Below are 72,089 nucleotides of genomic sequence, written 5' to 3' on the forward strand. Positions count from 1 at the left end.
TTGGCACTCAATATTGTGAATTTTAAGTTCTGATGAAGCCTATTTGGAGTGCTTCTATTTGGAACAATCCCTTTTGCAATAATTCCATTTGGAACACTCCCATTTGTAGTTTCATTTTGTAATAAAGTTTCAGTTAACCTATGTTATCATCATTGTCTATTTAGAGCAGGGTCTCAAACAAGCGGCCCACCAAGCCATATCCTGTGGCCCACACAATGATTGGTGTCACAACGTGTTATGAGAGATATCAAAGGTGGTGCAGCCCTTGGGCCATCAACATGGCTCTCATGCTGCCATCAGGGTGGTTTGAGTTTTAGAGCATATAATTCAAAAGATAATTACAATTTTGAAGTACTTCTATGCATTTTGTATGGAACATGACTACATCTGTCCTAACGTTTTCATGGTCTTATTTGGTATGGAAGAGGACTACATCTGTCCTAATGTCTTTATAGAATCATTAAGTGTAAAAGAAGACTACATCTGTCCTAATATCTTGATAGTCTTATTTTGAATGTGTGTGTGTGTGTGTGAGTTGAATTTTTAACGTAGCTTTAATTACATTCAGTCATATCGCTACGATGTCTGCAGTTATGTCTAGCACTGGGGCATGTAGCATGATGTCCCACCCAGTCACATTATCCTGGCACTGGGCAACCAGTCCTAACACTAACCTCTTAATGCCGAGCGCCAAATGAGGCAGCTGTTAATACCATTTTTATAAGTATTGATATGACTCTGTCTAGGTTCGAACCTGCAACTTTCTGCACCTGAGGCTGATGACCTTACCTCTTGGCCACATGAGCGGTCGTTATTTTGAAAGAAGTTTACATCTGTCCTAACGTCTTGTTATTGTCATGGAGGAAGGCTAAATCTATGCTACTTTCATAATAATGTCAGGGTCCCAGAAGTACGTGTGCTTTTATTGATCACTGCTATCTGCCTCTGTCCACGTGAGTTCAAGCCTCATGCTTGACTATTGTGGGTATGTGAGAATGCTGCCAGTGGCTTACCTGGGTTTTCCAAAGCATTTCGTCCACGAATCATACTGTTGGCACGATATAGCCTATCTTGTGCTGAGAATGACATTAAACCCAAAACAACAACAACAAAGCTGATAGTGTCATTTTGTCTTTGCCTGTTTAGCAGATATTGGTGACCAAGAAGAACTTTTTTTGATTAGATTTGGTTGTGTTCTTTTATTTTCTGTATGACAACAGAACTTGATATTCACATCCAGGCTGAAGAACAATATATTTTCCATCAGAGGAGGTCATCATGACTTTTCATTCTTAATGATTCAATTATTGGCCAAAAGAGTGAATTATGAGGAACATGTCCATGTATTGCAGTAAAGTGTCTAGGTTTTAGTTTAATTGGGTTCATTGTTACCAAATTTGAAAGACTGAATTTTCCAGAAATGATGGCAATCGATATTCCAAAAAGGCTGTCATCACATCAAAAGAGCAACAATAAGCATCGAAACAAGTTTATCTATAGTCTGTATAAAAAAGAAATCTTTTCAAAGACTTGGAGAAAATTTTAATGAAACTGTCATAGTTGTTTCATAACATATGCTAATCTACTGCAGTGGGTAAAAGCTGTGCATGGAAAGCAACTAGATTTCTAGAGCAATAACTGTAAAATATGGACCTTTTGTTTTGTCCGTTCATGCAGCTTATTTTAAGACTATATGTAATGTTATCTAAAGGTAGTAGAAGTACAAATAAGGTATTCTTGAAGTTATCTTTCCTTGGTATGGAATTATTGTACTTTTAACAGCCACTGCTACAAAATGTGTCTGATCAAGTTGATAAAAAAGTATTGTTCCTAAATTTTTCAGAAATGGACTTAAATTGTTATAATAATTGATTAATATTATTAAGAGTATATAACCAGTCATGTCATGCACACAGGATATCTTACCCTTATACAACTTGTCTGTCACTATGCGATCTCCTTCTTGAACAAACATGTATAGATTTAGGTATTTGTAAATCAGAGTTTACAACGTGTAAAGTGTTTACATGTGGCTGAGAAGTATCAAACTACTGTAGCAGAGTTGAAAGTTTGTTATGTAGCTAAGACATATTCAACTTTGTTTATGACAGCCATCATGTGTGTTGCTCATAGAGATGTCCTTAGAGGAAGGTTTGATTATGCTTATAGAGGTGACCTTAGAGATATGTTTTATTATGCTTATTGGTGAAAGATAAAGTAAAGATGGTAGCGATATTATAGTCAGGAGAGTGATGATAGGAAAGGCAGAAATAAAGAAACGAGTGTCAGTGTACGTTTTTGTCCCTTCATACTCATACCGAGGTGACCTTTGGGACTAGTTTGATTATGCTTATAGAGGTGACCTTAGGGAGTTGTTTGATTATGCTTATAGAGGTGACCTTAGGGAGTTGTTTGATTATGCTTATAGAGGTGACCTTAGGGAGTTGTTTGATTATGCTTATAGAGGTGACCTTAGGGAGTTGTTTGATTATGCTTATAGAGGTGACCTTAGGGAGTTGTTTGATTATGCTTATAGAGGTGACCTTAGGGAGTTGTTTGATTATGCTTATAGAGGTGACCTTAGGGAGTTGTTTGATTATGACCTTACAGGCATGTTGGCTTATGCTTATATCAATTTTTCTAAAAATATCAAATCCTTAATGTCTCCACATTACCAATAACTATACAATTTTAAAGCTTTTATATTGTGGAAACATTTTGAAAATTTGAATAAGTTATTTGATGATTTATATCTTGCATCAATATTGTGGTAAAAAGATATTGGAAAAATAATGTAAAAATGTACATTAATTTGGATTATAATAGGGTGTTATAAACATCGTGGGCCCAGCCACCCAGGACAGCTAAAATAGGTTGTCTGCATTAATTCAAAGTTGGAAATATGAACTTTATTTATCATGTAATCTGCAAGAAATCCTATGCAAAATTTATATTTATTGATTAATTACTTTTTAAATAAGAATTACTATCAAGTTGATTATTTGGACAACCAAATGTCTTTGAAGGGCAAATATACAGTATTCAGTCTGCCTGTCAAGCCGGGAACTAGATGTATTTGATTGGCAACTAGATATTATTCATTCGACTTGTCAAATGGACAACCAGATGTATTTGATTGGCAACTATAAAATATTCAGTAGCAATTCAGTGCATTTCTTTTATATTTCCCAAAGCTGAAAAAGAGTAAAAAGGAAAGGTGTTTGTTTTATGTATAACTACATCATTTAACACTGAATACATGTGTGATTTAAATAGTACTTTATTTTGGAAATCCAGAATTATTTTGACTTTGATTATACATGAAAAGACATAATTTCTATTGCTATTGTTGTTTTGTAAAGACAGCTATGTACAATATTCGTTGAATGACATCTATACCTGTATTTAGTAGCTAAATCATAGAAATACAATAATAGTGAGATAAACAAGAATGTCTTGTAAAGTTTCTACACAACTCTATTACAAACTTTAATCTCTCATTTTTTCTCCAGTTTTTTTTATCTATTCATCTATTCCTTTATCCTTTAGTTGCTATCTTGATACATCTACCCATCTGTATATTCATTCATTCATCCATCAATCCATCCACTCATCCATCCATTCATCCATCCATCCGTCTTTTAACCCATCTGTCCATCCGTCTTTTCACAAATCCATCAGTCTTTTCATTGATGATGATCTATCCATCTATTCTCCCATTCATCTTTACATCTTTTCTCCAATCCATCCATTAACCAGTCCATCCATTTGTCTATGCATCCATCCATCTACATTTACATTCCCCGTATATATCTGTCTGTTCACCCATCTATCCTTCTGTTTATCTATCCAGCTGTATTCACCCACCATGCCTTATATTAGCCCATCAATCATTTATTCACCCGTCTATCCTTTTCTCTGTTCACCAAATCAATCCTTCTTTTCTCCCATCCATCTTTCTCTTGATTCATCAGTATATCTATTCACCCATCCTTCTATTAATCCATCCGTCCATTGACCCGTCCATATTTTTGCCCATCCATCTGTCTCTTGATACATTATTATGTATATTCACCCATCCTTCGAATGTATCTATTCATCCATCCATCAGTTCACTCATTCATATATTCACATATCTATCTATTGATCCACTTATTCATCCATCTTTATACCCATCCATATATTCACCCATCTGTATATTCATCCATCCATCTATTCACCCATCCATCTATTCATCCATCCATTCATTGACTCTGTCATCTTTATACAACATAAATGTGAGTATAGATAAGATTTCATAATTTTATCTTGATGCAATGTAACTTTGGGCTTAGGTTATGTACAACTGATGTTGTCATTTTAATAATGACATAAATCTGGGAACATAATATATTTTATTGATATTAACTGCCTACAACATACAATATCAATATTATATCTACATCAGCTCTATTTACAACAGTCGTCCAGCAATATTTGACATGGGATAGATGCCTTTCATAGATAAGTAGACGCTGTGATTATTATTTTGCATATCACATTAGTAACTGAATGTGTCAAGTGTAATCTAAGGTGAGATGCAGATGAAACCACTTTGAAATCAATTAGACCTTGGGTCACTCCAACATAATCAAAGTTGAGACAGAGAAGACAGACAGCGATGATGGAAAAAGCCATATGATCATTTAGCCATTGGGTCAGGACAAGTATAATACAATTTGAGACACAGAAGAGGGAAAACAGACTTTAATGCAAGACCTTCGGTCAGTGCCAGTGTAATCCAAGTTGAGACAGAGATGACAGAGCCTTAAAATCGATTTGAACTTCGGTTAGTACAAGTGTAATCTATTTTGAGACACTGATGGGGATAACAGTCTTAAAATTAATAAGACCATTACTTGTTTAGACACATATGAGGGATACCATTCTTAAAGTCAATAAGACCGTGAATTGTTTAGACATAGATATGGGATAACAGTCTTAAAGTCAAGAAGACCATGCCATATTTAGACACAGATGAGGGTTAACAGCCTTAAAGTCAATAAGACCATGCCTTGTTTAGACACAGATAAAAGATAACAGTCTTAAAATCAGTAAGACCATGACTTGTTTAGATACAGATGAGGAATAACAGTCTTAAAGTCAATATTACCAAGCCATGTTTAGACACAGATAAGGGATAACTGTCTGCAAGTCAATAAGACCATGCCATGTTTAGATACAGATGAGGGATATCAGTCTTAAAATCAGTAAGACAATGTCTTGTTTAGACACAGAAGAGGGATGTCAGTCTTAAGGTCAATAAGACTAGGAATTCTTTAGACACATATGATGGATAGCTGTCTTAAAATCAATAAGACGATTACTTGTTTAGACAAAGATGAAGGATAACAGTCTTAAAGTGAATAAGACCATGACTTGTTTAGACACAGATGAGGGATGACAGGCTAACATCAGTGAGACCATGACTTATCTAGACACAGATGAAGGATAACTGTCATAAAGTCAATAAGACCAAACCATGTTTAGACACAGATGAGGGATAACTGTTTTAAAGTCAATAAGATCATGAATCAGTACAATTAAGATTAACAGTACATAATGTAGTTGTAACAATTACAAAACAATATTGATATAGACACAAAAGGACAAAATCTAAGCAACTTTTACATAGTATTTCTCATGTTTGCCATACAAACATGTTTTAGCATTATTTTATTATATTAGGAGGTTAGAACATTTGATTGGTTTTTGGTAAATTTAAGCAGTATTAACTTATCCATATTTAGGCTTAGTCATCCTGCCACTAATGATCAGATTAGAATGATAAGTGATGTGTGATGTTACATATATTGCTTGAAGTCAATAAAACTATGACTTGTTTAGACACAGATGAGGGATAACTGTCATAAAGTCCATAAGACCAAACCATGTTTAGACACAGATGAGGGATAACTGTCTTAAAGTCAATAAGATCATGAATCAGTACAATTAAGATTAACAGTATATAATGTAGTTGTAACAATTACAAAACAATATTGACAAAACAATACAATAACATTATTTTATTATATTAGGAGGTTAGAACATTTGATTGGTTTTTGGTAAATTTAAGTAGTATTAACTTATCCATATTTAGGCTTAGTCATCCTGCCACTAATGATCAGATTAGAATGATAAGTGATGTGTGATGTTACATATATTGCTTGAAGTCAATAAAACTATGACTTGTTTAGACACAGATGAGGGATAACTGTCATAAAGTCCATAAGACCAAACCATGTTTAGACACAGATGAGGGATAACTGTCTTAAAGTCAATAAGATCATGAATCAGTACAATTAAGATTAACAGTATATAATGTAGTTGTAACAATTACAAAACAATATTGACAAAACAATACAATAACATTATTTTATTATATTAGGAGGTTAGAACATTTGATTGGTTTTTGGTAAATTTAAGTAGTATTAACTTATCCATATTTAGGCTTAGTCATCCTGCCACTAATGATCAGATTAGAATGATAAGTGATGTGTGATGTTACATATATTGCTTGAATAAGGTTATTAAGGACGTGTATATGCCTCAAACTCTTTCGCAGTTTAACGCCAAGTGATTTGGTGATGTTATGCATATGGCCTGAAAGAGTCTTCTCAGGCCACACATCCATTCCTAGTATAACGCCAAGTGATTTGGTGATGTTATGCATATGGCCTGAAAGAGTCTTCTCAGGCCACACATCCATTCCTAGTATGATAAGTGATGTGTGATGTTACATATGTTGCTCAGATAAGGTTACTAAGGACTTGTACAGATCACAAACCCTTTACCAGTATAATGACAAGTGATTTGGTGATGTTATTTATATTGCCTGAAAGAGTCTACTCAGGCCACACGTCCATTCCCAGTATAACGACAAGTGATTTGGTGATGTTATGTATATTGCCTGAAAGAGTCTACTAAGGACATTACAGGCCACACATCCATTCCCAGTATAATGACAAGTGATTTTGCGATTCTATGTATATTGCCTGAAAGAGTCGACTAAGGACTTGTACAGGCCACACATCCATTCTCAGTAATAATGACAAATGATTTGATTTTATGTATATTGCCTGAAAGTGTCTACTATGGACTTGTACAGGCCACACATATATTCCCAGTATAATTACAAGTGATTTGGTGATGTTATGTATATTGCTTGAAAGAGTCTACTAAGGACTTGTACAGGCTCTTTTTTGTGAACGAAGTGATGGCAATATTTTAGGATCTAAGATTGCGACCTCGTCTCGCGACAGGCTTTCCCATAGGATAGGGTCTGCTTCTCCGGAAAGAGAAGGAGAACGTTTTGGTGTCGACACGGCAGTCGACAAAACCTCTATATGGTTCCTGGTGTTCTTGTTGCTGCTGCTCTCTTTGCTAATTCTGAAGTCTGTACTTCTCTGTCCATTCTTCATTCTCCTTCTTTATTTCCTCTCTGAAGAGCTCTTCTATCAGGTCTTCAGTGACTTTCAGCATTCTAACAGTGTCTATCTCTTCAGGTCTCGGTATCAGACTTGTCATGACCCAATGCAAATTCACGTAGGCTTTGTTCAATTTGGCTAGTCTTGAGCATATCTTCGTAGGAGGATGAGTCAACAGTGGATAGTCAGACTGGAGACTGCCCCGCGTTTATGATAAAAGCGCGGACGCGAAGGAAAACATCCCTACACGGTTTCGAGTCAGATCGCTAAATTGGTGTGATGTGAGGGATGGAGAGAAGACAAAGAGCATGGCTCATGATACCCATAGCAAAACAAACGACAAACGCATTATTTTCTTCAAAACACAATATTTTTATTCGAATAACTTATAACTAACAATTAACAATTTTTTTTTAACTTAACCATTCAATCAATGAACTAGCAGTTTTATCCAACTATCTATTTTGGACAAGGTTGACAACATTGTGAATGAAGTCATTGGGTCATTGATGTACACTATGTTTCCTAGCTAAAGACAAAAGATAACCATAATGACCTATGTAAAGATGGATAACAGTCTTCCATGGCTTCTAATATTCTAAAATGACTTCTCTCAAACTGTTGATTTCTAGGGTATTATCGAATTCGGCATACAGGATGACGTTCACGGTCTGGAGTAGAGTTTCTGCAAACTGAAGTTCCACACACAGTTGGCCAAATTTTATAGGAGGAAATGTCCATCGTCACTGCCTTGGTCTGGAGTGAAATCAAAAGCCCACAAAGTATAGCCTCCTGCATAATCGTCGTACGAAATGCCGTGACTGGTGTGGTTCCTAACTGTCCGGTGGCTTCGTAGAGGGACATGTACGATCTCAAGTAATTCCTGTCAACAAACTTAGGCTCGAAAGGTCGGGTACACAAAGCCTTGCCATCGCGACTGACTTCAATTTAGGAGACTATGTAGTGCTTAAACTGGAATATATTTTGATCGTGGACTCCGTTGGGTGCTTCATTGCGCACGATGCCATCGATTAAACGTTTGGGTAACTGTCCTTGGAACAGATGATCTTCGATCATGGATCGGAGTCCAGAGGCAATGGTGAAAGTTTTCACTTCCACACGTCGTATCGGATACTTGGTGTTCGTTCTGCTCAAAGTGTGACTGATGTCGTTTCCCACTTTAGGTAACACTTCCACACGACGTACATAGAGTCTGGCTTCTTGGATGATGGTTTTGTACTCGTTAGCATGGGCCATCAGATGGAATGCGGTACTGCTACGATTCAGTTTCAGGCAGATATCCACATCATTCAACAATTACTTCTCTTGCAACCACATGTCCAAATGCAAACGATCCGTTAGTTCTAAACTTCGTCCTTGCCGGATTTTCTTTCTACCGTCGTTAAAACCTATATTGTTAGGATCGTCATCTGCTGTCAGGGCTCTGTCGTTAAACGTGTCCTCCCTGCTGTGTCAGCTTTCCATATCACGCAAGCATCCAGATGAATTTATTGCTCTCTTTTCCGTACGTCAAGAGATTTTCCAGGTACGATCGGTAAGGCTAAGTATCCATGCTACTGATGACAAGTTTATTATTCAAATACAAATCCAATTCACTGAACAAGGAATGCATGAAATTCTTGACTGGAGCTACTCTAGCATCGGCTCCTGGAGCAGTGTCGTCCGTTTTGATCACGTTGACTTTCAGGTACAAGTAATTGCTATTCAGATCGATGTAATCGTCGGGTTAACCTTTTGGGAGCTGAATCCGTCAAAGAGGAAACGGAATGAAATTCGACCCATTGGGATTCTTGCATTTTCATCATGGTGAGTGGCATGGCAAACAGATCCAGTTCCGAATTGGAAAAGGCGCAAGACTCTTGGTCCATCGTTTCTGTTTCTAATATTTAATAATCAAAAACATCTAAGTCTCGAACAGTTCTTCTTTTCTTTGTCATTCTAGCTTTAGAAGTGTGACGTCTTGTGAAAGGGTGTTTTCTTCGTCGTCTCTTTCTGCCTTGTCCTTGCTGATTCGTCGGTAGTGTTCAGGGCATGTATAAGAGTTTCTTGTCGGCACAAAATGTCTTTGCCCGTTTGCAGCAAGACATATTTGCCTGCCCTCAAGAAAGCTTCAGGTTTTTTTTTTTTATCAATGATGACATTTTGGAGAAACTCTTAGCCTTGTGTCAATGCTTCATCTTTCAAGGCATGCAATCCTCGTGTCACGATCGGTTTCAACACGGGAACCATCGAACGAAAGGCTGATTTTAACATATCTCCTAAACCGTGTCTTCGCTGTCGAGCAACGCCTCGGTACACTGGATACATGACTTACAATTTGTTAGAGAATCATTTTCGAAAATGAAGTTTAACCGTGACTTTCCCTTTGGAGAATGGAATATTTTGTCCCAGATCTCCTTTTATAGCAATGTTGACAGTGTCAAAATACGACTTACTGACGGGCAAATAACGAGGATGTACAAATTCACGCTGTACGTGATAGGTGTTTGCACCTTCCTGGTCATTGGTCGTGGTACTATCCACTTTGAAAGGAATAACACGCAGTAACGGCACGGAGGTCTGTCCCATCACGTTGTACTCCACCACATCGGAATACACAAATATCAAGTTCAGACCTTCGTTCAGTTCTACCGGGTTTCCAAAAGCCCTGTAAAAATTCATATTACTGTTGATCTTGGGGCTCAAATTGTTTGCTACAATTTGTGCATGTCCACCAAATATTTCAAACAAACTACCATTAAACCTGAGGGACAATGTGTCCGTATCCTGAAATTTGATCACGAGGCAATGAGCCACTTTATGGTACTCAATCTTCACACTTCTTTAGGCTCTGTTCAGGGCTTTGCCAAAGGCTAAGTCGAACCTGTCCGCAAGAGTGTCCAACAAATGTTCACCACTAAAATAAAACCCTGAAGGAATTTTCAATGTGTAGATACTCAAGGATGGATTGCTTGCTGGTCTTGTGCAATTGGTCATTCAAGATTTCCACCTGGAAAGTGTTTTGCTTTGCGGTGATGTTTTTAGTTTGTGTCGGGTGAATGATTTCTACCAAAGCTACTTCCCAATGGGCTTCGTGATCTAATTGGATGGCCTGAAGTAATTTGGCCGTGTAACAGTGCAAAGTGTTGTTGGGAAACACCTCCATGGAACTGTCACTGGGTAAGGTAAAGTAAAATTGGTTGCTAACGTTCATAATTCCAGAGTTATGTGGCTGTTTGAGGGGTTATTGGAAGTCAGAGGCGTGTCACCACCCAAAATGGGATTGTTATTGTAGTTGGAGTGGTGACTGACATTGGACGTAAGATTTCCGTTGTTGCCGTTCGCGGAGAATTTCACAGATGGATTGGGAAGCAGGTAACCGATGAAACTGCTCAATAAAATGGTCCATAAATGTTTGTCTCCTTGCTGCAAACTCAAATTGACAATGGCTGCACCGATGACAGAATACACCACAAAGATTTAGCAGAAAAAGACGATTTGCATTTTAGGCACACGTTCTCCACACCACACCCACAAGGGTTGTTTCTGTAAATCTTGCAGAGAAGAACTGGGTGAAGGAGTGGTCGCTGCAGTGGTAGCGGTAACTTAGTCTGTGTGAAAGGGCATGATGATCACTTCTTTTTATAGTCGATGACTTGCGAAGCGTGAATCCAAGGATCAAAACTGGGTGGATATCCTTTCCAACGTACTTTGACTTCTTTGACACGTCGTTTGCCCACTTTACGGGTTCTGCGTTCGAGAATGCTTTCGATGTCGTACACGTCGTCTTCTTTTTTGGTGACACGTTGTAACTCGGGCAAGTAAACGTTCCTTTAAGCACTTCTCCGTTCGTGTCTTCCAATTTATAGACGGAAGGATGACGACCATGCACTTGTCCAGTTGCACGAAACAATTTGGTGGTCCAGTTGGGCAAGTAACCTTTGTCGAAAGTACGTTTGGTTGTGACAATGCGCACCAAATTTATTACGGACAACACTTCACTTTTCTTGGGGACAGCCACCGTCGGGGACGTACCAAACAGGCGATCAGAAACCAGCACTTCGTTGTCGGGAGTCACCTCTTGCGGGGCACGTCCAAGGCTTCGATGGTAAGATTGGTTGTACGCATGCATCAGGCACGGTAAGATATCGATGTACTTCAGAGTGTGGTGATGCGTAAAATATTTCCACACATGTTCTTTCAAGGTGCTCTGAAAACGTTCCACGATGCTGGTGGCTTTGGTTTCGGGATTCCCGGTGGTGAAAAAATGATTGTCACGTTTCTTTAAATCTTTTTGGAAGGCTTGGTTCAGAAATTCAGTGTCTTTGTCCGTTTGCCATCGAAGAGGGTGACGAACACTCGTTGCAGGGCTCGCACTAACTCGCTGTTCGATTTGGAAGTCAATGACACGACCCAGGCAAATTTGGAAAAGACGTCGATGACACAAAGCAAATATTTGTAGCCACGATTGTAGCTGGCTAAATGAGAGACATCGGCTAAATCGCAGTTGATGATCGATGCCTTCCACTTGGGTGCGACTTCTGGAAAACTTGCGTCGAATGGGTTTGTGCAAAGTGTAGGTAGTTTGTTCTTGCAGCCATCGTCGCCCTTGAGGTAAACGGAGACTTTTCAGTCGAGTTTTGGCAGCACGATACACTTTCTGAACTCCTCCGTAACCTGCAAGATGGGTTGGGTCGTAGTAAATGCTGCCTAACACCTTCTCCATTTTTGTTTGTTTGTTAATAAGTCAACCACTTTTCGCTGATGCTACTTTGGACAGGGCAAAAGTATGGTTTGGAAACGTGTCCGATGGGCCACGGGAGTAGAAGTCGAAGCTGATGGTGGAGGTGGTAAGGGAATGGCATTGGTCTTCTTTTCTTTTTTTACTTCTGGTTATGCTTTTTTTTCTTCACTTCTGTCAAAGGATGAGTGGACATCATCTTTGAACCCAAGCTTTCATTTCTTCTCCTTGAGGTGTGGGGAAAGGGCGCAACAAGGACGCTGCAATCTTACTAGTAATGGGAGCTGCTGCTGGTGTTTGAAAGGCTTCTCGTATCTCTTCTTCCTCAAGCTTTCGTGGGGTGGCGTGGTGTGGGGGATGGACTTTTCATCAAGGTCTTTAAATCGTTCAGAGTGGGTAGAGTTGTTTCGTCTAAAGTTTTCTGGTGAAAGAGTTGCAATTGTTGCAAGAGTTGACTGTACTTTGGCGATTTGTTTGTTTCGGACAATCCGTGGCGATCCATCAATGACTGCATCTCGCTCAAATTGGGATTGGGAGGCAAATGCTGGGCTCGATGTTCTTGCCAACGATGGTATTCCATCCATCGTTTGTAAGGCACTAAAACTAGGGTCACATCGGAGATCTTGGGACTCAAGAGGTCCCTTTAATTTTGCTCCCACTAGTCATCCCAACATGGTTCCCAATACTCCTTTCACAAAAAGTTCCTAACAATAGCAACAAAATTCCTCCACGTTGGACCAACATCTTTGTCTTTTGACGAATTGGGATTTTCTTTTGAACCATTTGGCGAAGAACGTGACGATGTTTGCCTAGGCATTGCTTCTGGTGTTTTGACAAAGGGATCGTGCCTTTCAAGACGTTCAAACAACATTCACACACGGTATCGATGACATATTTGGAGGCCGTTTGAATGAGCTTTTTTTCGCATTGTTGGAGAAGCTTTGTACAGGACAGAGAACATATCTCCATGTTTGACTAAACGAGGAGGCAGTCCTTTCCTTTTATTTCCTTTGGGTTTAGATGAGGGATATTTTTTTTTGGGGTGACATCTTTGAGTCTTCAGGAGCACATAAAACAATGATACCCATGCTTGTCTCAGACCTTTTTTATACTGGAATGCGTCGCCACTGATTGTCTTTACGTCATATCAACTTGATGACAGGCATCACACGTCGTAAAGGGGTTCGCGACGGACAAATCGCGTCAGTTCTTGCTTGAACAAATCAAGTAAACTCTGTAACATGCCCGATCTGTCTTGCACTTTGATTTTGGGAGCAGGTACTTTGTGAGCAGCTGCCACTGCAACTAAAGAGGAGGGTGTCACGACTGGAGGAGAAGTTCTTGGAGACACGGGCTTCCATGGTGTCATCAAAGGAGAAGTGGGTGAACCTGAGGCTACCGGAGACGCGGTCACCGTCGTTGCATCTCGTGGTTTGCGGATGTAAGGTTGCGTCCTGGCCGACGTGCATCTCTTGGGGGTAGAAACTGATTTCTGTGGATTTTTCTTTTTTTGGCGTTGTGACCTGGTCTTGACACCGCTGCTCTTTTTCTTCTTGGGACTTCGTTTGACTTTTTTGGAAGTGGCTTTTTCTTGGGGAGAACTTTGGGAGCATTAGGATACCATTTAAAGAGGGAGCGAATGATGACACTTCCTATAGTACCGCTCCCTCCAAGTTTCAAAATGACTTGCTTATTGGTTTGAGTGTCGATGCGGAGATCGGCCAGTTGGGGCAAGGCTACATTGTTTCTATAAAAAAAGCGTTTGGTTTGAAGATGAATCTGAATGATGCCTTGCAGTAATTGACGTGCTGTCACCGTAAAGAATCGTAAGACTTCTTTGCGACTGGCTTCTATGACACGAGCACGTATTTGTGGATTTATTCGCGACTGATGCCATGCAAGGCATGAATCAATTTGACGGGAAGATGAGACTGAAGGGACGTCATGTTGACACTGTGGAGTTTGTGTGGCATCGTCGTACGCCTGAGTTAGCCAAGGCGTTCCTAACTGTTTGGCTAAGACTTGCACTTGGGATTTATATCGAGGGCCTTTAAACAAGACCACGTAATGAGCATTAAGACTGATGGTACGATGGTACGATGGGCTTTACTTTGTTGAAACAAATTTTGACTGATGTAAATGACACTGACTTTACGATGATGCACTTTGCGCGGAAACCACAGTTTAATTTCTTATTCGTCTTCTCCTAACATGTCCAAAATGACCAGATGGGTTTGACGTGGGTCAGACACGATTCCGTCGTCTTCGTTAGGAATGCCTTCCACAAACACGATGGAATCGCAAGAGACTGTACACCGATTGCCACTCTTTGTAACACCACACGATTCGTTGAGGTGGACGATCGATCAAATTATGTTTATGTTTGATCAAACGTTTGACAAAGTCGGTTTTGCCTGAACCGCTAGGTCCAGCAATGAGCATGTTAACGGAATGGCGAAGATACAAAGCCTCCCAACTGGCACGATCTGACTTTGAAAGTGGCGGAAGAGGAAGCAGAGACAGCAGATGTATCCATACTGTCAGGAATGTCACTTGTGGTACGAAGATAGACAAGACAAGATTTTATATACATTTTCAGAACACGCTTATTGATGTTTAAAAATAAACACGAAAAACTAAAATACATAAAAGCCAAAGGCTTAAGTACAACGATAAAATGCACTTTCAATACGGCAAAGTTCACCACTCGACTGGTACGATAATTCAGAGTCAATCCTTTCACTTTGCACTTCGTGTGCACTTCTCCTTGTTTGTCCCGGTATTCGTAGCCGTAATTTTTAGGACCACCACTCGCGAAACATAAAATGTTCTCGTCGGGGTGCTCGTCTGTCCAGGCTCCTAAATGGTCTCCTTCGATGTCAGGGTGATGTTGACTCGGGTGATCTATGTAGATGCAACTGTCCATGTCAAAGTACAGGACACGTTCCCTTAACAGTTCTAAAGCTTTGTATAATTTTAAGCGAGAATGAGCTGTCACGTAAGCCGCAATGACGACATTTCCAAATTCGTCGGCTTGTATAAAGTATAGATCTTCTTCGTAATTGACTAATATCAAATCCTCACGAACGACGTCCACGTGTTTCATGTATTTGGTTTTGTCGTGAATCATCTGGAAGTAGCGGGAAGGTTCTGTGTCAAATATTCCGTCTTGGGTAAACACGGTTGTTGTGCCATTTTACTCAACAAGCAATTTAACATCACTTTGACAAACGATCGCCTGCCTTCGTTTTTCTCGATGTAGTCTAAAGCAATGCCTTCTTGTGCCCAGTAATTCTCTTTGAATGTCTTTTGGTCTTCGGGAGTGTGACACCAAGAAGGATAGCCGCTGGCTTCTTATTTCAGTTTCTAAAGGCATCCACGTAGTCTGCGAAAATGCCTTTCTGAGTTATTTCACCATTGTGCTATTGTTGTGTCATGGGAAAGTGGTACATTTCGTACACTTTTAACAGGTAGTATCCCAGGTCCAGAGCTTTTAACAATTCCACGCTGACCCACATTCCCGTCAAGGCGCGTTCTTCCTGGGTGTGCTGACAAGGCTGGTCTTGGTTGCACGTTTTGGCACAAGTACGGCACAAGGGAAACATCAGTTTGTATTGGCAATGGTGAGGTAACACGGAAAGTCCGTGGGAGGCAAAACCTTGCACTTGATCAAGCCTTCGTATTGTCGAATGTGGTCCAGGTCGATGTGTTCCGTCAACAATTGTATCTGCCCTGCAGGAAAGCGACAATATTTGCACACGTAAGGATACAGCGAAGATACGTCCAAATATTTGATTTCTTCTCCTTTCTCATAACCAGCGTGGTATAGCAAACAGGTGGCATATGTCCTTCATCCGTACAAACTGTTGCTCGGGTTCAGGAGGTCCATCAAATTGTATATTTCCACGATGCGTTTAAACTTGGGATCGGTTTTCAAACGGTTATTGTACTCGTGTTCACACATTTCCATCACTTGGTATCCTCGCTGTTCTAACTTCAAGCGTCGCTGACAAGTGGCCTGGTACAAATCTTCGGTGGTTCATTTGTTAAAATTGATTTTTAGTGCCACGTTCAGGGTAGCGTGAAATGAGCAACCGTTAAACTCGTACACGATCTTGGGGTTTTCTTAGTCCGAGCAATCTACCGAATACGTTCCGATGGTCTTTTCGCCCCCTCCGCATCGGGCATGCTCAATCCATTTGTCTTCCTTGTCGCACAAGTAATGTAACCAGCGTAGGGCTTTGACTGAATACTGACGTTTGACAAAGTTGGTCGTTTGAGGACTGATGACAGTCAGGGCGTTTTCAGGCATGAATCGCTGTAGTTACACTCAGGAATACGCTTTGGCAATGGTGCAAGCTTCTTTCAAAGGATCAATCCCTCCGTGTTCCATGAACAGTTTTCGAAATTTTCGACAGCAACGCCATAAAATATCCACATCGAAACGACAATACTTTAACATTTCTTCAAGAAAGTGGAAAGGGTCCGAGGCGTGAGCCTGGTACCAAGGTAAAACGCTTCTCGTTGTTCGGTACGCATGTTGTCGGGGTCGTAGTCTTTAGCCTCAGGTAAATGCGGTGGAACGGCATGTTGATTAGCTTCAGTATTGAAAAAGTGTGGAAAATAACCTTTGGCTATTTTTCTCATTTAAAACGTTTTCGGCATTCGACTCAAAGGCATGGCCAAATAACTCATCCACTTTTTAAACTGTACTTGTCCCACTTGCATGGAATTGGTTTTGACTATGATCAAAAAGACTTTATGACGTTTGGTGCCTTGTTCCGTATGGAACCTCAAAAGAAACTGTCCATCGTATCCCGAGAAATTGTGGGCCATTACTGTGGCATGGCGATGACAATCTCCGTAACGTTCGATGTCCTCTATGCTCCACGTCTCGTCGATGGGGTCTAAGATCCATTGGGCAAAATTGGCCAGTGTGCTTGGCCCTCGAAAGATTTTTTCACGTCCTCCAGGAATCTTACTGCATTGAGGGCAATGACTTAAGATAGGTTCTTGGATGTACTTATCGCACGCTCGATGAGCCACGCAGAAATTAGAAATGTGAACGCCAGTCTCTTGCATGCATTCGAAATCGAAAACGATGAAATTGCCTTTCTTCTTGTGGTCATCTTCCTCCTCTTGTTGGAGTTAGTATTTTTGAATGTAGCATTGGTGTTCCAAGTCCAGCATTTGGTGACAAATGTGACATTTATTTCATGGACATACGTGTGCCTTGGCATTATTGGTACGTATGCCTAGTCCACACGTGGGACACAATCTCAGCAGTTGACAAGCAAATTTCTGCGGTGAACCTTGCGTCTTTAGATATTGTTGGTAACAGGCAGGGCTGACAAAAGTGCGCTGACAAACTGAACAATGCACTCGTTTTTTTCCTTCGTCTAGACAGGGTTGAGAGGCCAAACATTCTGAGCATTTCGATCCACAATGTTTGTGTTGCTCTCGATTGTTATAGCCTTACTCACATGTCTCACAAAAATATTTGGATCCCAGGAATCCGCTGATACTGGTAATGGCATCGAAATATTCATCGTGAAGACAGATGTGAATGTATTTTCCTTCCTTAAAATCTTGGCCTCGAAGCAACAGAGGCCCACGCACTTTTGAGGATGCACTTTCAAGGTGTTGAGTGTAGCTAGGACATCTTGCAAATTTTGCATTTCAGGAATGCCACAGGGTATGTCTTTGGACAATCCAGCTTGTTATAACAGGAGTTCTGCTTCACTTCGTTGTTTCGCTCGGTCCGATTTTCGAATGTTCTCCCAGACCCTTTTTCATTCTACCGTGTCGTTCTTGTCGTCATACGTTCGTCCCACCACGATGGCACGGGCTAAACACATCTGGTCTTGAGAGTTGTGAATTTGGCCGAGGCTACGCTTAATGCTGAGAAGGTCGTCCACCAATAACACCTTTCTGCGTTGTCCATTCCCCTTGGGGAGAGACGCGAGTCATGAACAGTGTCGCTTTTCCATCGGTGATGTGAAATTGGTCGTTGGAATGTTGGACGTATTGTATCATGTCCATGACTCTGGAATGTGTCAGTTCTGCTGAGTTGTTAAACTCGATCCAAACAGGGGATTTCAAGCTGTCGTGAAGAATGGAAATTCTCAAGCGATCGTCTTCTTTGGCTTGACATTGGTGTTTCAGTGTGGTTAACAAAGAATCCCACATCTCGGTGATGAAGACCTTTGCATTCTCCAGTGGTACGTCGGACTTGAAATCTTTAAAATACACCGTGTACGTGTAAGCCGTGGTTCAACACTTTCTTGAGGAACACTTTTCCATCTCTCGAATGAGATTGTACTTTTCAGGGTTTACTGGTGACCTTTGGCTAGGTGAAGACTCTCTGGGTATAGATTCTGGTTCACTCATGTCATCTTCAAAATCAATGGCATGAATTTGTGCCAAAACTTCAGCTATTGTACGAGGCGATATATCACGTTTCTGCCTCTTACTTTGTTCTCCTTTCGTCACGAATGGATGCGATCGTTTCATCTTGACTGCAAAAAGTCAGATGACTACATGTTAAACACCATCGGTCACTTTATATCCATGGCAGTCCAGCTTATATAAAAAGGGTGTGTGTCTTGCCTTCTCATATTCATTTCACTCTCAAACCGAGCAGAACGACTGTAGAGCCTACCCAGATCGATCTTTTGATCAGAGCTTTGCGAGGGGTCATCAGAAAATTGTCTTCAAACAAGCCAACGAACTACTCATCCTCATTTCAAGATAAAAGTCAAGATACATGCTATATCTGTAAGAGGAAAGGGCATTGGTCTTCAGAGTATCCTGACCGTCAAAAAAGCAAAACAGGGGCTAGAAGCGACAAAAGTCAAGATACCTGTAATCATTGTCAAGAAAAATTGGTCTTCAGATTGCCCTAAGAAACAACAGAAGCAAGAAGAAGAAGAGAGGGGTTATGGACAGGAAGAAGAAGAGGTACCCTTCCCCAAGGAAGAACTCAGACACGTGCAGAAAGAGAAACAGGAGAAGAAAAGAAGACATGAAGAAAGTGAGGAAGAAGTGGAGAACAAAACTGTGACAGTGAAGAAATTTGAAAAACAGAAACAGTGAAGAGATACAAAGAAGAAGCTCATGAACTTTTTAGCGTGATATGTTGTGAATTGGAATGTAAAATTTGGACTAGAATAGGCCAGGCATAAAACGTAAGTGTCTCTTAGTTTTGACTTTTAGAATAAGAACCTACACTCACGCACTCATACATTCACACAGACAAAATGGGTACAAAAGAGCTATTTGAGTTTTAATTGATGTTGGCAATACTATCTCTTTTCCAGAGAAGTGTGGAGCCCTGAAAAGGTCCTTTGGGTATTTGTTGGTTTAAATCAACTTTAACTGCCCTAAGCCTTTGCCACGGGCAAGATCTGTTTCTAGTTTTCAGGAGGCAATGATGATGATTGGGTAGAAATCACTGGGGGTGGTACAGCCAAGCAGCAGGGGGGTGAACAGACCTTTTCGTAGAAGCGTTCAAATACCGAAATAAACCTTCCTAAAAAATGGGATTAACAACCTCAAAAATCAAAATAACTAACTGCATTGATGACTCTATAAGAGAGTTCCTCTCTAATAGTCCCTCTTTGGGGTTATCCACGCTATTTCTCCAACCGTAAAACTCGCCGATAGCGAGTACATTACAAAAACGAACCAACCTGAGGTGGCACCTCCTCTGCTGCTATTAACCAAATATTTTATCGAGACCTATACGATAACTTGTTCTGGGATCATGTAAATGAATTGTTATAAATCGATGTGGAGTAGCTTGCGCTCGTGAAAAGAAGTTTTTAAATTTAATTATATCCATGTCACCGCCACACCAAGTCTGATGAATATTTCGCAACGTATGCGTATCGACTCCATTAAACACAACTAAAATATTACAGTTATCTCTGATCACCTTTGGTATTTGTGTATAATGCTGGGTAACATAAATTACAACAGTGTTCTTGTGTCTACCTCGAGAAAAAATCCTAGATGGATTTGATTGTTTATCCGGCATCACATCATCATATACAACCAAATTATTAATAAATCCGTCTAAATCATCTACGGACGATGCTTCATCAATATCGGTTATAAACTCGATAACATCGATATCTTTATCCAACAATCTTGCATTTTCACTAAAATCTTTAAGTACATCGTAGCATCTCTGATCATCTACAGACGGGGCTACCAAATACAACTTATCCCATTTTAACCATCTCATTTTAAGATTAAGTAACAACTGTGTCTTTCCACTTCCAGATGGTCCTATTATTATCATTCTGATGGAATTCGATAACGCAGGATGGTGCTTGACAGGTTCTCGTTTTCGATTCGCTGAGAAATCATTTATATCCATATTATATAAATATATGGATTTATATTGTTTACGTTGTAGAACTAAAACCGCAAATAATGATCTATCTACGGTTACAACAAAAATGCGAGAATAGCATATGGTGGAAGATGTGCAGTATGTAACAGAAAAAAGTTTTCTTTTTTACCCCAAAAAGATGGAGGTGATATTGCCAAATTGATATCAAAGTTCCCAGGAACTCCGCGGACTAAATACCTAGGAGAAAAACATCTACCAGGATATAATTATTCTGGTCCAGGTACTCGACTTGATATCAGACTTGACAATCAAGATCAACCCAAACCAGGTGAGTATCCAGTAAAAGGGAAAATCTGCAAGACAGACATATTGCAGATGTGAAGTTGATTCATGCGCTAAATTCTATAAAAAAAATAAAAATATAAGATAATCATTCGCTAATTGGTTAGTAAGATCCGCGATGAAAAGTAAATTAGCGCTAGGGGCTGGTAATGTATAAATGCAATCGATTTATTATTCTCCAAGAGGATACTGGAGAGGTAAAGCAGCAATTAATAAACTTGCTGATGCAGCAGCGGTTAAACATTATACTGCTAAAGCGTAGTTATCCAAACAAGCAATCTGGCAAATTTACCTACCACCATCAAAACGAATTCAGTACGCGTATTTTGATGTTAGCGTCCCTAATGAAGTTAATCAGGCTGATATTCTGCTTTTACCTCATGATACTGTACGCAGAAAAACATACAAATAGAGGATATTGGAAAGGGAACAAATCAATTAGTAAACGTGCCAGCGCGGCAAAGGTCATACGTGCCACTGCAGCACATTGGTTATCCCGACAGGCAATATGGCAAATTTATCTACCGCCACCTAAGCAAATTCACTTTGCACATTTTAATGTCAGCGTCCCAAGCGAAGTTCATCAGGCCGATTTATTATTTCTGCCACATGATACCGTTAAAAGACGAACATACAAATACGCGTTAACTGTTATGGACGATGCAAGTACATATGAAGATGCAGAACCAATATCAACGAAAACAGGATCTGAAGGAGCTTCTGCTTTTGAACGAATTGATTAACGAGGTGATATACGATGGCCACAGCTGCTACAAGCTGATCCTGGCAAGGAATTTCAGGGTGCAGTATCATCATTGATGAAGCGACAGGATGTCAAAATACGACGAGGACATACTGCAATTCATCGCGGTCAGGCAATTGTTGAACGATTTAATCGAACACTTGCTGAGCGTTTATTTGGATATCAATACGCAAAGAAATTTGTTCAAGATAAAAGATATCGTGAATGGGTTGCAACATTACCAAGTGTGATGGCCGCGTTAAATAATGAAGTAACTCGAACAACCAACATGAAACCCATTAATGCAATTACAAGCGCGCATATACGAATACAACGACGTGATTTTTCAACGCAGACAGTACTGGGTAATGTTACCGTAAGATATTAATATGAGCCTGGTGAACTAGAAGGTGGTAAAAAAGGAGCGACTGATCCTATTTGGAGTATGACGACGTACAAGATATCTAGCATAACAAGATCTACTGGTATATCTGCAATCTACAGACTAGATTCAACTGCTCCTCAGCGCGGGTTTACACGTGAACAACTACAAGTAATTCCTGAGGATACGCAATTACCGCCGCAATCACTTAACTAGCACTAGTGTCAGCACCATGACGCCGATTACACTCAAAACAGGTCAACATCACATTTTCGCGTGTATGACCTCGACTATTATCTTTTCTATCTATGGTAAATTGTCTTGGATTATTATTTGAATATCTCCATAACATCACACAATTACAACTCGCACAATGATTATTCTGCTGTTGTTTCAGCGTGCTGATAAATTCAACATCAAGATCAAAATCGCGTTTATTTTCTTTTTGGTCATTTCGTTTATAACCAGCTAATTTTTTTCTTATTATATCATTGTCAATATCATTATCATTGATCACTGACGCTTCCATGACAATTCTTCGCAGTTGAGATATTCTTCTGACTCGAGAGACTGCGAGATATGCTAAATTTGATCACTCGATACGATCATCTATAAACCAAACAACTGTATCGGTAATAGTTAATCCTTAGGATGAATGAATCGTCATTGCGTATCCTAGCGTCCACGGGGATTTGTTCGTTTTTAACGCATCCTCAACAATATTGATATCAACTGCGACAATATCATTTAAAACTAAATTATGTTTCTCTGTCTGTCCTGGTATATCAACATCAATATTTTGCCGCCGAGTATCTGCTGGTCGATAACATAACGGAACTGGTAACGTTGGAAATTTGCCTTTATGTAACTGAAACAACCGCTGCTGAAATCTATCACGAGTTATCTTTCCACTTGCAACAATCAAATCGTTTGGTCTCAACGTCTGCAGAAAGTCGTTCATAGAAGTTTCTGAAATTATCCCAAGCATTACTTCACATTGAATTGTATTCGGCTGTAGTCTGATTAATTTTTTAAACTGTTTTAGTTCTTCATCAAGTGCTCTGTGATCATCATTTATTTCTTCGTAATAATCAACGAAATTTCTCAGCCAATCATGTGGAGATGTTTCAAATACGGGTGGTGGTTGACCGTGATCGTCGCACATTATCACAGCAGTATTTCTTATTAATAACCAATCAAGAAATATTTGTAATGTTTCTGATGATACTGTACATATGTCATCCCAGATTATAATCCTTAGGATGCATTTTTCTCCCATTCGATCAGGAGTTCATGCATCACCGTTCCATCGGAAAAAGCTGTAATAAGTACATGATTGTACTCCTCGTTGTTTTATTTATAACGCGAGTCTGTGTGTAGGTGTTAGTACGATCATATCTAAGTTCTGAAATAGTTCGATCGCTCGAGTGGTTTCACCAGAACCTCCAGGTCCGTTTAGATAAATCGTTTTATTTCTGGTTATTGGATCGTATACCGATGGTGCAGACGATAGTTTTAATGTTTGATTTTTTTTCTGCAATATATATCGTTAACTTCAACACCATCGGATTCTGAATAATCGTGTTTATTTTATGCTAAGCAGTGAATTACTTGATTTTCAAAATTAAAATAATATTGATATTTCACTGTAGTGAAAAAGTAGTTATTTTTTCACTACAGGAACTACTTTTTGGGTCAGAACATACTTACCACCCTTTCATTTTCTGTCAGTGAACTACTTTTTCCTTATGTACATGTCATTGTCATCTCTGTGGCGTCTGCAACCAAAATTAAAGTGGAAAAACTGAGTACTGATGAAATTGCAGTAGAACTATTACTGTCAGATGTGACAAGTGATGATGAAAATATTCAAGAAATAGATTTTCAAATGATACAGCCAAAAAATTTCTTTCAATGTGACAGATTTAATAAAGTGACTTCTGAAGATGTGGATGTTTCCTTGGAAGAATAGGCAAATATCAACACCAAAAATAAAAAAACTGAAGATGACTTGAAATTGTTCATGGCTTCTCTTCAGAGGGATGGAAACAAAGATTCCCAGAGTTTATCCCACCAACAGATCTAAACCAACATATATCTCATTTCATCTTATCTGTCAGGAAAAAAGGAGGTGATGAATTTGAACCATCATCACTTAGAGGTATGATATCATCAATTGATCGCTATCTACGCACAAAGTCGTATGGTGTTTCCATAATAAATGACATTCAATTTGACAAGAGTAGATCTGTTCTAAAAATGAAGCTGAAGGATCTAAAGAAGTTGGGAAAAGGCAACAAACCGAGGGCATCAGACCCAATTTCTGACCAGGACCTACAGAAGATGTATGAGGCTAAGACTCTGGGTGCTGACAATCCGACTGCTCTTTTATATTCAATGTGGCTCACCTGTACCACTTTGGTATGCGGACAGGAAAGGAAACACACAACCTGCAGTGGGGTGACATCTCCCAGCAAGTAGATGACAGCAACCAGGAGTATATTGTGTATAATACTGAAAGACAGACAAAAACAAGAACCGGAGTGAATGAAAGAAATATAAGGTAAAGAATGTTATGGATCCTTGCAAATACTTTGAATAAGGACAAAATAATTAAAACATAGAATTACCATGAATAAGTGCATAATGTAAAAATAATGAATGTCATACATTTCTGAAAATTTGCTTAGTGTATAAAATAAGCCAGTTTGAAAAGTTTTACCTGCTAGAAAACAAAAATAACCTTTTATTTTCTTCCGTCACTCTGATGTAACAAGAAGTGTCAAAACTCATTGCCAGTGCTGCACATTAAACACTATGCTGGTTATTGAGTTCCTGGTATACTTCAAATCAAATAACAAAGTACCCCAAAAAACTCAAGTTAGCAAGCATAGGTTTCAGTTCATTATCCTTGTAAAAGCTGAACGAGTTGAAGGGATCTGAAAAGAAAATAATGCATCATCCTTGAATCAATCAAGTTTTAATTTGTCATTAAGACAAATGATTGTACATGCGTACAAGTGAATAAAATCTAATGAAGTAATTCATTCTATTTTTTCAGACTAGCAAAACCAAGAGAATATGCCATACCTGACATACCTCAGAAAGACCCTGTAGGTCTTTACAAACTTTATAGAAACAAGCGTCCTGCAGATATGAATGTCCCTGAGAGTCCCTTTTTTCTCTTAATAAATGTGGCAAACCCCAAACCTGGACAGTGCTGGTACAAAAAGACACCAATGGGGATCAACAAGTTATATGGGATCATGAAGAAAATGATGACTGATACAGGTGTCTCTCCTACTGACAAGCGTATAACTCCTTACAGGTAAATTCTAAATACTTATTTATCACATGCAAATGTCATTACATTTAAGTAGATGCAATCTCATTGAAGTAATCCTGTTCAATTCAAAATACCATAGATAACCTTTGCTAATCTGAAATTTTCATCTGCACCTTAGCATAATATGAAGACAGTTGTAACATGTTAAAAATACAGTAATAATGCAATTTACCTGTATCATAGCAAGTACTTTGGTGAAACTGTGTAAGTACAGAAAAATGTAAAACTACGGTAAGCTATGAATACATGCATGTACGTACCACTTGCATACATGTAATTATACTGTTTACAATTTACACTTTCTATTTATAGTGTTCGGAAACACCTCATCCAGAAGCTCAATGATGAAGGAATTTCAGCGATTCAAATAGTTCAAATATCAGGACACAAAAACATCAACTCATTAAATAACTACAGTAACTTAAACCCCGCCCAAAGAAAAAATATTTCAAACATTTTGTGTAAAGTACCTGCATTATCATATGTCCTCCAGCCTGCCATACGTGAAACAGCCCCACCAATGGCACCAGCGACCGTCAGCTCCTCTACAAAAGAATGTCAATCAATTCCTGGACATGAATTCCCTGGTATTCTTACAAATGCAATTATTCACGGCGACGTCCATATACACTTTCAGCAAAGAAGCGAAACTCAGTCGCTTTCACAGACTACACAGTACGTCAGTGGTAAAAATGCGAAGAGCAGCGGGAGTGTGTCTTCACAGCCGAGGAAATGGAGACGTATTATTTCCAGTGACACCGACAGTGAATAAAATACACTTGAAATGTCCACTAGATCCTGCATATTTGTATTAAAGTTTCTCACATGATCCTGAACTCTTGTTATTTTAGCCAAATTCAACTTCATTCACTCACCGTTATCACCGATTCGAATGTTAAAAAATGGCGTCTCGTCAATTTCACTTTGGTTTAACGTTTTTAATATTTTCTTGCGCGCTAATAAAAAAAAAACAGTTATACATTGATGAATTACTTGTGGTTGTTTTCTTATTAATAATCCCTGCCTGTTATCCTTGAAACTTGAAGTTTGTTATTCTGGAAATATCAGTTAATTTGTATCAATCTGATGTGGAACTAATTTTGTGCGCAGGTACACATAGCACAGCAGAACATGTACGCTAAACAGCTGACATTACCGTAAGAAATCTGCTAATTCACTGTGTCACAAACTTTAGGTAGCCAAAGTATGTGAGCATAAAATAAAAAGAATATTTGCTTGAAACGAGTGAATAACGGATACATTTCATCTCGTGGGTGAAAAACTCTAGCATTTTCATTCACTCGATGAAATATATCCGTTATTCACTCGTTTCAAGCAAATATTTTTCTATATATTTTCTTTTTTTATTCTCCACGAACCCCACGATGCACAAGTATCGATATTTAATTTTTCCAACGATCCTGAATATTTTTTATTGAAGTAAAATGAATCCGTAGCGACTCTGACAGCAAACTCAGAAATCTTATTTATCATCGATGATAGATTTATCGAAACGCATGCTAACAGTGAAGATCTTAAATGTGTAAACTGCGGTGACTCACCGTCCATGTAACTCACATTTGTACCTAGTTTGTTTCCACTTGAGCTATTTCTCGACTTATAAACGTGTTTCTATTCGTTGTATCAGCGATTATCAAATCTAACTCATGATCTTATGATCCTCCTTGGGTGAACTTTCCAATTATGTTTCTGCCAAGATCTTTTGCGATTTTACCCTCGTAATCGGTCAAATCGGGATTTTTATCATCGGAATATTCCTTTTGCTGTGGTAACCAAACTTCGGTTTGTTTTCGATATGATATAATTGCTTCACTGATCGTCAGCGATACTAGTATTTTACAATCAAGCATATACCGTAATAGTACTATGGGTACCCAGCGTTTTTCTGAAAAAAATGCCTACCGAACCAAACAGAACAAATCGTATGGAGATCTTTAGCAAACTCGAATGATTCGACACAAGCAAATCTAGTCAGGTCAAAATCCGGTAATGGTCCATTGATCGATATTCGCGTCATTTCGAGTGTCGAATGACCAAATCTTTTAAAGTATACAGAACAATCTCCGTATCCAAGAAAACTTCTCGGATAACATGCAACCATATCAGCCGAAATAACATCTTTATGATCGTATTTAGTATTCCACAATCCACCTTGTCCGTAATCGACACAACTCGATATTATATCATCAAGAAAAGTAGACCGAGTTGGTTTCCACAAATTTTTCTTTCTAGCAAACTGAGCCGCAACTGACGGAACAGTTAAACCGTTGCTCAATAGTTCTTCAGTAACATCAGTATATTTTATTGCAAGATTTTTCATTTTTGTGTGAAGAAGATCTGTTCGATAAATAACGCCATTAGGTCGTACAAACTGATCATACTTACTTTTTCTTCCATGCAAATACTTCCATCTGGTCTAATCAGTTCACCATCGTTTTCAGAACTCTGAAATAACCATACTGACAGAGGATCGTTTTTACTTACTTCGTTAATAAAATCAAATATATTATCAACATAAAATTTAACAGTTCGATTTCGTGGAAATATTGTTACTGCGCTAGTCCAGGCCTGCGCATTGTGATCAATAATTTCAATCGAAGCTCCTTTTGATTTATATTTTGATTCAAACAATATTTGTCCTGTTATTGCTCTTACAGTTATTGGGAATTTTAGTTTTTTTTCCTAACTCAGCGACATCTTTGATAGACGCCCCGGTATCTTTAACCATTTCTCCCCACTCCGTTATTATTTTACGTCTTTTATCCGTTTCCACGAGTCAAAATGGTAAAGTGTTATGTTACCCGTCCAGTTACACAATTTATTTTTGAAAATTACATCGGTTTCAGATTATCATCGCTACGTTTCTCATTTATCGGATAGATTCCGTACATAACTGCTGTTATAGGATACGCTCGTTCATAATTCGGTTTGTCAATACCAGTCAACATTCCTGGTTTGGAATTTCTACTCAGTATGGCAATTTTTTCACCATGGCGTACAGGATCATATTTGTCATGGATAACGCAATTATCTGTTTCTGTTAGCACGACAAATTTTATTCTGAAAAGATATTTTCGATTGTCAAGGTGATTAATGATAGTTTCTGCTCGTTCGTCATTCATCGTAGCATCGATGATGTTGTTGCGTATAATCTTGAACGTTGACCATACATGATATGCACCATCTTCACTAAATTCTCTCTTGAATTATATTGATCAAACTTTTATTTTTCAGATCAACCAGAATTTTTATTAGCAAGTCAGGAAATATCCTGTCGAGATTAAATTTATTTGTTTTCTTGGGTTTGATTCTGGATAATCTATCGAACTCGTTCATATTATATTTCAAACAAATATTTTTAACTAAAATACTATGTATACAATGTCCCGATGCAAATGGTTGATGATTGGTTCATTAAACCCCTGTAATATACCGTGTAAAAAGGAATTATACGGACAAATCTAGGACCAATACCGTGTCTGCGATGTGGTAGTGGAGGTAAACGTAAAGAACAGTTGTGTGCGCGTGGTGGTGGAAAAAGATAAAGAGAACTTAAAATATACTATGATAAAAAACATAATGACCCCGACTCGGTCAATGACGGAGCTATAAAATCCGTAGAGGACTATCTAATTAGTTTTCAGGCAAATTATGATTTAAACAAATAATATTATATATATGGAGCAAAATATAAATCACGAGTTTGTAAAGCATCATATAATGACAAACTACGAAGCAAATCGTGATGGTTTAATCAGACACTGTCAGAGGAAAGTACCAGTTGGATTTGTTGTTAATCACGGTTATCTCATGATTAGTGTTGGGAAGAAAAGATATTACTGTCACCCATTCACATACGAGTGTTTCTTTGGAGTGATCAAAGATGGTCTTGTGATTGATCACATCAACGGTGTGAAAACCGGCAATAGTTTATCCAAACTTCAAGCTATTAGACAGAGCGAGAACTTTGCACAGGGAGGGACTCGTAAAAAAACAGTTGCAAGGAGGGTGGTTAAATCTGCAAATGTAAATACTGGTGAAGACAAAACGTTTCAATCAATGTATACTGCTGCGAGATATTTTGATATCAACTAGCATGTGGTAAAATACGTCGTAGAAAATATAACCAAATCTACCTTTCCCAGGAAATATAAGCAAAGAATCATCTTCCAATATCAATAATGGATATAAAATATTATCTCTAGTAAGTAATTACCTCAAATTATATTTATTAAGCATTTATTTTATTTTTTTATTTTTGGGTCCTCAATTCGCCCATATACTGCTTACGACTTGAGCGAAGGGAGATAATTCTGTAAATATATATCACCGTAGATTGTGATTTTTATGGTCGTAATTAGTTAGTCATCCATCTACGTCGTAATTAATATCACTGATGTAACCTAAGTGTACTAGTAGAAGGATATTTATGGTTTCTATCTTACAAAACAGAAACATAAACGTGGTTAGATCGTACAGGACACACGGTACTAATTATACGGATGAACTGTGAACCAGTCTAGAAATGTGCGAGTAATAATAGAGTATTTACGGGTTTGGTGGTCCATAATTGGTTAATAATGAAAATTAAAATTTTAGTAAAAATATCTTTTGAGAGGTTATCCTATATGTAATTTAAAAAAAATATAGACAAATATCTACTGATGCAATTTTAGCATTCTTACAGGCTTGACTCAGGAGTACACAATAATGAAAGTAGTACCTGATTCATGTGGTGCAGAGTCAATAACATGTGTTTCATGCACATGTATGTAAACAAAATGCCGCGGGTCATATGGTGTTCTCCACACATAAGCTTGCACCGAGGTCAGATGTGCATGGAGAATTATAGGTCTCATCATCAGCACCCAGAAATTTTAAGTTACTGAATTTTGAATATGATGGTGTTTCCATATGTTTACTATTGGAGTTGACTTAGTATCGTGTGTCCTACAATATAACAAGTTATGTTTAGATCTGTTACGAGAACTCGAGGCAGAACAAGCTGTTTGAGTACAGATATTTACAATCTGTTCAGGAACCGCTGTTATAATACAGAAATATTTAAACCGATCTGTATGTAATTATAACGGCGCCGTGGTAGGATATGTACATATATTTTTTCAGACTCGATTTTATCAAGGCAGAACACGCTGTTTGAGTGCAGATATTTACAATCTGTTCAGAAACCGCTGTTATATACATAAATTTTGTGCAGAAATATATATAGTTTACAGTGTGTTCAGAAACCGATATGTAGGTAACTATAAAACGTTTAATGGTGCAGTGGTCAGAGTTTTGGTGAAAATAATTCAATTTTACTATACTTCCGCTATTATGATAAAAGACTATTTTTTCAATGCAGAAACCACTGTTTTAGTGCAGAAATACTTACAGTGTGTTCAGAAACCGCTGTTTTATTACATAAATATTTACAATCTGTTCAGAAAGCGCTGTTTTAATGCAGAAATATATATAGCTTACAATCTATTCAGAAACCGATCTGTAGGTAACTATATATTAATTTATAATACGTATATCTGTCAGATGCTTCCCTAGCTCATTGTTAGAGTGTCGAATTACGAAACTCGAGGTCCGGCGATCGAGTCCCATGACTGACACCTGTCGGTGGTTACTCTTATTTGCGACTTTTATATTTTCCGCTATAAAATATAATTACTGTGGCCCTGTAACCCGGCTTGATAATCAGGATCAACCGTAGTTCGTTATTACAGATTCTTGGTTCATTTATATAACAGTACTACAGAAATGTGTAATAAACCAACTAGTAGATTTCAGTTTCTTCTGACATTACTGCTTCATTTTAACCTTAATGGAAAATTACTGAAATCGGTTACTGCTCCATTCTGAGGTCAACGGAAAATTACTGGCATCGGCTACTGCTCCATTCTAAGGTCAATGGCATATTACTGAAACCGGTTAATGCTCCATTTCAACCTCAATAGAAATTACTGTAATCGGTTACTGCTCCATTCTGAGGTCAATGGAAAATTACTGGCACTGGTTACTTTTCCATTTCGAACTCAATGGAAAATTACTGGCATCGGTCACTGCTCCATTCTGAGGTAAATGGAAAATTACTGACACTGGTTGAAAAGGGTGTTGTGCGTGGGGAATACCCCGTATTAAAATTTATGTACAGTGTTGTCACTCACCAAACACACCCACTGAACTTACTAGAATGCGGTGGTATATGAGGATTATATTTGCGACTGTTTCATATTTAAAAATTTAATTTAAAGATATATATATATATATATCACCCAATCAGGTGCTACTTCAGGCCAACGTAAAACATTTCTGATCGATGATTGATAGATATCAACGACATAATCAGGAGAGTGTATTTCAACCTTAGCGGATAAGGCTGGTTCATAAACGTTAATCGATATTTTTGATTCTTTTCCTGTTATTGATTTTATTCTGCGCTGACTCGCTCAGTCTGATAACTACCATTTGGTATTCCAACAACAACCCAGTCAGATGTTTCCTGGGTGCTATCGGCACTAGGTTTGTTCTTATCAGCAAATACAACCGAATTATTTGCTGATGTGCCATTAAATGATTTCGATCTGATATTTGGCCAACTATGATATACCCGTAATTGCGCTAGTGCAATTTCTTTTACTAGAATAGCAGTTGGAAAGTGTATGCTAAATTCAGGAGTAGTCGAACTTACTGAGATCATTGTTGTTTTTGGTGGATTTGTGTTTGTCACGATCTGCTGGAGTAGCTCTATTGACGTTGCCATTATTATTACTCGTACCTTTAATACCAGCGCAGTTTTATGTTTTAGTCATTTCTGAAAACTCGAAATCAGAAATTATTCCATCACTGAGGCTTGCTGATAACAACGAAGATAACTTGGATTATGCAACCGTCGCTGTGTGTAATATTATCATGTAATCGGATACTTTTTCCTTCATGCAGGTGCATATTTGTTTGCGATGATATTAAGAACACCTGCAATCGTTATTGTAGCTGAAATACAGGTTGTGACGGCTAATGGTGCCATAATTGTCATTGTTGATAATAACACGCAGGTGGACACAACAACAGCGGATACTGTATAAACAATCACGTCGACTATAACCAATCGTCGTCGATATTTTTTTACTTTTACCGTATATTTTTCGACGATATCTTTTAGCGCTGTTTGCCATTCACGTGTTTGATTGTACCTATAATGTTGCGATGCATCGTCGATTGAGGTACTCTTTGTATTTTATTCAGTAACCGATTGATGTGTTTCAGCTACAAATTTCAGACGCCACCAGTAGGATGTTGCGGTTAATTTCTTATCAGCTGCTTCCAGAATAAATGTTTCTTCGATTCCCTTGTTTATTATGATATACACAACTCCAGAAATCTTATCAGTTGAATGTTGCCATGGATATGTTGTAATATCTCGAATTTTGCAGCACTGAACACAGACAGCCTGTACACGCCAGTGACTGTTGCGGTATATTTAAGAGTATTATTTTTCTGTGACCACGTTGCAAATCCCGATGATACTGTGTATACGATGTTGGTAATATGCTCGGGAGTTACTCCCGCTGAAATTTTAATCAGACTAACTTTATTGACGATCTCCGGAATCCCCGTTACTATATTTTCTTGTGTTTTTTTTTTTATCGTATCAATGTTAGTTTTGATATCAGAGAGTTTCATATCAGCGGTGGGCGGAGTACCAAAGAATTCCTCTGCGGTTTCATTAATTTTTTGAAAGTTTCTACGAAGTCTTGCAAACGCGTTTACGTGAACGTCATGCTCGACCCACAACGTGGATAATTTACCATCTACGGTGTTGTAGTTGGTGTCAACATATCTTTTTCGTTGCGGCATCTTCGTCGGATGTTGGATCTCTGAGCACTACTGTCTTATTCCCGTTCATGCTGAGTTCTCCCGTCATTGTGTCGCCGGTGTTTCTTAAACGATAAGCAAACGCTTCTTGTAATTTTATTCTGATGATTGCAAACGACATACTTGAATCCCTGATTTTTCCGTCATTAGTTAACACAGGGATGTTATTCGTGACCGTACCAAGTACTCGTCGAACTATATCATTCCATTTGATATTGCTAGTTTTTAGCTTGCCATATCGATCTTGAAAAATAACATCCTCATCTGGGTCAACTCTAGCAAGATTCATAATATCAGCTAGTTCATCTTTAGTCGCGTACTTCGACAGATCAATGTGATCAGACTTTTTTTTAACGCCGGTAGAAGAAGATCTCTTTTTGTAAATATCAACCATTATATAAGATTCTTGATCTAAGATCTGTTTAAAACACCTTGCGCGCAACGAAGCGGTTACTCGTATAATCATGCACTACTTTATGTGGCGGTTTGGATGATTTTGACATAGCGTTAAGTACATTAATTGCATCTCGGCCACATATTGGCGAATCTATCATTGGTTGTGTGGGTAGCGTTCAATACCAGACTAGCGTGTGAAGTGGCGCGACATACTTGATAAACTCACCCGGTGGAGCTAACCCGTACGAATCAAAATAAACGATTCCACGTGGATCAACCGCGTACGATACCCAATGAGTACCGGGTGCTGGATTTGAGTCGAGATCAATAATACCCGTTTCGAGTTCGTTCGGTTGTTTTGATAATTGATCTCGCATAAAAACACCTCTGAATTTTTTTTATATTTTTAATCGTTTAGCAGTATCACGTAAATCAAAATTTGACATCGGTGTGAAGTTTAGGCTCCTGGAATCCTCAGACCTTTTCTTAGATAGGTCCCTGGTAATCTTAGACCTCTCCCCAGGTAAATTCCTGGTAATCTTAGACCCTTTCTCGTTTTTATATCCTTTTCTTGTTGCTTTCTTCAGTGCCATTCAAGCAGCGGTTCCAACAGCACCTAACGCAGCTGCTTTTGCTATGGCTGGAGCGGTAGCAGCCGGTATTGCTGCAAGAAGTGGAATTATACCACCTGTTTTAACCATATCTTTAACAGCACTCGGAGAAAGATGAAGTTGAACTCCAGTTTTTGACTTTAGTGCTTTTTTGAAGTGTTTTACTTGATTCTTGGTTAGTGACAGTTTATTTGGACCACCACTAGAAATCTGATCTTGTTTTAATGTTAATTTTGTCCCACATACGCTCGCGTCTTTTGATTGTAATGTTTTCACCTGACTGGGAGTCAGAGTGACATTAACATGACTGTACGACATTTTATGATAAATATTCGTGTTTTTAAATAACACAATTAAAGATTTTCCAAAGGTGCATCAACAACTCTCAATCGACCGCTACCACTTTCAAGTAACATCGCTTTGTCGCTAAGTATGACCGCAATTACTCTGTAATTAACACCACCACCTGTATTTAATGTTGCTTTGAGATGTATATCAACAACAGATTGTTTTGATAGATCAAGATGCTCCAGCGAAAAGTAATAGATCGGATATAGTGTTGTAAAATCTAACTGTGATATTTGCAAACCGGTATCCACATTTTGATCACGTCCCATGAATGACATCAAACGATGATAAACACGTCCTATATGATTTTGTTCATAATTTCGTTGTATAATTTATGTTGGTTCTTGTTGTCCATTTATTCGCAAAGAGATATCTGTGATACCTAGTTTGTCAAATATCATATGGGTACGTTCTTGATTATTTAAACGATCATAATTCTGAAACGTAATAAAAAGATGCCGCGGTGAAGAAACACCTTGTTGTGATGCTATATACCATGCAAACTGACCGTTAGTATCACTTTGTGTACTATCCGCGCTTGTTGTCAACTATGACAACAAGGATTTACCACCTGTGTCCATGAAATAAAGTAATTGTTTGTTCTTCTGCGATCGTTTGAGTCATCACCGGCATCAACAAGGAAAATTTTGTTAATACTTCTTTACCAGAATCACCAGCAGGTCTCCAGCTTGCATCGTTATCATCACCATTTCTTAAAAAAACAACCGTGTATCTAGCTCCACAAAAAAAAAAAAAAACGTTTGCAACATTCCTACGAAATCCAAAACTATGCGATGGTGGAATTGTACATGAAAAACTTCTATCACCTCCTAGCAACATATTTTTACGTGCTGCGAATCCCAGGTTAAAATTCGGATTAGCACCATGAACTACTGGCGGCACATCAGCGTCAGCGTTTCCTGCAAAATTTCTTGGTCGTCTTATATTATAGGATTCTCATCTGGGTGACCAGTTTTATCTTTTACAAACATCATCGTGGGACCTGCTGATCTTGTATAATCATCAGAATATCTTGCTAATCCTATTATTGTTGTAGCAACGTTGACATCTTTCTGAATCGATTCAATATTTTTTCCATCAATCATATATGTGGCGCTATCAAATAATGCCATAATACCGTTGTTGACAAAACCAAGTTTTACTGCATCTGCGTAATTATCAGCGTTTGTTCTTACAATTTTACTTTCTACCTGAATAAAATATCTACTTGTATCATGAACTTGTAGTTCAATTCTTCCACGTTGATCTGGTAATCGTGCGTCATAAAAATAAAACTGATAATCACGCACAGACTCATCCTTATGGACAGCTGCTTCCATGTCAGATGCTGTGTCGGACATGCTCTTGAATATCTTATTATAATTATTTTCGTCTAACACAAGAATCATCCGCTTCCTGATATTAAACTTGAAATATTATTTCCTTATTCACCGATTCCTTGATATGCTAGTGCTGCTAGTTTTTATATTTGCAGCTTGATTTATTATTTTACTGACGTCTGCGGACATAATTTCAGTACTTGGTAATTTTACTGGTTGTGATTTTCGTCTTATTAATCGAGCTAGTCTATCTTTGACCCCCGAGAACGCCTAACCAGCAACATTGATAATTGCACCAGGAGTTATTCACGAACAACATCAATAGCTTTCTTCGATAATTGTTTTGCGACAGGTGCTACGTTTGGGGCTATCCTTCTAAATAATCCTTGAGCAACATCACCAAATCCATCTCCGTAAATTGCTCTGTAGATTAGTAATCGTGAGTTTACTACTCTGACAGGTACGGATTTACGATGATTATTGTGTACAATCATCTTATTTTATTTACCATGTATCTAATCATGCTGCCTAATCATCAACAATTTCATCGATAAGTTCTCGGTAAACGCCGATATCCATAATACCACCTTGAAATAATCGTTGACAAATATCAGCTGCTTCATTAATTATTTCTGGTGAGTTATTTCCAGCACGTATTCCTCCTGTAAGAAATTCTAACCGTTGTACATCATTAAGGATATTATCAGGACAATCAAGATTATTTCCTCCTGATGTAGTCCAGAAAGAACTTCCTACGGCACCGGGAGAATCATCATCATCCTTCCTTGCCAACGTCTGTTCCCTTTCTCTTTTAAACTCCTCAATTGGCTTCCTCAGTGTAGTAAGTCGTCGGGTTTTGCCCGTTGCATGGTTGAAGGTTTTTGCTGCGGTGAAGGAATTTGTTCTATTTGTTGTCTTTCTATTTGTTGCAAAGGTGGAGGAAGTTGATATGAAGGTTTTTGCTCTTGTTCTATTTGTTCTAGTCTCATTTCATCAAGTGTTTTTATTCCTTTAGCAAGTCTATCGTATCTATAATCATTACTTTTTACTTGTTTTGTGTTGCAATATATACGATATACACAATTAACAAATTTTTCGTTGTTTGTTTTTCATGGCCGGGTTTTAATTTTTCAGATTTATTATATATACCAAATAATATGTTTTCGGGTAAATCATCTTCTTCAGTATTTCTACCATCTTCGATAAACTCCTCTCTAAATTTTTCAGTCAGTTTAACATTCTCTCTTCCTGTTTTAGGTTTAGGTGGAAGTTTTTTTTTTTTTTTCACGTCGGCCATTTCAGTACGAATTTTACCAATACCCTCAAGTTTTTTTTCATCGACGGGTAGAGGTTGAGCCGCAGCTATATCAGTTGGAAGATCTCGTAAAATCTTTTTTGTTTGTTTAGTTCTTCTTGCTATTTTTTCCGTTTCTTCTGCAGTTTATTTTGATACCGAAAGTAGATGTTCTTTGATGACAGTTTTAACTTTCTCAGTAGCTGCAGTGACGGGTTTAAATAGTTTTTTTTAGCGTCTTCTTCATGTTCAATTTGTGCTTCCTGCTGCGCTCGTAAGTTGTCTCTGAATGAATCTCTGACAGGACGAAATTTCTTAATTGCTTCTAATCGTTCTCGAGCTATTCTTGCAGTATGAGATTCCGAATGTACCATTATTATTGATGTAATATAATGGTTTAATTACAGTAGCAGGGAGGCACGACCTCAAGTTGGTTCAATTTTTGTGATGTAGTCGCTATTAGCAAGTTCATGGTCGGAGAAATAGCGTGATAACCCCCAAGAGGGTCTATTAGAGAGGAACTCTCGGATAGAGTGCACAACGTAGTTAGTTATTTTGATTATTGAGGTTATTAATCCCTTTTTTAGAAAGGTTTATTTCGGTATTTGAACGCTTCTGCAAAAAGGTCTGTTCAAAACCCCCTGCTGCTAGCCAGCGTAGTCACAGGGTTGGGTTGTTTAGCTCGGGAAGGTCTTATTGTCTTCGGTCGAAATAAAGTAGTCTGATACATTAGATCTAAGACTTTTAATTATTTCTGTGCAGTTTCCTGTTTGTGGCTGTTGGAACATTTTGCTATTGAGACAAAGAAGAAAACAAAAGAAAATAAAATAAAAAATAAAACATGCAAACCAGTTTCTTTCAACAGCATTTAGCCGATTTCTGTATCTGGTATGCTGCTTTACAGCTAAAACGGATTCAGTGGAAGACATGGGATTGATTCCCCCCCTCCCCCTTTATAAAATGATAAGTATAACATTTTCGTGTCAAATTTATATAGCATCTATGTTGGGTTTTGGACCGAGACAAAAAAAATCCAAGTCAAGGGGTTACATTATTTGTCTCCTCACGAGGGTTGCCGAGGGGGAGACATATAAAGTAACCCAGCGACTGGGATTTCCTTGTCTTGGTCCAAAACCCAACGTGGATTTCATTTCTCACCCAATAATTTCCTTTGAATTAAAAAAGAACGTCTCACTTGTGCAACATAATTCACGCGCCAATGTTAACATGCGGTGCATTAATAAAAATAAGTTAATATGGACTGTGGCGTGGCCGTGTTATCGAAAGTAAACAGTTTTTATGCGTGAGCCAAACAAAATAACAACATAAAAAGTTGAATAGTATTGATGTATTATCACATTTAATATATGAATGTTATATGATATTAATGATAAATAGTTAATATATATTACAAGAAAATGTTTCATTTTCATCAGCTCCAATTTAGAAAATTATATTGTAAATAATAAAACGATACTGGGCCCACGCCTATGTCGCAGTAGTTTAGGCTATTATTATTACGAAAAGTTACATGCAGCATGAGTGTCCGTGCTTTTGTTATTTACGGGTAATTAGTGATCTGTGTCACTATCGTATATAATTCCTTTTCTTTGGAGGTGATGAAACTGTTTTTGACATACTTGTGTTGTCCTTAATAGTAATTGTAAAATTACCCCCGAGTATAAAAGACCCTCAAAATACGGACCCCAGAGGATAACCATGTGCTAAACTTTCAAATTCACGGATTCTTTGAAAATTTATTTTTCTGTCTTGGAAATATGCCAAGTGCTACCGTAAAATTTGCTTATGGATTAATGTGTTGACGGATAAATGATTCCTTCTGGCTGATAAATGCATCATTTGTCATTAAATATGTTTATTTTTGTTTCAACTGGGGCACAATGGTGATGCTTAACAAAATTATAATAAAGCATGTTTGACTTAACACATTTTCTGCTGTTACTAAATTTTCTGTAGTTGTTAAGAGGGTTGGGAGGCTATGAAGTGTATAGGTCTATAGTCTATGTGCATGGATCAGTGTTTTCTGTCATAGTTCATTTCACACAGCACTGATAATTTTATCCTATCTGTAGCAGTCATTTTTCAGGTCAGCGTCATTAAATGTAGATAAAAGTACACAATTTGTTTCAAACGAAGTATTTAAACCTAGTTACGTAGCTTTAGCTACTTTTATTGACGCAGACCTGAAAATGTATTGAGCTAGCCTTGCATGTAGAATAAAATTGACCTTGCTGTGTGGAACGAACTACCATAATGCCAAAACGTTCGGCATCGTATGCGTTGGTGTTTTTGTCATACTCGAAATGTTTTTGCATGGTGTGTTCTCAAAGATGGATTTACCTTAAGTTAGTATGTTTTTGTTATATATTTGTCGTTGTTGTTTGATTTTAGAACAACTACGTCAAGCCCAGCAGAAGACAACAAGGGTTGTTTTTTTTTAAAGGTAGTTCTGAGCGCGTGGACACCTTGACTGAGACGACTGGTCTGAGATGACTAGACTGAGATAAGAAAACTAAGGTTAGCAAAACAGCTAGATTTCTCGTTCGCATGGGTGAGAAATATTTTTATAACACTTCTTTATGGAATGGTAGCAGGAATACAAAATTTGGTCTATATATGCATCTTAAATTGGTTTAGTGCTTTCTGCTGCTTATTACGGAATCTACTTAACACGATACAAAAACTTCAGAAAGCGCTAATGAACTTATATTGAGTCCAATTGGCGCAATTATTGTTATTTTTAAAACTAATTTATCAATTCTATGTTTTTAGAATATACAGACTCATTTCATTATTTCTGTTGCATTTCGTTCAATATGCTTTGTTATGTATCATATGAAATTCAGTATTATTCCACTTTGCAGTGAAAAGAAAGATAACCAGTGATAGACGTCAAAATAAATTACAACAAAATCGCATTCACATTTGACTGATGAGAAAAAGATATTGCACAGGTTCCGTTAGTTACCCCATGCACGAGCAAGGCCAGATCAGGCCAAGTGATGGGGGAGGGGTGGAAAGCAAAAGTTTAAAAGGGTCCCAAACTTTCATAAAAGGGCCAAAAAGCAAAAATCTATGTATGTATTTACTCAAAGTATGCATATTGCCCAATAAACATGCGCATGAAGAAAACGAAACTTAAATTTCAATTGAAAATTGACTGTACGTTTCTATGTGTACTTTCTCGGGGGCGGGGGTGTGGGGTGGTAGGGGCCTTGACGAGTTCTCTGTAATATTTTGTGTTTTTTAAACTTGAGATTTTTATTATGAAATGGAACGATACCATTCCTTTTCTTATTTGAAATAAATATGTATTATGTTGAATGTAAAACCAAAACCAAATATCCCGGTCGGAAAGAACAATCGAGCCCCATCATTAAATGGCCAGATCCTTGCAGTACACATATATAATTAAACAGGAATGTACATTTAACCTCGTGATTGGATCATTACGTGATTTTTAAATTCAATATATGCTCATTTATTTATTTTTATATTTTTTTTTAAAAAATTGGATGTCAAAATGGAATTTAATTGTCTAAACCTTGGGATGCGAAAGTTGGTTCAGATTCCTTTGAATAAATTGAAAGTGTGAACATACTGCAAAATAGTTCGATGAACCTTTTCAAAATTTACAAAATAAACAAGACATATTTCGTTTATTTTTTATGGAAATTACGATCACTTGATTCTTAAAATGGTACCTGATTTTAAATCACGCATGACGTTTCAATATTTCTGTGGATGGTCGTCATTAATCGAATATTCATATTTTAATCAATAACACTTTCGTTGTTATTGATGCACTATAATTGGAGCTACAAGCATTACGTACAACACGCTAAGACCTTCGTGGCAGAAACGCACCTTTTCCCAAGCTGATATTGACATCGTCCTCTAGTGATAACATTTGATAACAGTAAATACAATGGTTACAGCTTTGACTTCTGCTGAACAACCACAGAAGCCAAGCCTTGATTAAGGAGAGGCGACTTAAGTTTCTAAAGGAGTGAGGTTAATGCTTGAAAACGATTGCCTTGCTCTGATTTGTGGTATGAAAAGAGAACACTATGACATTCCTTGATTTACTTGAAACAAACATATCTTGCAATGAATCAAATTAAAAAAGAATGCCATAGCCAGAAATAATAATATAGTTCCATACAACTAAATGGCTGTCCCGTACGGTAGAGGTACATTCAGATTTGAACTAGTTGGTAGTTGTGAACGTGTATATTCAATCTCTTTACAGGGCCATTACTGCTTAAGGACTAAACACCTAGTTAGCATTTACATATTTTGTTTGTGTTTTAAAACAGAAACAGTTACTGTCTAGAATTTAATTGTCCATACATCAGATGATTAATTTTCATGTTTAAACAGTAGGATAAATTTAAGCTGTTCAAGAGAAGCTCAACAAGGTTGGCCTCTCGCCAAGTTAACATGCAAGTTTTCTAAACATACAAAAATATACAAGACTTTTCAGATTAATTTCTGTGGTCCATATATATGATCGAAATAAAGATCTCCGCTTGGTAAATGGTATTTGATTGTGAATTACTCATGACACGTCAGTCTTCATTGCTTGGCTTTTCAAATGTCAATCAATAATACCGACCAACCGCTCCACGTTGGAGATGTCCTTGACGCACCAGCTGACGCGCAGTGGTGATTTGTTGAGGAGCATTATCGCGGAGTGAAAAGTCAGGTGAATAAGTCCTCTGCCGCGTTGCATGAAGTTCCTAAAATACACGTGAGCTGTATTATAATGGATCTAGTGTAACCCAAAGATTCGAACATCTTAATTATTTTTGTTATGTTAAATAAGTTGCCTTTACTTAATACGTCAAAATTTTCTTTTTACTTTCATTCCATTCAAGTGATAGTCACTGTATTTATCAATATTATTAAGCCATGGATTGCTCTCAATCAAGTTCTTTCTATCACAAGTCTACTCAGAATACTCAGCACTTGGAAGATTTGTTGATTGGGAAAAAATTATTTCCTGTTGATTACTAACAGCGTGGGATAATTATGAAAAATTAAGGATTCTGAGCCTTCTTTGGCTATGTTTTCTACATAGTAATGCAGTAAAAAGAAGTATCAGTCGCACAGCGGGCATATATATAATTCACACTGCCATCCGGCAACTGTGTAAGTAATTCATGTAATGCTGTTTGTATATATATATATATATATATATATATATATATATATATATATATATATATATATATATATATATATATATATATATATATATATATATATATATATATATATATATATATATATATATATATATTCTCAAATGACAGGGGCAACGATCATAACGAGAATATTTATAACAGTTATAATTATGTCACTGTAGCCTATACATACACTTGTCAGTCTTTGTTTCTTGGCACACTCTTTATCCCCAGCAATGTTTTCAAAACTGAGGTGCATAATCTGTGTAGAAAGTCCAATCAGGTGACAATCTATGTTCCTTATCATATATGGAGGTAGTTGTTAGACCAGTTTTGACTACTTATTATTTACTTAAAGGAGGGAGTTGGAACTGGCTTTGATTCAGACTGAGACCTGAATTCTCTCCCATGCACTTGTCACCATCGTTCGATTTTGTACGCGTCTGGGGCAAAATCCTGATAAACTAAATATTATTGTATTTAACAACCAGTTATAATTTTGAAACTTACATACATGTCTGTCTAGTTCTGTAACAAAAGGTCAAGTGTTAAGACTTAGATTGTGTACAAGCTGATTACCGTATATATTTATATACAACCCATGACCTTCTGGAAAGAGCATACGTGGAACAAATTCTGCCGTCATAGAAGAGTTTGATATATACGGCCTAAATCCGTTTGATTGAAATCATTGGTAAAGAGAAGAAGGAAAAAAAAGCAAACAAAAAGCATGAGATGAACGTACGAATAGTATTACGGAAGGTAGGGGTCCCTTCTCATCACAGTTTGGATGCGTATGAATGTTTGCACTATCTGGAGTCAATATATAATTAAACTATATAATTTATATTCATTCTGATGAAAATTGTTATTAAACAAGTTAGATAGTAATAATGGATACTTTATCCAAACTAGATTCTTGCACAAAACACGCGATACTGAATACGCAGCACAATAGGTTGAACCTTGTTCCAAGTGTTGTTTGCAAAATCAATACGTTGGTTTGGTGTCTAGCATGGTATAAATATATTTATGTTGATAAACGTGCAATAATTCTTAGAGAACCCTCTAAAAGCATTGTAACTGCGTTTTTGGAAAGACCACCTCCATGAGGCAAAAGAGTAGAATGAAAAAATCACATTTTTTTCTTTGAACTTTGTGCACATTTTAAGTATCGTGTTAGGTATTCTGTACAAAAGGATCACTGCACTCAGTACACGGTACAAGTGTCGTTTTATGTCCTCTGTACAAAAGTATGATTGCATTGTGAGTAAATTTAAAACACAATCGAGATAGAATGCATACATTGCTTGTAGAAAATATAGATAGATTAATGTGCATACCATTAACGAGGGATCAATCTTTCAAACCCGTGCTATATTTCCAGTCATTGCCCTTCAACATTTAGGTACAGCACACAAAAAGTGGTGGAATATAGATTTATATGCAATGACCGTCTTCCATTCATAAGTGACATCATACTGTATAGATTTAGATCAAAGGGCTGATTTCCATACATTTTCAGATGCAGAGAGATATGGATGTAATAACAATGTCCGATTCCCATTATTCATAAAGCTTGAATCTAAATTTGCATACAATGGCTGATTTCCATTATTCATAAAGCTTGGGTCGATATTTGCATATAATGGCTGATTTCCACGAAGCCGGTATGCGTGGATAATTTTAATTCACATTGAATAGCCGACTTAAATATATCTAGAGGAGCGTGGATATCGATTATTATTATTATTATTATTGTTATTATTATTATTATTATTATTATTATTATTATTATTATTATTTGTGTCCTGAAATGATCATATCAAGGTACATAATTTGTCAAAACAAAATAACCATGACAAAAATAACATGTTTAGTTCATCAATTTTATTCCTGGTCTCCAATACATCAATTGTCGTTAATTATCATTTCCCCAAAGGTTTCGTCCTGTATCCACACACGTTTTTACAGGAAGAAGAGAGGGTAAAGTACAGCAAATCACCAATGATGTGAACATGTTACTTAACTCAAACATTCATTGCGCAAGTAATGATACTCGTCATGTTTTGTTCTGTTGTAAATTATGACAGTTTCATTTTCAAACAGCAATCTAAGAGCAAATCCATTATTTATATATTCTTTTCAACTTTTTTTCACTCCTGCAACATAATCGTTTAACCAAATAATAATAATAATAATAATAATAATAATAATAACCTCCTCATATGCTTATACCTTTTTCTACTATTTCAATGAATCTGTCTATATAACTGCAGAGGTAGACATTTTTTGAAAATCCATGCTTGTCCCTTGAGAGCAATCTTTGTGTTTGCCGGACAGATTTTTTCGTTGCCCAGGTAGTCATTGTAGTTGCTACTGTTGTTGGCATCCGATAGTCTAGAGACACAATGGAACTGCGCCCATCCATGAGAGATGTCCCGGTTGGTGGTTGTACAGCGTCTGCTGTGGCTATGTAGTCCAACACGGGAGTGGCAGTCCTTGCTGCACTTGCTGCACTTGAAGGTTGCGTCTGGTGTTGGTTGGAGCTGCTTCTTCTTCCTCTGCGATCGTCTTTCATCAGCCAGCAAACGTAGCTTGTCCTCGCCGGCTTTCAAGGCCAGTGATCAGAGCATGTTGCCAGCTTGAGCTGTCTAGAGCGAACTCTTCCCATGTGTTGACATCGATGTCAAGGGCTTTTATGTCGTGCTTGCAAACATCCTTGAAGCGGAGATGTGACCGTTCGATAGACCTTTTGCCAGAGGCGAGTTCCGAATAAAGAATGTCTTTGGAGATCCATCCGACACGGCCCAGACATCTGATGCGACGTTGTCGTTGGAGTGTGACCATGCTGAGAATTTTGGCAGGCTTGTGCACCTCGTCGTTTGTTACTCGATCGCTCCCGGTGATCCCGAGTATGCGTCAGAGGCATCGCATGTGAAAGGCGCTCAGTCTTTTCTCTTGTGAGGCGTACAGACTCCAGGTTTCACTGGCGTACATAAGAATGCTTAGCACGCAAGCACGGTACACGTGATCTTAGTTTTCAGGGTCAATGTGCTGTTGTTCCACACTCTCTGAGACAACCTGGAGTGAGTTGTTGATGCCTTTCCGATCCGCTTGTTGAGCTCAGCATTGAGCGAGAGTTTGATGGTGATGATAGAGCAGAGGTACATGAACTGACTGACCACCTCAAGTTCGTAGTTGTTGATGCTGATGCCTGGTGTTCCGCGTCCTGAACCATCATGTTTGTTTTCTTTAGGCATATGGTTAACCCAAACTCATGGCATGCTTTAGCAAAGCGGTCCATCAGGCCCTGGAGCTCAACTTCTGTGTGGGTGGCTAGTGCAGCATCGGCTCTTTTCCTTCAGACGTGCCAGGTTGAACAGTCTGCCATATGATCGCGTCTGCTGGTAAATCTCTTATGTAGACGTCCCAGAGGCGTGCTTGAGCAGGACTGCGAAGAAGATGCCGAAGAGCGAGAGTAGAGCCGAAGAGCGTACAGTAGGTTTCTCGTCCAGTTCGGCCATGAGAGGGAGGTTTTGAGGATTTGAGGGCTCTCTTCATGACAGGGCAAGGACACAGCCCTGTTTAACTCCAATGCGGATGTCAAAAGGGTCGGATGTCGAGCCATCGTACCACACTGTGCCTTTCATGACATCGTGGATCATGCTTAGCAGCTTTGGAGGGCAACCAATTTTCGCCAGGATTGTGAAGAGTCCGTATCTGCTGACCAGATCCAATGCCTTGGTGAGGTCTATAAAGGCCAGGAAGAGGGGTCTGTGTTGTTCTCTACATATTTCCTGCAGTTGCCTGACGGAGAAGATCATGTCGATTGTGGGCCTCTCTGCGCGGAGCCAGCACTGCTACTCTGGGTACACTCTGTTAGCAAGCGTCTGCAGTCTGTTCAGGATGACGCGTGCGACAACTTTACAAACGATGCTGAGAAGTGATATGCCCCTGTAGCTGTTGCAGGCGTTTCTCTCGCCCTTGTTCTTGTACAGGGTTATGATGTTAGCGTCTCTCATGTCTTGAAGCACTGTACCCTCGTCCCAGCAATGGCAGAGGAGGTCGTGCAGGTGGGTGAGCAGCACGCTACGTCCGCACTTGATGACTTCTGTTTGGATGCCATCCTTCCCTGGGGCTTTACCTATGGACAGTTTCTCGAAGTCCTTCTTTAGTTCGGGTACAGTAGGTTTCTCGTCCAGCTCGACCAAGAGAGGGAGGTTTTCAATGGCGTTGAGGGCGTCATTGGTCACCAGGTTCTCTTTGAAGTACATTTCAAAGTAGAATTCCACCCAACGCTCCATCTACTTGCCCTTGTTGTGGATGGTATCGCCTGTGGCAGACTTCAGTGGTGCTGACACTTTCTTCGTGGGACCCATTGCTTTCTTTATGCCATCGTACATGCCTCTGATGTTTCCGATATCTGCTACTGACTGGATGTTCTGACAGAGCTGGCGCCAGTATTCATTGGCACACTGCCGTGCTAATATCTGCACTTTGCTTCTGATAGATCTGTATGCCTGTAGTGTCTTCTGGCAGGGGGCTTGCTTGTATTGCAGGTGAGAACTGCGACTCTCTTCTATGACTGGCACGAATGTGGCAGAGTTAGCCTCAAACCAGTCATTGTTCTTTGATTGCTTCTTGCCAAAGATCCGTGTGGCTGTGCTGTACACAGTCTCTCTGATGTGATCCCATCTTTCCTTTGCACTGCCGTTGCGGGGTTCTGAATCAAACGTTTAGGAAAGAGCATAGGTGAATTCTTCAGCCTTGTCTGGATATGATGTTTTGCTCACATCAATGCGTGGTTTACCCTCTTGCCTAGAGCGGTGGATCTTCTTCGGCTGAAGGTTCGTTTTGCAGCACACCAGCGAGTGGTCGGTGTCGCAGTCAGCACTGTGGAAGGTACGGGTAAGAAGCACACCCTTCATGGCTGACCATCTTGTAATGATCAAGTCCAGCTGATGCTAGTGTTTAGACCGGGGATGCCTCCAAGACACTCTGTCCTGTGGCGTTGTCTGAAAGAATGAATTGGTGAGGATGAGGTCGTGGTACTAGCACATCTTTAGAAGGCGCTGCCCATTCTCATTCATCTTCCCAACGCCAAACTTGCCCAGACAAGACGGCCAAGAGCCATGGTCGGCACCCATCCTAGTATTTAAATCGCCCAGCAAAATTAAGTCCTCTTCCTTGGGAATTTTGTCGATGAGCGAGTTCAACTCATCGAAAAACTCATCCTTAGTATCTGTGGAGGCGCTTAGTGTGGGAGCGTAAACGCTGATCAGGTTGACAGGTCCGTTTGTGGCGTGGAGGTGGAGGGATAGCAGTCTTCCATTTCCTTGTTGGCAGGGTTCTATCATCCCCAGCAGAGTGTTCTTGACAGCGCATCCAACAACAAACTCTCTGGCTTCGTCGGCGATGTTCCCTTGCCAGAAGAATGTGTAGTTCTTTTCTCTGAGGGACCAGGAATCTGGTAGTCGTGTCTCCTGTAGTGCGGCGATGTCGACCTGGAGTCTTGCAAGTTCGTCGTTGATGACTGAATTCTTTCGATTATCGCTGATTGTCTGGCTACATGAACCTTTCACCTTTGTAGGCAATAAACCAAAAAAGTTGTAATTGTAATTGTATTCAGAAAGGATGTAGTTGAATAAAGCAATTTGCGCAGAAGAAATACAACTTTGAAAACCGTTCGCATTCTTATCTTAGGGGTGGGGTGATATTAAAAGGCACTGATTTAAATGTAATTGTTGAACACTATTTATACCTCCACCAGAAACACTATTTAGAAGTGTACTGCTTAATTGCAGAAAGGTGTCCTGATTCAGTCTGACAAATGGTCGCTTACATGTATTGTACGTATCTTAGCAAGTTCACATATTATAATTTAAGGCTTTATAAAAAGTTTCCCAGGACTGGCAACATGTCGGTAAAAAGCACATCTGTCGGGGAGTTAGCAACTCTAATATCACTGTTCAGAGACAGTTCACATCATATTATACTATCATGTTTAGTTTATTATACCATTGTAGAGATATAGAGGTACTAAATGACCTGTTGGCACACTGACAACGACTCTGCAAGTATTTTACACCAACAGTTAGCAAGATATATTAATATCTTGTTTTCCAAATTGAACACGAATAGCTACATCAAATTATATTTGCTTAGATGCACGAAATTCTACCTTTCGAACCACCAGTTTAACATCCCAAACCACTTAACTAAGCAGCCCATTCAGCACCCACAATATATCTTACCGGCATAAATCTGTCATCCAATGTGCAAACATAATCAATTGGTCTATTATGTAGCATGATTAGAATTTGTTTGTCATGACTGCAGATGATTAGCCACCAAGACGTTCTTGTTCCTTTCTAATGCACATGTTAGTCAAGGTTGATTTTGATATATGCCATTTAAACATCAAGTCTTTCTGGATTTCTTTTAACTATATCTTTATTAAGGCTAATTTGGATCTATTGTGTTATTCTGATACTGAACCAGATATGTTTTAACCAACGACATAAAGTACATTTGATTCAGGCTTGGACTTCAGAGTCCAACGTTATCACATGTATTTGATTCAGGCTTGAATGTCAGAGTCCAACGTTATGAGATCCATTTGATTAAGGCTTGGATTACAGAGTCCAACATTATAATGTGTATTTGATTCAGGCATGGACTCCATATTATAACGACGTAGGGTGCATTTGATTCAGGCTTGGACTACAGAGTCGAACAATATGATGCGCAAACGACATTTTCTGACTGAACGGCAAAGAAAACTATTTAATGACACTTACATGCAACCTTATTTAGACTACTGTAACACAGTATGGAGTAATTCAAATGATAAAAACATGGCAAAGCTAGTACACCTTCCAAAATAGAGCATTTGGACTAATATATCCAATAATAGTGATCCTGGATATTTACAACAACTATTCTAGTATGAGCTACCTGCTAATACTCCCAACATTCGATCCACGTCTACCAAGCAGCATAAAATTCACAAACCAAATAAGGAATTATTCAAAAAGAACGTTTCAAATACTCTGGAACTTTCCTCTGGAATAGTATTCCAGTTGAAATTAGAAATGCCCACTCTATTTAGAAATTAGAAATTTTGAAATTAGAAATGCCCACTATATTTCCTTCTTCCAAACCCAATATATGCAGTGACTTCTGATATGCAGTTTAAATATATAAATTCGTTTGTATGATGGTCTCAGGGTAGATTAGTTCTTCAGCAAAGTGTGTTACCCTCTTTAACTAAACTGATTCTTCTTCTTCTATTTCTTGTTGTTGTTGTTGTTGTTCTTCTTCTTCTTCTTCTAACTACACACAAACTTCGTCTTCTTCTTATTATTATTATCATTATTATTATTATTATTATTATTATTATTATTTGATTCAGGCTTGGACTCCTGAGTCCAACATTATAATGTGTATTTGATTCTAGGTTTGGACATCATAGTCGAACGATATAAAGTGTATTTAATTCAGGCTGGAATATCAGGGGCTCGATTTTTAGGGTACTTATTTATTGGTAATCTCTAAGCGAGGTATGGTTTTATTTATTGGTCTACATTTGGAAAATGTAAGTAATAGGCCTAATTTTCAATATAATCTGTTGGGTCCCCGAGTGGCCGAATGGTCTAAAGCGTTCTCCGTTACGGATCTCTACTCTCTCACCTCTGTCTCCGTGTGAAAGCTTGCAAGTAGCTTTTCGTGGGTCGGTGGTTCTTTCTGGAGTTTCTCCCGGGTTCTTCCTCCACCATCAATACTGGCCGCCATATATAGCATATAGTGTGCTGAAAAATGGCATTAAACCCTACAGCAGCAACAACAACAACAATACAATCTGTTGCTTATTCCTATTGGTTTGTTTTAGCCATATATAGGGAATGGGTCCAGTACTTATCAAGCATTGTCTGTGATTATGTTTACTTTGTGTAGAGACAAATTTGCCCATAGACAAAGCCTTCAGAGTTGGGACGTTATGATTTTACTCGCAAATACAATATTTAACGGACCGGACTTGCTTGCTAGACTATACATTCACGTCGATTTCAAACTTTTAGTAGAGAACAGATATTGTGTGCTAAATAGAAATAGATGAGTAGGAATAACGATATCATTATAATCGATGTCATAACATTATCACCACAATTATCATCACAAAGTTCTCCACCGGTACTACCACATCCAGTGAAATTCTAAATTGAAAACCTCTAGGACACACGGTACTAATTCAGTTCCCATAGTAAACCTTTGCAAACACCATGATATTAAACATTCAATAACTTTACATTTTTGAGTTCTCACGATCAAACCTATATTTATCAGGATAGATGAAACCTGGATGTCATCTTCTGTGTAGAGAAAAGAATACGAACCGTGGTCTTTTCTGGACCTGCATGTGTTTGAAACATGTGCTTTTAACTCAGCACCAAATAGTCAGGTGCTAATTTTAGTAACAAGTGTTCCAAATTCAAAAATGTCTCTATTTTTTCAGTACCACTAGGATATACTCTCTAAAGATTCCTTTTCCTTAAAAACTAGCGTACATTATTAACCGATCCTGGCCAGAAAATGCCGCAGCTCATATCCTTTTCTCTACACAGTAGCTGACATCCAGGTTTCATCTATATAATCTTTGGAGAGCTTATCCTAGTTGTAACTGAATGAAACAGAGACATTGTTTTATTGATGGAATTTCGGGTCTTAAGAGCGGCAGCAGGCGGTAAGATTGTATACAAAGAGCGTACAGTTAATTCAGAAGTAAAAGCTATAAACGCAACATTATCAATGGCAGCGGTCCTGATAGTAGAGTTGATGAGATGCTGAGTGATAATATGAGTGTTGTGCTGGCATCAGCGGCACAGGTTGCAGTAGTTGCTGCAGTAGTTTTAGCGTGGTAGCATTAGTTTTAAGACGGAAAATAAAGAAAAATTGAGACTTCAAATTAACAATATTATTATCTGTAGACGGACAAATAGAAGGAAAAAAGAAAGAAAGAAAGATAGATAGATAGATAGATAGATAGATAGATAGATAGACAGACAGACAGACAGACAGACAAATAGATAGATAGATACATATACAGATGAATGCATTTATTCGAGTTACTATATTCAATTAAATAAACAATATGGCATGCATGCAATGGTCGAAGTTTTATTCACATTATCGGATCCTTTTTCATTGATTCATGTTGTTTTATTTTGACTGCCTTTCTTTGTTTGAACAGGGCACATGACAGAGGGATAAATATTACTATGCAATTCATTTTAATCCTTCAAATGTCCTACAAATACTAACTCCAAAACAGCATAAACTAGCCAGGTACGGTGATACCTGTTCAGTACCTAGCTCGTTGCTGCGTGCTTCAGGAATTCTAGGCATTGATTGCTGGGTTTGTTTATCGCCTGTTGATTTATAAAAATACATGTCGAAATTGACATTCCAGATAATTCAGGAAGCTTACAGTTGGAGTGACTTATATAAATCTTGTATCAGTTTTCTTTATGCCATTATAAAACTACATAAATGCGCATTTATATTACCTATGTTCATAATGGGTGTTAGCAATTATCAGACAGTGCAAGTCTAACTACACACAAACTAAGACATATTACCCGTAGTCGCAATTACGTTAACTTCTGTTTAGTCATTGTATTGTTCAGATGTCATTATGACTACATAAATAAGCATTCATATTACCTGTGTTCACAATTACGGATACTCATATCCAGTTAATGTATAAAATGCCATTGGAATGACATTACTTTCGAAGGTATTTATTTATATAAATGCATAGTTTGGTTTAGTTCAGACTTGAAACAGTTCTATAAGCTTCTAATCGTTTTGGTAGAGACTTGAGTGGATGACGGTAGTGATTCTAAAAAGCGCTCTTGTGTATACATTTTTGTGAAATGATCTTAATTGTGTAAGTTTAATATTTTGGAGACAAATATTTTGAAACTGATATATCCTTGAAGTAATAGTTTGCAACACAATCAGCAAGCCAAGGTGTAATTAATTCGTTACCGAGCTTGTTCATACATGCTTCAGAAATTCTCTGCATTGATTGTTGGATTAGCAAATAGCGTCACAACTTTGCCTGGGAAGGTAGAAAAATACATATTGTCGAATATGACAGCCTAGATAATTCAGGAAGCTTACATTTTGAACGAGCTACAAAAACTTTGTAAGTATCAATCTTCTTTGTCCGATTACTAAACAACACAAATGAACATTCGTATTACATGTGTTAACATTGGGTGTAGGGCGTTACCTGCCTGTGTCAGTCTAACTACACACTCACCCAGTCATATTACCCATACATTTACGATAACGTATCTCTAGTCGTTTCGAAACTATATGCCGGAGACCTAGAGTGACATTGTGCTTTCAAGCGCTCTCTGTTCCAGATCATTGCCATCTCACCTCTGTCTGCGTGGTTTCGACTCTCGGGCTAGTCTAATGTGGGTACGTGAGAGAGCTTGCCCGTTGCTTCTTGTGGGTGGTGGTTCTTCCCGAAGTTTTCCCGGGTTCTTTGTTCATTAGTAATACCAGCTGCCATGTGTAGCATATCTTATGCAGACAAATTACTTTAAATCCAATACCAACAAGGGTAGTGTCAGACTAACTACAAGAATACGCATTCAGATAGCCCGTGTTCACAATTACAGAAATGTGTAAAATGCTATTGAAATGACATTAATTTCGAAGGTATTTATGATCCACTATTGATATACATAGCACTGTTGAGTTTAAATTTGACAACGATCTATAAATTACCAAAAGGTTTGAGAAAGACTTGACCGTAGGACGGTAGTAATTCTATGAAGCACTCTGGTGTATGCGTTTTGGGAAATTCCATTCATTTTGTAAGACTTAATATTGTGTAAACAAAAAGGAGTAACAGAGTATGGAATGGTAGTTGTGTATGTTTCCTATAGTTTGAAATCGCTTTACCCCAATATGAAATGATCAAGATGTCGATCTAGATACTATACATCGGTATTACGATAGAATAAAGAAATACATAAATAAACAATAAAAACTATGGTCCATCACATTCATTATGCGGCTGTTTAACTAGACCTTTTCTGGCCTAGTGCTTAGAGCGTCTGCCCGGATGCGGGAGGTTGTGGGTTCAAACCCCGGACAAATCATACCAAAGACTTATAAAAATGATACTAACAGCTGCCTCTCTAAGAGCTCAGCTTTAACAGATTAATTTTAGGACTGGTCGGCCTGGTGTCAGGATAATGTGACTGGGCTAGACATCATGCTACATTTCTGCGGCATGATGCCTCAGTGTTAAAGCTCACCTTAAACTGTCACACTGCAGACATCATAGCGATATGACTGGAAAACTGTTAAAGCAACGTTAAAAATCTAAATCACACACACACACACACACACACACACACACAGAGAACTAGAAGTTTTCCACACACACACACACACTCACACACACATAATTAGACGTTTTCCTTAAATTATAATGGTTATTATTTTCAAGTATTCGAATTAAGTTTCTATTGATTATCGTGTACGACATATTTCACTGATAGCAATGTGGCACAGTTTATAGTGACAATAGTGTTCGGCACATTTCGTTTATTGCAATGTGATATAGTTTCTTGTAACTTTAGTTTACGATACATTTCCTTGATAGTAATGTGGTACAGTTTCATGTACGACTACTTTCGACTAAACTCAACTGAAGAAATATGATAGCTAGCTTTCATTTTTGCTACAAATAGAGTCCCGTATATGTGAGATGATTGTGTACGCATGCGTGAAAGTATATGTGTAGCGAAATCCCTTTGTCGGCGGCTTGCCATTAAAATATCAATTTAGTCTGAGTTTCCTCTGATCGATCTCAACCTGTTAGATCCAGAGGGTGGAAAGTTTACCCACACGTCCACAACTGTACGGGATATTAATATCCAGCAGGGGATAGAAAATGTCAGAGGAAGTCACATTATGATTATATGAACTGAAACATTTGTATCTAACTCAGGATATAAGATTACAGAGGAACTTGAATTTATATAAGTTGCAATAAAATATTAGTAACCACCAAGTGAGAGATGTCTGAGGAACTCTAATAAAAACAGAACTAAAATATTAGTATCCAATACAGTATATGAGATGTAAAAGGAACTCGCACTGAGATAAATTGATTTCGACTACACTTAACCTTTAATTGTCGAGGGTAAGATTTCATCATGTTGAAATTTTGAAATGACCCATACAAAATCAAATATGAAAGCGTCAAATTGTCACATTGAACTGTATCAGATATACAGTACATAATTATATATATATATATATATATATATATATATATATATATATATATATATATATATATATATATTAAAATGATCCACACATAATTAAATATGTAAGCATCAAATTAAACCGTCTCATAGAAACAAGACATCAAGATCGCCATGATATTACATGTTAAAATGACCCATAAAAAATTAAGAGCGTGACCAACAAGATTATTTATAATTTCCAGGGATTATTTACTACAGTAATTTTCTTCTATGTATAAGGGGATTATTTATGAGAATGATTTACTGCTATATTTACGGGGATTTTTTATTTGAATGATTAACCTTTATGTAAACAGCGATTATTTATTACAAGGAATGGAAACATAGATGGAGGATTGCAATTCACAGTAATATCTGGCAGATGGACTACTAGAAAGAAAGAAAGAAATGAAAGAAATTGTGATCGGATTTAATCATAGCTTTAACAATGCTTTAGTCATATCGCTTCGATGTCTGTTGTGTGGCAGTGTATAAATATATATAGCCTTTGTGTATCATGCCGCAAGTCATGTTGCATGATAACCACTAGGCCACCGGAGCAGTAAAGAAAGAAAGAAAGAAAGTGAAAGAGAGACAGACAGACAGACAGACAGATAGATAGATAGATAGATAGATAGACAGATAAATGCATTTATTCGAATTACTATATTCAATTAAATAAACAATATGGCATGCATGCAATGGTCGAAGTTTTATTCACATTATCTGATCCTTTTTCATTGATTCATGTTGTTTTATTTTGACTGCCTTTCTTTGTTTGAACAGGGCACATGACAGAGGGATAAATATTACTATGCAATTTATTTTAATCCTTCAAATGTCCTACAAATACTAACTCCAAAACAGCATAAACTAGCCAGGTACGGTGATACCTGTTCAGTACCTAGCTCGTTGCTGCGTGCTTCAGGAATTCCAGGCATTGATTGCTGGGTTTGTTTATCGCCTGTTGATTTATAAAAATACATGTCGAAATTGACATTCCAGATAATTCAGGAAGCTTACAGTTGGAGTGACTTATATAAATCTTGTATCAGTTTTTTTATAGAAAGAAAGAAAGAAAGAAAATGAAATACTGACAGACAGACAGATGGATTGATAGATAGATAGATAGATATATTCGAGTGACTAAATTCAAATAAATAAACAGAAATAAATGTATGCACAGGTCAAATTTTTCTTCTCAAATTCGATCACAGTTCGTTATTTCATGTTATTTTATTTTATCTACATTTTTTGTTTGAACAAACCACATGACCGAGGGATACATATCACTATACAATTCATTTTGATTCTTCAAATGTCCTTGAACCAATCGTAACCAACAGCATTACCTATTCATTACCTAGCTATCTGCTGCATGCTTCAGAAATACTACGCATTGATTGGTGGGTTTATGTATAGCGTCACAGCTTTCCGTGAGAAGGTAGCTAAATACACGTTGAAAGTGACATTTCATAATTCAAGAAGCTTACAGTTTGAGTGATTTATACCTTGTTAAATATCAGTCTTCTTTATATGATTATAAAACTACTTACATGCACATTCATGTTATCTATGTTCACAATGGGTGTTGGACAGTTATCAGCCCCTATAAGTCTAACTACATGCAAACTTAGTCATATTAGCCGTATTCACGGTTACGGTAAATTCTATTTAGTCAATGTTGTTTCAAAAATAAGTCTGACTACATAAATACGCATTCATATTGAAGTGTTCACAATTACGGGAATTCATATTTAAAAAATGTATAAATTACTATTGGTATGATATTACTTTCGAAGGTATTTATTATCCACTATTGACATAAATATATATAATGGAATAATCCACACTGTAACAGATCTATAAACTTCCAATCATTTCGGAAGAGACTTGAGTATAGGACGGTGGTGATTCTAAGATGTTCTCTGGAGTGTACATTTTTGGAAATGATATTAATTTTGTAAGGTTTAATATTTTGGAGACAAACATTGATGAGACTGAAATATCCTTGAGGTAATAGTTTGCAACACAATCTGCCAGGTACGGTGAAATTGATTCGTTACCTAGCTTGTTCATACATGCCTCGAAGATTCTCTGCATTGATTGGTGGGTTTGTTTACAGCGTCACAACTTTGCCCGGGAAGGTAGAAAAATACATGTTATCGAAAGTGAAATAACCGATAATGCAGGATGCTTACGTTTTGAGGGATCTACAAAACTTTGTAAGTATCAATCTTCTTTGTCCGGTTACTAAACTACACAATTGCACAATCATATTACCTGTTTCCACATTGGGTGTGGGGCAGTAACATCCGAGTATCAGAGTGGCTTAGTGCACAGGGGCTCGTATAGTTGCTTACAATTTAAATGTGTCATACATGTCTAGTATAAAATAATACAAGGGAGGACACCTCTCCTTCTCGCGACCTATTTATGAATCAGAGCTGATATTTCAAGCCAGCGTAATACATTTGCTACCGATGTTTAGCTCAGGCATTTGTCTTTGTATGCCTATCCGAAGTTTAGCGTACTATCAAACCTTTAAGGAATATCAGACCGTTTCCCCAAGCTAGTACTAGACATGGCCATGATCGCCCCCGCTTAATATGCAAGAACAACGTGCTGAATGGAATAATCCTTTCTCATTGGCCAGCTGCAGATAAGTTATAAATAAATTCAGGACTTCATTCTCTTTGAACCAATGAGATGTCAGTTTTTCATTTAGTGGGATTTCACTTGCACATGAAGCGGGAACAAACACGGCCATATCGAGCACAACCGTGGGAAAATAGCCTGGCATTCATTAAATATATGATATAAGCCAAACATTTGATAGGCATACTAAGCCGAATGCCTGAGTTAACAAAAGTACCAAATTTATTCAGCTGCGCGAAATGTAGCCTGAAATATCAAATTTGATTATTAAATAGGTCGAGCGAGAAAGGAGAAAAGTGTCCTCTCTTGTACTGTTTTATACTATATGCATGACGGATAGTTAAAGTGTAAGGAACGATACAAGCCACTGTGGCCTAGTGCTATCAAGCGCTCTCTGTTTCAGATCATTGCCATTTCACAACGGTCTGCGTGAATCGATTCTCCAGCTCCTTTAATGTGGATACGTGAAAAACCTTGCCAGTAGGTTCTCGTGGGTCAATGGTTCTTCCCGAAGTTTTCCCGGATTCTTTATCCACTAGTAATATTGGCTACTATGTATGGCATATCTTGTGCAGACAAATTATTTTAAACCCCATAGCAACAACAACAGTATCAGTCTGTCTACTTGCATACGAATTCAGATTGCGTGTGTTTACACTTACAGTAATGTATAACAATGCTATTGAAATGACATTAATTTCGAAGGTATTTATTATCCACTATTGATATACATAGACTGGTTGAGTTTAAACTTCACAACGATCTGTAAATTACCAATCGTTATGAGAGAGACCTGACTGTATGACGGTATTAATTCTAATAAGCATTATGGTGTATGCGTTTGTGGAAATGCCATTCATTTTGTATGACTTAATATTGTGGAAACAAAAAGGAGTAACAGAGTATGAAATGGTAGTTGTGTATGCTTCTTCTAGTTTGGATTTTTTATACCTCGATAATAAATAATAAAAATTCCGATCTATATACTATACGTTTGTAATACGATAGATAAAATAAATACATAAATAAATAATGAAGACTATGATCCATCACATGCATTATGCGGATGCTTAAGTAGACGTTTTCCTTAAATTATAATGATTATTATTTTCAAGTATAAGAATAAAGTTTCTAGTGACTATCGTGTAGGACACATTTCATTGATAGCAATATGGTACAGTTTCAAGGGGCTATCATGTACGACAAGAAGCAACTGAAGAAAGATGATAGCTAGTTTACATTATTCATACAAATGGTGTCTAGGTTCTGATCGAAGATTGCGTATTCATTCGTGAAAGTATATGTACAGTGTAATCGCATTGTTAGCTTGCCGTTAATGTATCAATTTAGTTTGAGTTTCCTCTGACAGATCTCAACCTGTTATGTTAGATCCAGAGATTTTAAAGTCGACCCACCCTACCCCCACTGTTCGGAATATTACTATCCAGCAAGTGATAGAAAATTTCAGAGGAAGTAAAATTAAGATTATATGAACTAAATTGATTGTATCAAAAACGGGATGGAAGATTACAGAGGAATTAATATAACTTGCAATAAAATACTAGTAACCACCAAAGTAGACATGCCAAAGAACTCTAAGATAAAAGGAATTAAAATATTAGTAGCGCGAGGCAGCTGTTAGTACCATTTTTAAAACTCTTTTGTAACCTGGCCAGGGATCGAACCCACGACCTACCGCATCTGAGGAGGACGCTCTAGCCATTAGGCCATTGCACTGGTTCCATTATATATATATATATATATATATATATATATATATATATATATATATATATATATATATATATATATATATATATATATATATATATATATCTCGCCATGATATTTCATGTTGAAATCACCCACACAAAATTAAGAGTGTAACTAAAGATTTACTTTTATATGATTGATTTACTTTTATGTTTAGGGGATATTTTTATTAGAATAATTGACTTTTATGTATACAGCAATTATTTATTACAATGATTTACTCTTATATTCTCGGATTTTTTTGACAATTATTTACTTTTATTTTTCAGGGGAATATTTATTAAAATGATTTACTTTTAAGTCTCCAGCATTATTTATTAAAATGAATTACTATAGCGTTCACTAAGCTTGATTGACAAATCGCACCGCGGTCGGTAGATGACATGCTCAGTTCCATACCATGAAATTGGCCCTTGACCAGATGAACTAAAACAAGTGTGTAACACGCATTTTTAATGTGCTGGTGTACTTCTTCTCAATCATAAACTTTCCTCTCAGTAGCTGACTCTGAGCTGAAATTATAAAGGAGATTAACAATATTATTACATTATTAATGATAGTTGAATACTCTTTCCCACTTTGTTTGCAAAGAAATCATACATTGTGTTTCATTTTGCACATGGAGAGAGTCTATACATAGTTTAATGGTCCATATTTATTTGATTCCTATGATATCATTCTTTTAAACACGAGCTGATATCTTAACCAGTATTTCTAAATTAAACAGTATTTATGTATGTGCAATTTGGTTGGAAGTTTTTTAATCTTTTGCAGCCCAGTTCTAACATTGCCACTGTGTGAGGCTGACAATTCACTTCATCTATATCCACAGTTAATTAAAACAACACGATGGCCACATCAAGATCACGATATGCTGCTTGCAGGTTGGTCAAAGATAGGATTCTGAAACTAGAAACGGAAGGTATGTAATAGATAAATATAACATAAGAACTTAGACACAGAAAACATGATACATCCTAATCGTTATACACAGAAAAGTAGCACTTAGAAATAGCTTTTTATTTCGCCAGTGTAATGCAATTAAATCTATGAAGTAAAGAACGTAATTAATTCCCTTTTTACCGAACTATTCTTTCAATCTTATAATCAAAGTTGATATTATGTGTTAATGTTAACAATATGGGTATCAGGATTGACGCTGTTTATTTCAATGCCGACAATCTTGCGATCCTTGCTATCCTTGCTATCAGGGTTGACTTCAATGTTAACAATCATGCTATCAGGGTTGACGCTGCTCATTTCAATGTTAACAATCTTGCTATCAGGGTTGATGCAGTTTATTTCAATGCTAACATTCTTGCTATCAAGTTGCATGCTACTTATTTCAATGCTAACATTCTTGCTATCAAGTTGCATGCTACTTATTTCAATGTTAACATTCTTGCAATCAAGTTGCATGCTGCTTATTTCAATGTTATTATCACTGAATGTAATATATAAATCTTCCATCTTTCTAAAACATTGCGTCACATATTTTTGTTTGAATCAGAAAAATAAATAGTTGTATTCTCTTGAATGTTTTTCGTAACATATATTTTTGGATACACTCTTTTCCCATCCAAACTTTTAACACATCTATTTTTGCCACAGTCTTATCAAATGTACAGTATCACTTGATACTCAGATTCTTGTTTTTATATCAAACTCGTAAAATACTTATATCACCTCTCGAAGACACAACAGGAATTTATCACAGTACAATGTGCACGAGTTTCCACTTACGTTTCGCTCTACTAAATACAAAATGCTGAGTATTATTTGGGTCTAGGAACTAAATTGCACTTTTTATATTCAAGCATGATTGGTCAATATCTGAAACTACGCCATGGACAAGGGACATGAAATGGATTCTTTTTAAATATGAGTGATTCGAAAAATTCCCTGCAGACAATAAAGCAGTTTTACAACGTTTCAAATATTTCAGATTATCTAGGAAATCGAGTCTTTTCTTTTAAAACATTGGCAGCTAAGAATTCGAACGGATTTTTGAGTACAGAAATTATACACATTTAATCTCACAAATCAAAGTAACACTTTATTGTGCTCTTTCTATATAAAACACAGCTATGGTTACATATGTTACAAAATATATGAGTATACCTATTATTGCTAGATTAGGTGTAGTTATGAAAACCCCATCTGTCATTATTACACAAAATATCTGATATAAAAAATGCGAGGAATTAATAATATCTTATATTCAAAATATATTATAATTTCAATTTATGACACCCTAAATTAATTTACAAGAACATATATTCAAATTTATGGTATCATAAATGTTTCCAATCTGTCATATCGTCTGTTCCAAGATATGATATATATTCATTTTGTTTAATATCGTAAAAAAATATATCATAAATTCGGCTAACTGATATAATTAAATTAAGGAAACGTTAATCAAATGGCCGTACCATCGTAAATGGACCAATAACATTTAAACTGATCAATCTGTATTTTTTAAAAATTTTTAACCAGCATGCTATTCTTTTTTTAACAATCAGACCCTAAATGAAAAACATCATTTAAAAAAAATTAATATTTTAATTAATTAATTAATTAATTAAGTCTTCACATATATCATTCTTTTGCGGCCTCAAATTTTGACATGGAATGCAAAAAAAAAAACTAAATAAAATGTTATGTATATGATATTAATAGTACTACTATATTTAAATAAAATGTACAGACGACTTAACTAGAGCAAGAAATGAATAGATCAGTATTCAAAGAAGCTCTTAAACTATATATATATATATATATATATATATATATATATATATATATATATATATATATATATATATATATATATATATATATATATATATCTATATATATATCACTGAGTGGGGAAAATAACTCTAAGAGTTACCCACCAAAGTGAAACATGGGAATAATGATACTTGAATAGTAAATTGCATAGAACTTCTCCAATTATTAGCAACGTTACGTATAGCAGATATCGTGATAATTATGGGAACAATTCCAATATTTTGTTTCTGAAATAAAACAAATACGGAAGGAAAGAAAAGTTACATCCGGTTGAAAAAATACCCCCCTCCTGCCACCAAACAATGAAAGAAAAAAGAAAACAGAAATAATAAGCTTAACAACAGCAATAATAACATCGGCAAGAAAATCAACTGGAATAATCTTCTATATTACCGTAATCATCACAACAAAATCATTACAGAATTAATTGAATTAAAGAGCTGTACATGGCCATATTCACAACGATTATGATAATAATTCGGTACTGCTGCTTGTAACGATTATGTTGATAAATAACTTGATGATGATAACAATGACGACGATAATAATGTTTATTTTAAACGTACTTCTGCCATTATGTTGATACCCACTCGTAAATCTGTAGTTTAATTTATCGGTTTTTATTAAAGTCTAGGATTAAACCTATGAATAAAAGGTGCAAGTTACACCTGATAAATCCATGACCTTGACGTTCGATTGCACTGAGTACACTCCTCATAGTACAGCAGTACTGTAAATTTGGCAGTAAAGTGCCACTGAATAACCACAACCTTTGATAAATGCAGCACACTCGACTTAGATTGCATTTGGTTGCTTCCGTGGCTTTATTGCAGAATGGAAAGAGTTTTCAAAATCGGTATTTGAACAAGCCAGGAATTATTTTCATACAGCGATAGAATACATCTCTGACGATGTTAAATGGTTGAACGCGGGATACAGCATTATATAATGATGACGTCACAAGAAAGAGCACCTGAGACGAGAAGTAGACTGGTCCTCTGTCGTAATCTTACAAGCAGAATAGCATTTGTCAACTTTGACCGTTCTTAAAACAAAATGGTCAATGACACTATATCTAATGCAAACGACATCGACGATGTAGAGATAAATTCCGAATTTCTACGTCCTGGTATAAATTAAATGTAAATTATTGGAGAAAATGATAAGTGAAACTTTATATTTAATATTGCATCATGTTGTCATGTTAGGAGAAATGGCATTTGGGACGAAGATTAAAAAAGAAAACAACAAACGGTTCTGGTATATTTATGTTTACATAACAGTAACTTTCTTTCATTTTATGCACCTGCCACCACCACTACTTAATCTGTAGACAATGCACATAGGCGTTGATTTTTACGTGGGACAGGTATAATGTTCAAAATGACGTGGATACAAATAGATCAAGGGAAGAAGCTGATTGAATGGTTTATACACTTTGTGCTTGTTGTATACACTATGTTGCTTTTATACAGTTTATTTACAACATAATAGACAAGAGAAAAAAGTTGCTTGGTTCATTGTTCTGCTATATGGAAACAAATGTCTAAAGTACAATAATGTCCAATATATAAAAAAACTGAAAAATAAAAATTAAATCTATTTGGCTGTTGAGGCCAGATGCACAAAATTATTTTCCTTTCAGTTTCATTCACTAAGCGTCATTATAGTTTTGCTGATTGACAGATATTGAAAACAGACATTGATAATCCTAGCAATTGGGCGAAGTATGTCACTGTGACTTATACTATGCATTCTTCAGTTATGTATAATGTACAATTATAACTGCAAGTTATTATAAGTAATTTGCATGAACTATTGTGATGTTGATTTCAAGATGAAGCTTTAAACAAGTTATTTCACACCCTGATAAACAAATCATTTCAAAGTTAAAGTAAAAAAAAAGTTACTTTAAATATTAACAAATTAGGAAAAGTAGATTACGATCATTAATTTGTATTTATAGCTGTCTCAGACTGTAAACAGACATTGGGCTATCTTAATGAGGTACAGCTACCACCAGAATGTAAACAAGCCTGGCACATGAAATGTAGACCGTAGTGGTGGTACAATGTATTGCCTGGGAAGGTGGAGAACATTACAGTAAATCAGCACTCTGTTCAAACCTAGCAATGTCACATCGACATGAAAAGTCAATGTGATCTAAAGTTTTCAAACCATAGCCTTCGGATAAAGTTTCTCACCAAAAGTATTTAAACATAGCAAAAAACCTGGTGAACTGGGGTTACTGGTACCTACTAAGGGTAACGGAGAAAACTATTTCTTCGAGTCAATGATTCATAGCATATCACTTACACTCTGGTAAAATTCAAAGGATTTCTTTTCAGAAGTCAAAACGGTCTCCACCATGATAATATAATTTTGCTACATTATTATTGATACAGAGAAGGGAAAATCTAACACATAGCTATTAGCTTTTTGGCATAAAAATCCCTGACTTTACAGGTGATGGGGAAACATTTTGTGCCGGGATCCAAAGTACGCGTAACACTACTATAATAACATAAAATCAAATGCAGTAATCCACATATGCGTATCAACATGAATACATTTCTGGTATCAAGTAGTTGTTTCTAAATAGAACTAACAGTTTTGGTTTAAAACAAAGTCAAATTCAAACTGTTGCTAAGTGTGTACAACAAACTTTGGTTCAATTACAAATAACAATTACGATGTCCTTGCAGATGTCAGTTAGAATTCAATTAGCCGCTAAGGTGGTCTGAGTGGTTAGAATGTCTGCCTCAGATGCGGTATGTATTTGGTTAGAACCCCGGCTGAGTCATATGAAAGACTTCTACAAATTGTCTAGCAGATCCCTCACTTGGCACTCAATATTAAAAGGTTAGTGTTAGGACTGATTGTCCTGGTGTCAGGATAAATGGAATGGGTTGGACATGATGCTACATGTCTGCAGCATGATGCCCCAGTCCTAGACATCACTATGAATGACTGAAAACGTTTTAAAACCATTTTAAAAATGCAAATAATACATACAAACAATTTCAAGTACTCAAAGTTATGACTGTCATTACACTTACACGATACTGGTGATTTTAAAATATAATAACAATTTCATAAGAAGTGTAATTGTAATTAATTACTCATTTACACCACTGATGATGTAATTGAACCCAAGTCTGAATCCCACTGTAGACATAGTAAAATCATTTATGCACAATTTTCTTATCTAAAATTGAGCTTTATTGCGTATTTGCCTGGCAGTTAAGATAACTATGTATATTTGTTCAATTTTTATAATTTGTTTGGAATTAGAACCACAATTATCTTTGTTTTGTAACTGACTTGTAATTGAGCAATTATGCATATCAAGACCTTCAATTACAATTACAATTGCATGATATTGGCAATGTTCATTTACAATTACATTGTAATTGTAACTAAGTACTCAATTATACCAACTACATTGGAACTGTAATGAATTACTCAATTACACCAATTACTTTGTAATTGAACCCAAGTATGGTGTACAAATTGTAATGCCATGAATACCTATAAACGACATCTACGTATCATTTAAAAAAAAAAAAAAACAAATATGCTCACTATATTTTAGTTGTTTCCCATGAATAATTGTTGATTAACCATGACAGTAAGTTTTAAAAAATATCTTTATTGGAAATTTTAAATTAGCATGCAAAATTAAAACCTGTACCTAAACAGATCTTAGGACCTACTCAATATATCTAAATATCGGATCTGGCCTGGTTTGGCTAAATATTTTACTTTCCCTGTTTTTGTTGATATCTCACTTAAAATTAAATGTAATCGGGATTTTGGTCAAAACATCATTCAAGAATGGTCTGTGTGTGTGAGAGAGATTTGGATTTATAATATAGCTTTAAAAAAGTTAAGTCATATCGCTATGATATCTGCAGTGTGGCAGTTTATAGTGATGCCTAGCACTGGGGCATCATGTCGCACACAGGTAGCGTGATGTCCCACCCAGTCACATTATCCTGACACCAGGCCAACCAATCCTAACACTAAACTCTTAATGCAAAGCGCCAAGCGAGGAAGATGTTAGTACCGTTTTTGTAAGTCTTTGGTATGACTCGGCCAGAGATCAAACCTACAACCTTATGCATGAGAAGTGGATGCTTTAACCACTAGCTCGCCGGAGTGGTCACGAGAACAGAAACGGTTTAATAGCGCCAAACAACTGTAAGGCCCCTGTTAGGTCCATGTTATTACTCAAAGCGAAAAATGCATAGTGACCTATAAAATGACCAGATATATAAATTAAAACCATATATTGTAAAAAGCTTTGATGTATGAAATACTTTGTATTCTATAAATAGGTAATAAAAGATAAAGTAAGATTAAAGCTCTTTATCATTCTGTACATGTAAATCAACAACATGCAATAAATAGACTTTCTTAAATAAATATTCTTATGACTGGGCTGAATCTACATTTGAAAACCAAACTATATTAAAATTAAATAATGGATGAGTGGGACTTGCAATACCTAATGATATTGCAGACTGCTTACACAAGACGAGTAAAGGTGATCATAGAATGCATGTACCTAATAACACAGAACAGTTGTTTTACTAGGTATGGTTGGGCATGACTGGACTGAATATAAAACATGATGATATCAAAGAAGTCAGTGGTCATATAGATGAATTTTCTTAATATGTCCACTCACAAACAGTAAATAAAGGTTAATGACAAAGGTGTGAAGAAATCTGATAAGTTTGCTTTTTAAAAATAATATTGGACATGAATGTGCTGAACACATGTATCTGGAAGACATGGTAAAAAGGGAATTAATTCATGGAACAGTTCATGTGGGTGGGGTACTTAGTGATAAATTGCTGCCTATCTGTCCGTCATGATTAAAACTTAACAATTCAATAAATATAAGAATACAAATGTACTCTAAATGCTTTCATTTGGGCAAGACAGAATAGCTTCTCTCGAATTCACAGTAAAATATTGGTAAGGGTTATAAAACGTTACCATTTAGCCACGTCTTGAGATCATGTAATTATCAGAAGATAGCACATACTTTTAAGATATTGCCATAGCTGCACTCATCCTAGTCACTAAATTACTAAGGGCATTTAATAAATGCAAAATCATCCAACGTTTACAAGAAACTAACCCTGTCTTAGTCCTACACGTAAGGCCTTGACGCTGATATTTATACTTTTTGCGACAGGGATGTTGCACTAAACATAAATAGCATGTGATACGTCTTACATTGTAGGACAAGCACTGTCTAAGCATTAAGCAAATTCAAAATGTATGACAAATGAAACAATGTTCACGCTGCTGTTGACTTTATACTCTAAGTGGAATGTGAGCATTCGAGGCATATACTTAATTTTATAATGCAAAATTTTAAGGAAAAATGGACAAGCTAAATTTAATTTGAGACCGTTAATCAACAAACCTGCACTCAAATCGTACCAAATGCAACCATATTTTCCTGGTACTCTTGCTTACTTATACAAGATGCAGAATATGCAAACAAATTACTAACCAGTCTGCGTCGGTAACGACATAAGCTGGCCATAAAATACAATTAATTTTGCTATATGTTCTCTATATTTGTTTCTCAGTACTGATCATTCCACCGTGTGACAATCAATACAAATCATATGTCAACCTAAAATACTTTCAAAGATGACTTCACGTGAAGTTCTTGTCAAAGGTTGACCTGGTCTTTTTTGAGATGCTAGACTGTCTACAGAGCATCATGTAAACAGAACACAGATTTCGCTTCCGGATCATCACCAAGGCCTTATTACTCATTGTGTACTGTCGCCGAAATACACACGGACAATCACACCCTGAGCTCATATTCTCAAGAATAAACAATTACCTTTAAATCCCTACCAAAAATGCTTAAATAAACTCTTTTATCACCACAGAAATGAGGGAGGAAAAAATGTTCCAAAAATAGACTAGAACTACATTCGTGGGTACTGAACTGGAAGTACTAATTTTGACCTGATTCCAGCTGGTCTCATATTGTATTTATATATAAAATGGACTGTAGCATCACATTGGCTGGGAACCATGCTAAGCCGCCAAAATAGTCGGGTTATTGGTTATTTGTCAGGTAGTACATATGAACCGGAGGTTCCAAAGGACATCGCGGTGTATTAATGTGCCAAGAGCACTAGCTCTTAGGAATGTGTTGACGAATTTTCTAGCAGACGACATACATGAATGGAGAATGCAGAAGTTTACTTGTAAACTGGACTGTTCTTTGGAGTAGCCAGGGCAGTACATGCATGTAATGTTGAAAATCATTGAAAATATTGTAGGATGACATTATTGATCTCTTTAACGTTTATCTTTTTTAAAAATATTGTTTTAAGTGCCACTGGAAATAATAGGGCTGCTTGTTTCCGCCAGTAAAATGGAAATTCACCTAAAGGTTTTTAAAGGCATCGTCATACTTTGTGAATGATTTGATAATTTTACGCATACTGTTCCGTTTAATGTAACTACTACTGATTTTTCTTAAAAAACAGATGCATCAGACATGTACAAAATTCAAAAGACGTAGTCATTTCGTTCAACTATTTTTAGTTATTTCATTCATCACTTTATAATTTATATCCTGATTAGCGCCAAGAGGAACTTAATATTATTTGATTAATACAAAATGAACCAATGAAAGGTAGAAAGAGATGTCACTCCAATACATACGGAAATATTGAGATTATTAAAGACGGTGTTACTTGAAAACATAGACCCGCCCATGGAAATATGGCAACCGTATTAGTAAACGAACTCCCGTTTGATTCAAAACGCCAACAAGTTGACAGTTTTTGGGACTCCATGGCGACAATCAGGTTAGAAATTATAAATTGATGAAAATGAAATGTCAAAGTTTTGTACAATTTTTATATTCTTGATTACGTATGTGTTCTGAAATCGGTATGTGGGTACACAGTTTGAAAGATGTGATGCAGTGGCAAAAGCGTCCATTATGGTAGGGGTGGTGCCAGTGTTCGAACAAAATATGGAATGATGAATCTATTTATTTTTTCCTTAATGCCCGTCATTTGTATATATGGTTACAGGGTGATAATCTCAAGAGTTTCACTGTTGTGACATAAGGGCCACGTCCCTGGTGGTAGAGATGGACACTGCGATTAGACTTAAAAGGCATGGAATATTGACTGTTTTTAATGTGAGAAAAAAGAGATACATGATGGGGAGTAAGGATTGACGCTGAGTCAGAAGTTAGCAGCATGTATTAACTTGTATCTTTGTAGCATTAAAGTTCATATACGTCTATAAGGCATCGCTAATATTTCCAATCTGTGAATCCGGAAATTGTCAGGTCATCGTCATTACATGCAGCTAAACGGACCCAGTTCGTTTTAAATACTTCGTGTGACATAAATTAGGTATTTTGTGGAATGAACTTTAATAGTAATAATGCTACAAATAATACAACTATTACAATAATGATGGTGGTGGCTAAATTTAGGACAGTAAACTATTATTTTAGGGCAAAATTAGATATATAGATGTGCACAAGTTTATTTTTGCATTGCTTACTAAACGTATAGATGTCTGTATTTTGTGTAGTACGTATCCTTATGTGTGTCATTTTTTTTTATCCACAGCCGGTCGTCAATGCTACTACAATGGCGTTGTGGTGACAGAAGACACGTTGCTGGTCATAGACGACAATGAAAAGAATCTCCAGCTTTACAGTCGTAGTGACGGCAAGCTGCTGTCTACATCACACACACTGGAGGACATTCCCATGGGTGTCTGCCTTATTAGCAAGACGGAAGTGGCTTTGTGTCTGTGGGACAGTAAGATTGTAATCCTGTCATTTAAATCTGTAGATGACGTAAAACTGGTCAAAACATTAGAGTTAATGATAGGATTGATTTATAGATGTGATTCAGTGGCAAAATTGAATTCAGACAAAATCGTTGTCAGCGGTTGGAAATGGGACGTCGAATGCGATGGCATGTTTTACTGGTGTGTTGTAAACCTTACAGATGGAAGTGTAGACTCAACTCACAAGATTTGTAAAGGGGGCGATAGTAGTCATAGTCACTTGGCCATAAAACACAACACAGTTTACATCTCGTGTCAGAGTGATGATGACAACACTACTGATGGCGTGTATGCATATGATATTTTTAATCCACACACACACAAGTTTCTGTATCAACATAAGGAATTAAAACATCCGTACTCGATAATGGCTGACAGGAGGAATTTCATTTTCGTGATTGACAAGGACTCTAACAGAATGCATCAACTGACAGACAGCGGTCAACTAGTGACCATATACAAAGTGTCATCAAGGCCTGCTAAAATAGTATATGATGACCAGCATGGAGTTCTTTACACCACACGCAATTTTAGTAATGTGATTACTGTATACCGAATGGAGTATTTACATCAACCAGGTAATTCCATTTCATTTTATATAAACTTTTATATTACACGACAATGAAAACTACATTCTTTATTTATTAAACAGTCATAAAGGATTTCAGTTCACCTTTGAAAACAAAATATATGAAATATAAACGTTACATTTGTAACTTTAGTATAAGACAAACACATTTTCAAGATTTACAAAGTAAATTATAGTGGAATAAATAACTCATTTTTTATTATTCTGATTTATGTGTAAGGCAAAGTCATATTGCTTAGCCATCTTTATTAATTTTAAGTATAAATAAAATATTATTTGTTGATTGAAAATTCATTACAAATATATTTGTATCCAAAGCCATTCAGTCATTATTGTTAAATGATGTCTAAGTATCTTTTCATCACAAAATATTCCTATACAAATTTAAAATCTATATGGATTGTCATAAGGGCGCTAGGCTACTTACCACACAGCATTATCCTTCTAACGTAAAACACATTTTTCCCAGAAGGAGGCGCTTTCATGGATATATCCTTGCACGCGACATTGAATGATGTTTAGACTGGTTCACCGTTTGGTTTACAGTGTCCAAAATTCCCACGTATTTTTATATAATTTTCATATCCTTCATATGTATGGAGCCATTCTGTATGGATTTTGCAAGGAATATTTATCAACTGACAAAACAAAATAATCTGAATATAAACTAAATAATCACCATTTAAAGATACGTGTTGTGAAATTAAAAAAAAAAAAGATATATATATTCCTATAGTGTTTAGTCAATCTTACAAATATTTAAGCCAAACTTTGTTCCCTCTGTGTATGTTTTTAAATTGCAAACATTAAACTCATCAACGGTGAGTGCAGTGCTAAATAAGACGGACAACTTAATATACGGGTACATCGTAAGTTGCATGTCCTAACGGATATATTTGAGCATTAAAAAAATCTCTGGCGCAATTTGAAATCGCAAGTAATTCAAACATTATTATTATTATTATTATTATTATTATTATTATTATTATTGAAAACAGCAATAATCCTCAAAGCAATAGCATTTTAAAAATTATAAATTTTACAAAAAATATTATAAAACCTTTTCTATTCAGCATCTTTTTGGATTATATGGCATGTAATTCAACAAATTATCAAGTCTGTATTATATTTAATATATAAATTTTTTAATTCAGTTTGATTGACTCAAGTTTGATTATGCTTGTTATAAAAGTTGTTATATTACTCATTGTATGCACCGGCCCATGACCATTAGGGCCGTAAATCAAACCCCCAAATATGTGTTAGTACTGATGCATGATTTATGGACTTCATTCAGTATCATTAAAGGTGTGGGGCTGATTTATCGATTGAGTCTGTCTATCGATGTGAGTCTGTTTTAAAAATAGCATTTCCCTCAAAGTCTTCAAAGAGAATGATATGAGCCATTGTGGAAGGAGTGGCACTGATATTAGTATTAATTGCCACATGGGCTTATACAGTCGCTTACATTTACTCATGCAATATGTTAATATATACTACTACTATAATAGCATTATAATATATGTATGATTTATAGGTTAATTGTAAGCAATGATTCAAGCCCCTGTGGTATCAACATAT

At 36.9% G+C, this 72,089-nt stretch overlaps 1 protein-coding gene across 1 annotated transcript; it reads left to right on the plus strand.

Moving 5' to 3' along the window:
* The first annotated feature begins 24,115 nt into the window (after positions 1-24,115).
* LOC149786923 (uncharacterized) lies at positions 24,116-26,320 on the plus strand. The gene is made up of 3 exons (XM_089978297.1): positions 24,116-24,595; positions 25,094-25,360; positions 25,691-26,320. The coding sequence occupies exons 1-3, from the start codon at positions 24,456-24,458 to the stop codon at positions 26,148-26,150; spliced, it is 867 nt and encodes a 288-aa protein (XP_089834423.1). The 5' UTR covers positions 24,116-24,455; the 3' UTR covers positions 26,151-26,320.
* The last annotated feature ends 45,769 nt before the right edge of the window (positions 26,321-72,089 follow it).

This window comes from Sinohyriopsis cumingii, chromosome 12, assembly GCF_028554795.1.
Source record: "Sinohyriopsis cumingii isolate HCF-2022 chromosome 12, ASM2855479v2, whole genome shotgun sequence".
Classification (NCBI taxonomy): Eukaryota; Metazoa; Mollusca; class Bivalvia; order Unionida; family Unionidae; genus Sinohyriopsis; species Sinohyriopsis cumingii.

Bases quoted from the DNA above. Each gene is read 5' to 3' on its own strand.
- LOC149786923 (XM_089978297.1), top strand. From the start codon at position 24,456: ATGCGGACAGGAAAGGAAACACACAACCTGCAGTGGGGTGACATCTCC. The intron at 24,596-25,093 runs GTAAAGAATGTT...CTATTTTTTCAG, and splicing joins GTGAATGAAAGAAATATAAG to ACTAGCAAAACCAAGAGAAT. The intron at 25,361-25,690 runs GTAAATTCTAAA...TTCTATTTATAG, and splicing joins AAGCGTATAACTCCTTACAG to TGTTCGGAAACACCTCATCC.